At 47.3% G+C, this 60,948-nt stretch overlaps 3 protein-coding genes across 3 annotated transcripts; 1 reads left to right on the top strand and 2 right to left on the bottom strand.

The window, feature by feature from the left end:
• Positions 1–6,375: 6,375 nt before the first annotated feature.
• Positions 6,376–10,259, top strand: LOC141949123 (E3 ubiquitin-protein ligase RBBP6-like). The gene is made up of 3 exons (XM_074882355.1): positions 6,376–6,541; positions 9,453–9,552; positions 10,175–10,259. The coding sequence occupies exons 1-3, from the start codon at positions 6,376–6,378 to the stop codon at positions 10,257–10,259; spliced, it is 351 nt and encodes a 116-aa protein (XP_074738456.1).
• Positions 10,260–34,163: 23,904 nt separating this feature from the next.
• On the bottom strand, positions 34,164–36,687 carry LOC141949122 (acrosin-like). Its single transcript, XM_074882354.1, has 5 exons — positions 36,523–36,687; positions 36,013–36,210; positions 35,412–35,677; positions 35,005–35,150; positions 34,164–34,520 (listed from the first exon to the last, which is right to left on the bottom strand). The coding sequence occupies exons 1-5, from the start codon at positions 36,606–36,608 to the stop codon at positions 34,164–34,166; spliced, it is 1,053 nt and encodes a 350-aa protein (XP_074738455.1). The 5' UTR covers positions 36,609–36,687.
• Positions 36,688–50,625: 13,938 nt separating this feature from the next.
• Positions 50,626–53,110, bottom strand: LOC141949121 (acrosin-like). The gene is made up of 5 exons (XM_074882353.1): positions 52,985–53,110; positions 52,475–52,672; positions 51,874–52,139; positions 51,467–51,612; positions 50,626–50,982 (listed from the first exon to the last, which is right to left on the bottom strand). Exons 1-5 carry the CDS (start codon positions 53,068–53,070, stop codon positions 50,626–50,628), a joined length of 1,053 nt encoding a protein of 350 aa, XP_074738454.1. The 5' UTR covers positions 53,071–53,110.
• Positions 53,111–60,948: the final 7,838 nt, after the last annotated feature.

Raw genomic sequence — 60,948 nt, 5'->3', positions numbered from 1 at the left:
CTGCCTCTTACATGGTGACTGGAGACCTGTGTGCTGTAGTACCTAAGCAAGTCACTGCTTGGTACCACTCTCATGAAGTCACTTGTTCCGTGACCTTCTTGTGGCCTTTGTCTGGTGCAGACGTTCACAGAATAACTTTCTTGCCTCAGACTGTGCTATGAACCAGATGCTTCAGGATCAAAAGGGCTTACTGCATAGAGAAAGTGCTCTCTCCTTTGCTGAAGTGTAGCTGAGGTGGTTGAACTTATGTCTGAATTCTATGATTAATTTTAAGTTCCCTTTTAATGGAAATGCTAAGTTTAGAGTAATCTTTTTCAACTTAAAATCCCCTTTCTTTCCCTAGCTTAGAAAGGGGGTTTTGTAAATGAAGGGTTTTGTAAATAAAAAAAAAGCAATTTTCTTGAGTTTTTTGGCAAATAAATCTCTTGGGAGATGTATCTGTAGTCACATAGTTCTAAATGCAAATGTTAACCACTCTTTCTAGACTTGACTAACTGTCCCCCACTGGTGTGCTGTTCACAAACAGTGCAGCATTCTAACTCACGGTTGGCACTTTTTTTCCTCTTAAGATTGATCTGGGGTTTGCAAGACCGTCTGTGCAAACTGTTTCTGATAATCTTGATCTCGGAGATGACTGGCAGCTGAGAAGCCTGGATAGGAGATGTATACTGAGCTTAAATGGTGAGCATATTTACACATCTTTAAGAAGAAAGTGTTACTGAAGTTGGTCTAGAAAGCACATGACACAACTCCAGTTTCTGTACAAGATGTATAAACTTATCTCCTGTATACTTGAGATCTGAGGAGGTGGCGAGTGGGCTTAAATTTAGATGTTTCAAGGAGCTGTGTGTTTAGATAGACCTGTATTTCATGTTTCTTGGATCAGGGTGTGTGTATTGTTCCAGCTTGCCACAGAGACTGCTTCAGGTGAATAGGGAGAGCACTTGATAGGGAAGACTGTGTGGTAGTTCATAAAAAATAATAAAGATATTTAAAATACCCAAAGCCTAACTTGCTCGCTGTTAAACAGTGACTGGTTTAATTGTTCCTGGCTGTCGAAAGAAACCTGGCTGTCAGAATCCTCTAGAAAGGCCTTATTAAAAATGGTTGGCGATAGTCTATAAACTGTGACAAAGCTGTTGAGGGCACCAGTTACCTGTAGGGATACGGAATGTTATGTGTAATCTATAAACATACTACAAAGCGAGTAATCCAAATTTGTTTTCATAGATTTGAATGATAAACTGTAAGCTATTGATCCAGCGTAGCATAAACCAGACCTGTACCTGTTACTAGGAACTTCTGTCCTTCAACTTTTCTCTTAGAGTTACCGATGAAATGCTACATCTAGTGCCAAGTGAGGAGAACTTCTGGCTCACGGTCCATGCAATTAAACTGTGGGCAAAACGTGAGTAAGGTGATTGTTCATAATCTTTAAGCTTTTCAGAGGCACCTCATGCTGAAGAAATAAGACCATTAGAAGTACTTCAGCCATGGAGAGCCATTTAAATGACAGTTTTCAAACAAAACCTGTTTTTTAGTTTAGATTCAAGGTCTGTCCATGGGGTAGAGTGGGTGTGTTTTTTAATGGGAGTAGAGTGAGGAGAGGAGGGGAGTGCCTGCAAGACAAGGTGCTTTATTGCTTATCAGGAACCTGACTACAGATGGTAAAAAAGCCAAGCTAAGTATAAAAGCTTGATCCATAAAGAATAAGAAAGTATTGTTTGTGCATGTGACTAGACCAGGTACTAGAAGAATGGCAGAAATTTTGTCTTAAGGGAGGTTGGAGTGAAGCAGTAGCTGTAGCAGTGTAGGCAAATTTCAGAGTAGCAGTATTTTGGGAAGTGGTGTGGTAATGATCCTTTGTCTCATCACTGTTAAGGACCAACAGTTTTGGCCTCATCGCACTGCAATAACAACTGACTTTGAGGCTGAAGTGTACTGAGTATTCTATAGATTGTGAAGTTGGTGCTGCAAATTTGAAGGAATATCCTTGGGTATTGAAAGACTGCAGGCTAACTGCAGTGTATCCGCTCTAGGACATGGCATTTACTCCAACCTGATGGGATTTCTTGGTGGGGTTTCCTGGGCAATGCTGGTAGCAAGAACATGTCCACTCTGTCCAAATGCTTTGGCTTCTGCTCTTGTGAACAAGGTCGTCTTTTTTTTTTTTTTTTTTTCCAAAATGGTAAGAGCTATTGTTTATTTTAATTTGCAGAAAGAAGTAGTAACATTTCTAGAGGTAGTTCTTCATATAAGATTATGTTGACAACATTCAGTCCTACCCTGAATTACATGGCAGAGTTTTAGATGGACAGTTACTGGCTTTTCTTGTGTAGGGAATGGCCAAATCCTGCACTGCTGACACAACCCAAAGACAGCTATCTTAATACACCAGTGTAGGACCCTAAGGTGTGTAAACATTGAATTCAGAAGCCTTTAAACTTTCTTCTAACCTAAACTGCTGCTAAGCACAATTGTTTTAACATCCGAGATGAACCCCTCAGATCAGTACCGTGTAATGGGGATCCTCGCCCCAGGCTCTCCACAGCAGAACTCTGCACACAAGGGATCTGCATCAACGCCAGCGGTAACGGGAGAGGAGTTCAAACATGGTGAAGTCCTTCCCGTGCTTGTTAACTGGTTAAAAAGTGTAATTCTTGCTATATGAAACCACATTATCTGAGTTGGTACCTAAGCACAATTCACAAGTGAAACGATCCTGCCAGCATAGCGCTTTTTGCCATCAAAATACTTGATCAGCAACAGTTCAGTGTTTCAAACAAGAGGACATCAGAGCAATTAAAAAGTGAAGAGGGAACACGTATCTTGAAAGGCAATGCCTGCAGAGGCAGTTAATTTGGAGGAAGAAGAGACTGGAAGAGATCTCCAGGCCCATCAAAAGGTGACTGAGCTCCATAGTGAGCAGTCAGGGGTTGGCGGTTGCTTCCTCCTTTCTTTATTTCCCTTGGAAGGCTCTTACAGAACCCAAATCTTCTGAGCATTAAACAGTTTTCTTCCAGTTTGCAGCTTAAAGTTACTCAGGGTCAGGCAGTACGCATTTTTTCAGGTGCCCACACCTTCAGTCTTAGTAACTGTTCTCCCTGTTATTTCCCTGTTCTGCATTTACAGCAGTCACCTCACTCTTCTCCCACTTGCTTTCCTAGCCCAAGCAAATCCCGCACTCCTGACGCCAGCACGCATGTCCATCTCCCATGTCCCAGCGATCCCCGCAGCTCTCCTCGCCAGTTCTTCCAGGGACAGTTCATCTTTCGGTACGTGAAGGACCAGCAGGGCCACCACGTCAGACGAGCTGTGCTCTCGTCAGTGGCATTAACTCTCCTCTGCAGTCCCTGAAAACACTGTGCCTGACACACGGCAGTGCAGCGCTGTCTTATGCCCCATCACGCTGCTGGCTCCCAGATACTCTCTTGTGCTTCCCTTGAGCTCCCTGTAGGTCTTCTTCCCCCTCCTCAGTTTTGGACAACCAAAGTACATTCAACTGATGACTCTCAAATTCTTCCCACTCTTCTAAATAACTTCGTGGGGGTCTCATCCTTCTGCCCTTCAGATCAGTAGCTTATCATAATAGGAGAAGGATAGCACTGTTTTTCCCCAGTAAGCAAATACTTCAACTGTTTGTTTAAATATAAAAATAAAGAGGAAGGAAAAAATAACGGCCAAGTGGAAAGTGAAAGTTTAATTTGGTGCTGAAACAGCTTGAATACTTCTGCTGCAGCTGTAGCAGGGGGCTGGCACTTAAATGTCTGATCAGGATAAAAGCAAAAATCCTTCCACTAAGGTTTCAAATTACAAAATAACTTCATTTAAGGGAAGACAAAATGTCTATATGTAAATATTGCCGTACGTTCCTAGTGCCTTCTCAGCACAATGCTTTTCTTACGGCACCAAGAGCTTACTGGTGTGAAAAGTTAAGAATTTAAGTGTTATTTTGAAGCAATTTACAGTTAAATCAGCAGTAGTGAGGAAACAGCCAAGAATTTGGCTTGCAGAATGGGAGATGATTCGTGACTTTCCCCACAGCTTTTGCTGTGAATGACGTTTACAGCTCTCTCACTGTGTGGCAGTGCCAGGCTTTGTCAGGGTCGGTCTGGTCAGGACCTCAGCAGGCTCCTTGTCCATCACTGCGATTCTTCAGTCAGCAAAGGCAGAAAGAAGGCTGGGCATCACTGCCGCCATTGGCCGAGCGAAGCCCCGCCCCCATCCGGCTCCTAGCAACCTGGGCAGCAGCACTGCCGCCATTGGCCGAGCGAAGCCCCGCCCCTGCCTGGTTTCCTAGCAACCTGGGCAGCAGCACTGCTGCTATTGGCCGAGCGAAGGCCCGCCCCTTCCCAGTATCCTAGCAACCAGGGCAGCACTGCCGCCATTGGCCAAGCGAAGCCCCGCCCCCATTGTGTCCTAGTAATGCCTGGGATGCAACCAGCAGTGCCAGGGCAGCGGCGATCATTTGAGGAGGAGGAGGCGAGTAGTGAGGAGGAAGAGGAGGCGAGTAGTGAAGAGGTAGCGAGTAGTGAGGAGGAGGAGGAGGCAGTCAGTGAGGAGGAGGCGATCAGGGAGGAGGAGGAGACAGCGAGCAGCACCAGGACACGGCGACCAGTGCCACCAGCAGCTGCCAGGTGTGGCCAGAGCCAGAGCCAGACCCGACAGGCTCCTCGGCAGAGCTGTCCCTCGCTGCGCCCGGAGCACCGGCTCTTCGACCTGAGCTGCCCGCCGCCACGGTGAGTGGGGCCGGGGGGGGCTCCGGGGGGCCCGGGGATGGGCTTGGGGGGCTCTGGGCGGGGTGCTCAGGGGGGCTCCGGAGGGCCCAGGGCCGGTCTAGGTGGGCTCTGGGGGCCGGGAGGAGCTCAAGGGGGGCCTCCGGAGGGTCCAGGGCCAGTCTGGGCAGGCTCCGGGGAGAGTGGGGAGGTCCGGGGGCCGATCTGGTCGCTGTCACTCGCACGCGGTCCCAGGGGGTGGTGGCAGAGGGGACACAGGGGCTGCGGTGCAGTCGGGGTCACCCCTTGTGCGTGAACTGGGTGAACTGGGCGGCCGCACTCATTTCACAGCCCCCAGCCTTTCGATTCTGTAAGAATAACGACGCAGAATTGAGCACCGCAAACAGCTGGAAGCCCTGAAGGTGTTTCCCGGCGCTCGTCGCGGGCAGAGCGGTGGTTCTGGGTGCGGGGTTTGGCCGGGGGGAGCCGTCGGGCGCAGGTCGGCACCTTGAACCCGGCTCCTCTGCGCATCCCGGGCCCCTGCGCCGCAGTGACGGCGTGTGCTGGGAGCGGGGCTGCTGGCCTCAGGCCTTCCCCTTGTTGTCTGGCTTCAGAGCTGCAGGTTGTGAGTTTCAGAGCAGCCAAACAGTGAGGGTAGACAAAGGTTCAACAGTCAGGTGAGACAAAGAGTAAAGGAAGTAGTGTGAAGCTTTTGAAACAAAACCCAGGTGAATGTGAGCGGTGCGTCCATGGGGCAAGGTGAGCGGTGGTCTCACTGAGGTCAGATGGCCAGGGCTGAAGGGGTCCTACAGATTTTTCAGCAAAGATACGAGGTGATTTGGAGAGACTGTGGCCTCTCCCTCCCGTGGTTATCACCTGAGTAAAACAGTACGTGTGCTTAAGGGTTTGGTGGGGTTGGAAGAGACCAATTAATTATTGTTGGGCTCCAAAGCCCCATCAAAATGTTGCCTGCTGACTCGGGTCAGTTTTGTTCAGTAGTTGTGTCCCGGTATGGTTTCTGACAAGCACAGCAGTAGTAGCTGAGGTTAATAACTGTGGAAGCCAGAGCAGTTCCTCGAGGTGAAGTCCCTGAGGCGCAGCGCGGGGCAGCGGGTGGCCCAGCCGCGGGCAGCGGCTCCGCCTCGGAGCAGGAGGGTCAATGTACACGTGTCAGAGCCCTGGCTCCTCACACAGCACCAGCCTCCTTTTGCGGAGACGGGGGATTGTTTTCCTGGCTTTTCATCTTCTGAATAGATGGCCCTCGGAGAGAGAGGAACCCACTGGCCGTATTCGCTTGGTGTAAGCTTTGGAGGCACCGAACAAAATAAACGTTTTTGCTGAATAGTGTCATAAAGGCAGCAGTTACCTTCTGGATGCCTGTACTGGGACGTAGATGGCAAAATCCCATTCTCTGGGATGGACTTGCAGCATCTTTTGAGTCCTGGGCCCACATGGGCCTGTTAGGCCATTCCCAGCTGGGACTCACAAAGTCCTTACCATCAGAACATAATGAACATATCAGAACGTAATGTTTTGGTGTTTAGGTTTTATAATCTGTTTTCACTGCTTTTGGTTGGGTACAAGTGCTTTGTTCTAAGTTCTCATCACCTTTATTTCTTCCTCTACAACTCGAACCAAGCCAGTGAGTGGAACATCAGCCATGCCGTGCGTGCATTACAAGTTCTTCTCCCTGCTGCACTATGACACGGTCACCTTCAGCGGCCTCCACATCTCCCTCGGTGACCTGAAGCGCCAGATCATGAGCCGCCAGAAGCTGAAGGTGACCAACTGCGAGCTGCAGATATCCAATGCCCAGACCGGAGAAGGTGCGTGGGGCGGCGGGCACGGGGCCTCGGGCACTGCCCGGCTGGTGGCGGCCGCAGCCTGCGGGGGCCACACTCTGCTCTCTGTGGCTTGTCCCCACACGGTGTGAGTCAGCCTGGGGCCCGTCCCGCCGGCGTGCGGGGAACCAGGAGGGCAAGTGGCGCCAGCGATTCAGTGGGGTGGGAAGGGACAGTGCAATTCGGCCACCGTCGGTAGCTGTGGCTTGTGCGGGGACCTCACAGAGCCGTTCCGATCTGTTGTTAGACATGGATCTGGGCGTAGAAGACTACGTGGTCGATGTGCAATGTCTAGTGCTTGCAAAAGCCCAGTAGCCACTTACTGGCCATCACTGGCAGTAAAACAAGTTTTGTGCTAGAAGGGAGTAGGAATCAACAATGGTGTTGGCTCCAGCTTTGTTGAACATTTCTGTTGGAGCTCTGCTTGGACAAGCGTGAAAAGAAGCCCTGTTGAGCGTGATGTCACTGCTCAATCTGCAGATGTGGAGTCGTGGCGAGGCAGAGTGACACTGGTAGTTGCCAAGGCCCCGCAGCTACATGGGATGTTGCTGCCTGCGGGGAACAGGCTCCTGCTGGCAGATGCCAGTTTTGTCTGAGAGCTGTTAGACTAAGCTGGCAGCTGTTAAATTCAAAGCAAGCAAAGAGAAATTTCCGGGGACCAAAAAAGTTAACTTTTAAGTCTACATTGTTTAACTTCACCAGATTTCATCATTGACACAGATTTCATCACCAAAATGAACTCAATTAATTGACGTGAAGGAAAAATAAATGTATGAAAGCCAACAGGTCCCTTCACAGAACTACTTCAGCAGTGCACTCCGCTGTTTGTAAACCCTCTTCCACAAATTCTCTGCCTCAGTGACCCAGCTGGTGGGATACTTCAAGTCCCACATACAAATATGTGCCCTGATAAGTGTCCTGTGCAAATAAAGCCTTTACTTCACCAGGTTATTGTCACTCTTCAGTTTTCTGTTGATCCATTGAAATGTGTACTGATTGACTTTTAAGGGGAATTCATTTTTCTATCAGTCTGGTATTAGATGGCTGGAGGTCTCCTCCCTGTGCACTTCACAAGTACATTGAAAACAAACATCCCTCTCTCTGTCTATATATATCTGCATGCAAGGACAGTCTATTCAGAAGGCAGATGTCAATGCTTCTCTTCTAATGGTCAATGAATTGTCATAAAATACAAAAAGAGGACCCATTCCTCTTTTTGCATCATACACCTGTTGTGCATGTTCCAGCTGACCTCTGCAGGCTTGCAGAATTGGCAAATAAGTGCACTGGATGCTGTCCTCATATACACAGCCTCCCTCGAGGAGAGGTGCTGCCACCTGCAATCCTCTGCAGACCTACCAGAACCCTCAGCTGGGCACAGGCGTAGCAAACTCCTGCCTTTTTGTGGAGCCACTGTTACTTATCCTGTGCCTCTGAAATCTCAGTCAGTGGTTTGTGATCTGGACCAGAAAGAACACTCTGTATGACTCCGTTCAGCAGGTGGAAACAGCTGCTTTGGGCTTCCAGAGCTGCAGCTGGCATCATCTCTCCGTTGCTTGTCAGCCTCAGTGCTGTTTGAGCTCCTCCGACATCAAAAAGTCCCATCTCAGGCCTTTCCTGACAGGTGGCTGTGTAATGGTGAGATTCCCCATTTGAGCAGAGCTCTAGGCGTTGGTTTCAGGGTATGACTTCTGTAAAAGCTTTGGGTTTTGTCATTAGTAGTACTTTCACAGCAACTTTGGCTTTCGGGCCATTGTTCTGATTCAACCTGCAAAGGTAAGGGCTTTTAATAGTTAAAACTGTAAGCAGATTACAGGGCATGGCTGCTGATGGTGCTTTAAAACATTTACTCATATCCAGCTTGCGTAAGTACAATACATAAACACTTCTCATGGAGATGTCTTTACATGTGAGACTCACTCATGGAGATATCTTTACATTTGAGGCTCACTCAGTCAACGTGTCTCAGGTAGCTCCTCCTCTTCACAGACGAACACGGTGTGAGCCAAGGCAAAGCATGGAGACCTTCAGGCACACTCTGGTTTCAAAAGGCTTTTCAGAAGACTTGTCTTCGTAATTAATTTCATTTGAGTCTCTCTGCTCTGCAAAAAGTGAATTGAAAGAATTCACGTCCCTTTGGCTTTTTCAAACTAGATGATTAGCTTAAGAGAGGAGACACCACTTTAGTTGGAGCCAGTTCTGCCCTACGTGTGAAAGCAAGCTCAAAAACCCCTCAGGTTTCTGTGATCCAAATTCTAGCCCTGCCGGTTCCGTTTGCATTCGCATGTACAGCCCTGAGCAGCTGACAGTGTGGCTGTCGATGGATGAAGCCCCGAGAAGCAGAGAGCTGGCGGCTCTCTTCTGTGTTCTGTCAGTCCCCAGCACTCGCAGCCCAGGGGAATCGTTTTTAGTGAACAGCTCGGAAAGCAGCGGCGCAGAGTTTGCATGCTTTAGCCGAGCGCCTGCTTTGTTGCAGGGCAAACTGGTCAGACTTTAGACTCTGGTTTATGCAGGTGAGACTTTGCTGTGGTTTGTTCCTCTCCAAAGATCTCTCGGGTTTGTAGCCTAACAGAAGCAAAAGCAACTTGAGCTAGGTCAGGAAAGAACCTCAGGCATGTGCAGACTCTCCTTTAGTGACCTCTGAGACCATTTTGCTGCTGGCATCCAAACTGTTTGAAAAGAATGGAAAAGGTTTTGCTGCTGGTGTTTGATTCTCAAACCTGAAGACTTCTTGAAAGGTTCTGTTAGTGTGTTGAGACGACAGGAGTGCCATGTCACATACAAAATTTTGCTTTTATGTCTGCAAAGGGGTTCTCTCAAGTGCTATGTAATTACATATTAATATACATTCTTACGAACTGACTAATGTTTTCTTCTGTATTGGTGTTGTTTTCAGAATACACAGATGATAACACCCTGATTCCTAAGAACTCCTCCGTGATTGTTAGAAGAGTCCCTGTTAGAGGAGTCAAAACTACCAGCAAAACACGATTTATGTAAGTACCCATAAAGCACTGTAGTCTGTGAGGGGTTGCAGTGTGTTAACTTTTTGTATGGAGATTAGTTTACAGAGGCATTCGGAGTGTATCTTTCTTCTTTTTATTGCTTTTACAATAAAGAGAGATACGCATGTTCCCCTCTCAGAAGAGTCTGTCAGTGTTTGACTGTGTCTTGCATGTGGGGGAGGCGGGGTGGGATATGGCAGGTATTCTTATGCCTCAGATCTGGCTTTCTGGCATACTGGCTACAGAGGAGAGACCAAGGGTCGTTGTTTGAATGGTTGATTATTTAAGAGCACAAAGCTGTAGCACAGACTTCATCGTTTTGATGCTTACACAGCAGAGACAAAATATCTGAGGACTTCCTCTGGCACTGTTGTGTTCTAGAGCTGTAAGTCTGACAGTAATTGCTGACAAACTAGAAATGGGATTTTTTTTTTTTTAGTTGCACTGAATGTGCCAAGAGAGAACAGTTTATGTATACAAATACATTTCCACATTCACTAGACTATCAGATCATAATGTTTTGATGTTCAGGTTTTATAATCTGTTTTCACTGCTTTTGGTTGGGTACAAGTGCTTTGTTCTAAGCTCTCATCACCTTTATTTCTTCCTCTAGAACTCGAACTGAGCCAGTGAGTGGAACACCAAAAGCGGTATGTAAAAACACAACCTCACACTTTTTTTCTACACATTGCACTTAATTCTAAACAACGTAGCCTCGTATTAATCTCCCAAACATTAACTTAATCTGTTCTGCAGCAAGACATAGTATATGTTGTAGAGACCATGTATTTGATTCACAGCACAGTGAAAACTGAGTAATGCCATCATTTGCACAGTTCTAATGTGAATATTGGTATTTGTGCCTAGTGATGCATTGTGTTTCGTATTGAATATGCTGGAATATTTCCTGAATGACTTTGTGTTGTACGGATAACGTAGGATTGTTTTTAGATCAGGTAGGTTCAAGGTTTGCACAATTCAATGGTGCTGTGTTCTACATCTGTCTGTCTAGAGCTAGTATGTTTGTATAGGCTGTCGTGTGCTCTTTGTTTCTTGCAATTAAAACTGTTTGGAGTGTATTTTTTGCCATTTTCACATTGTATCACTTAGCTTTTGTTTTTAAATACTTTCTCTGCCTAACAGTTTGGGAAGATGTTATCAAAACACACTGAGAAACCATTGTTGTTGCTCTTGGTACTGTTTCTTACTTTTGACTTGGCGGTTCAAACAAATCCCAAAATCAACGTATCCCATACATTTTGAGGACAGTTCTGTGCAGCTAAGATTCCTTTTCGTGTCCTGAAATACTTGGGTATTTGTTCCTAAAGCTGTATAACTGAAGTGCTATTGTTTGGCCTCCTCTGAGTACTTAAAGTCTCTAACAGATTGCTGTGAGTTTAAATGTTGTTGCTACCTGAAGTGGCATTCCTAAGTTCTGCATTTGATCTTTCCGTTTTATCCGATGAAACGGTTTAGTTTCATAGTTTGTCTGCAAATGCAAATATCTAAAACCCAGCGCACCGAGTTTAGCTGCTTCTCATGAACCACGTAGGCCCTCTGAAGCTGTCATAGGTGTGGACTTTGTTTTGAACCAATACACTTACATTAGGTTGGACATGTCTCTTTCCGTGACACTCGGAGGATGTAGTGCAGACTTTCAGGCTACAGTAGAGGTTAACTTTTGCTATGTTTTGATTCTACAACTTGAATGTGTGTTTCATTTTTTGTGAACAGATTGAGGACTCTTCTGCACCCACTCCTCTGGCCCAGCTCATTAAGGTATGTGTATATTCTTGTCAAAGACTTAAAAAAACCCACCACCAACAACAACAAAACCCACTTGCTTCATATTTTCAAATCTTGTACGGTGAGGTATAACTGGATAACTGTTGTAATGTGAGCAAAACTTAATTTTTAATAATTTACAGTATTGGTTTTAACTTTAAAATGTGTGTATATTTCCATAGTATCCTGTAAAGAGTAGTTCCCAGTTTGGGAGGATAGAAGGGGAGCCCCTCAACGTAATGTTGCACTATTGCTCATCTTCAAGACATAAAGAAGCAGCACTTCGGGAGTTGTTTACTGTTTCTCAGACCTTGTGTTAATTTTGTGTTGGAGACTGACACAATTTTCACAGAAGAATTTAACTGGCTGCAAGTTATGGACATTTCAGGGGGGGTTTGCAACAGCCAAAATAGAAGCGTTTGTGTAACACGGACAATTGCGTGGCTACGGTTGAGTTTCTAGTCACTGCAGTTATAGAGCCACTCTCTGAATGCTGCACAGTTTCATAACTTGTAGTCTATGGAGAGTGGACAACACACCCTAATTTGTTTGAACGCAGACTGTAAATTGTGTAAATGTGCCTAATTGTTTGCAGGAATATCCCAATGTGTTAGTGCAGTGTATTAGCAGAGGTGGCCTTCTGAAGCTGCTGTAATGCCATGGTTTGCTATGGAACTGCTTGCATTTTTTGCTCAACAATGTGTAACTTTGTCTGGGAAAGCACTAGTGGTTGCACTTTGTGAAAAGGCGTAGTGTGAGCCTGTCAAATTACTGGTCTTAGAGAATAGAGAAGGCAGGGCCATGCAGAGGGGCTAGTTCTTTCTTCTGAAAATAAAGGCTGGAGTTCAAGAAATCTCTTCCCACTCTCTTCTTCCCTCTCTCACTGCAGAATTAAATTGTGTACATTTGGGGAAAAATAGCCCAACAGTTACTTTGGAAGGTAGTCACCAGAAGAAAGTGGTCTCCATTAGCGCTGTCCCTGAACATGTCCTTGGTTCTGTAAACTCATGTGAAGTTTGACTCTAAAATGTGAAAAACTGTCCAAGTGCTGTACACATTTAAGCTTTTGAGAAAATGTACGTATTTCAGAAAAATGCAGGAACGTAATGTAAAGCAGCTCCAAACTGATATAGTCCAACCTCCTCGGTGCAGACGGGCTTGGCATGGAGGCAATGTGTTGAAAAGTTTTCTGCTTTATTATTACCTTGTAGGAAATTCCGTATTTGAATTATGGTCTGTGCCTAGTAATGGTTTGTGGGGGTTGGATGTGTCTTGTAAACAGTCTGGGTTTAAACAAATTGATCAAGTATCTGTAAAGTTTTCTGTAAATGGTAACGGAAGGGGTTTCATAGATGTTGATCTGGATTATGTTACTGTTGTGTCTATAAAACAGCCAAACTGTTGAAACTAGTGGGTTGCTTTTGCGAATGAATGCATATAAAACCAAAACCATGAGTGGTTGGTCTGAATGATGGGTGCTTGGAGGTCCGTATCCTTTACATCCCTCCCTTCGACCCTGCTGGTATCCGGACTAGTGTGTAATGAGAACATTTGAACAAATGCTACTTACAAAAAATCAGCTGGCTTCGATAATTTGAAGGTCTAGTTCTGCATAAGGTTTCTACTACAATTTGTGTGTTAGAAGGGCACAGCAAACAGGAAAAAACCTGCAGGTTGTGCTGACCGTAGTTAAATCACTTAACGTGAAGAAGCGAGTAGGCAGGGGACATGCAGTTTGGGCTGCCTACAGCACACCATGGTCCAATTTCTGCTGGAAAGAATCTTTTGTCTTGCTGAGGAATTATAAAAAGCTTGATTCCTCTGAATGCTTCTGTGTCTAAAGCTGAATTTCAGTGAGCAAAAGCAACTTCCCTGACTCCTAAGTTGTATGTCCTTTTAATGCTGCAAAATGTAAATACTGATACTTGCATGCATCTCTCTCAATTAAATGTACAGCGGAGATTTTCTCCTTCAAATACTCTGGAGGTCAAGAATCCTTTTAAAAATACTGGATAATGTAATTTTTTCTACGCAGAGCTTCAGTCTGCTTGGAAGACATTTGGATTGGTTACACAAGTCCTTATGTAAGGTACAAACACAGCCTCAGGTTTTGAGTGCCCAAGAATGCTCCTTCCAAGCAGGTTAACAGGCACAGAGACACCATGTGATGGCGTAAGGGCTCCCCAGAACATCTCTGGGACAACCCTGGCTCATAGAAGCAGCTGCTTTCGTGCAACCTCAGCTACTGCTGGGCTGCTTTTTGCAGGGTTGGGTGAGTCTTTGGCTGGGGGAGCTTAAATGTGTTTCTAATGTGCGTGTCCAATAATTACCTGTTAAACAGACCGGCAATCTGGCTGAAGCCAACGCTTCTGAGGAAGATAAAATACGAGCTATGATGATCCAGTCTTGCCGTCAGTACGATCCAATCAAGTAAGTGTTGGCAAAGTCCTACCTGTTCTTTGAAGACTGTGGAAACATTGTAGAGATGGTTGTTGGAACAAGAGAGACGCATACATACCATTTTCTTTTTTTCCCAAAAACCTTTCAGTTACGTGAAGAAACCCTTGGGTCCACCTCCACCATCCTATATTTGCTTTCGCTGCGGAAGACCCGGCCACTATAGAAAGAACTGCCCAACAAATGGGGTAAGATTGTGGGGGGCTTCTGGTGTCACTTGGTTTTTAATGGTTTTACCTTGGCAGTTACGCAGCAGTTACATAAATACCCCTATTAGGAATTGTTTCTCTTGGGCTGAAATACAGAGGTTCTATGGCAGTGGTGCAAAGCCCTTCAAAATTCCAGGGAAAGCTGGAATTTTCAATGGGAAATTTTCTTTCTTCGAGGTCATAGTCATTATATATGTCCATAGATCTTTCTCTACGAACTTTAATGTATATTTTTATATATTTCAATGTTACTGGAAATTTTTCTTGTCTTAACTCTTTTTAATGACAGTTTGCAGTTTTCAGTATCTTGTAGAAAAAGATGACGTTTCTCTTGACCCCATCTATTGAATATTTGCGTGTTATAATTACACAAGTCTCTGGTTGAGTATTCAGGCCATTTAACGTTACTCACTGAACGTACGTGCATCAGCTCTGAATTCAACCTTCACCTGTAGGTGGTGAATATCAGTTTCCCCAGTGGCCGATCCAGAGCCCTGCATTAAGCTCTCCCTCTGAACTGCGCTTTGGAGGAGGAGGGGGTTTGTGCCTCTCCTCTGAGGGGATGGGGAGCTGAGGGATATTTCACCCTTAAGGACCCTGAAGTTGAGCCAAAGAATGTCGACTGAGTTCAGAACACTGCTCGAGCCTTTGGAGCATCCTGGCTATATTCATTTAGGAAAAAGAGTATTTCAGTCGAGCAACCCTTAGGCTAGGTAAAAGGAGAGGATTAAAGGCTTTTACTGCTCAAAATAGTGGTTGAAATGTCATTTTAAGTGTGGGTCTTAAGATGAGCTATGTCTGCATTGCTTTTCTTAACAGGACAGTAATTTTCAGTCTGTTCCCAGACTTAAAAAGAGCACAGGAATTCCCAGGAGTTTCATGGTGGAGGTGGAAGATCCCAATACAAAGGGTGCAATGCTGACAAAGACTGGAAGATATGCAATACCAATTATTAATGCGTGAGTATGGAATTAGTTGGTCTGACCAAAAAGTGAAGGAGAGAAGCCACGTGTCAGTGTCTGAGTGGCAATGCCACCAAGCTGGCCAGCATCTGTAATTACGGGGGAAGAAGCACTGTCATTGTATCTTAACCTTAAAACCTGTGATGATGTCTAATATTAAAATAGGACAGTGCTGCTGTTCACGCCCCTGAACGTTGGTTAAGCTTGTGGTATGCTAAGAATCCGTATTTCTGCAAAACATTTCAGTCGTGTTTACAGTGGAGTCATTCTTTTTGCAAGCTGCTTTTGCTTCTGTTTTATCTTGCTAAGGCTTCTTGCAGAATTTAACAAATAGCTGTTGGACTGAGATTCCCTCTGCCTCTGACATTTATCAGATCCCATGTGTGAAGCAGGGGGATGTTTTCCTGTTGCTGTAAACTAAGAAAATCCTGCTGTGTGCTGACAAGAGTGGCTGTTTTAAAATGCACTCGGTAGCAGCTCTGTTCTTCCGTCATGGATCTCCTTTTGCAGAAGCTCTAACATAGACTTCTTCTTGCATTTATAAAACATAATTACACAGAGACTGACTTTATTCTGAGCCTGCAATTTACATTTACCGTCTGGCAAAGGAGAGGTGGGATTTGTTTCACCTGCTTTCTAGCTGTCAGAAAATGATTTCTCTAGTCTGAGCTAATTTCTTAGTTGATCCAATGAATGGAAGAGTTCTGCAGAAGGAAAATTGTTCCCCCCTCCCTTTTCTTGTGCTCTGGCTATAGAAAAGTAGTTTAAACTAAATGCCTGTATTTTGAAGACTAATGTGGAGTGAGAATGCCACCTACTGTCTTCATTGGATAAAATCCAAAGCTTGGGAAAGTTCTCCTTTATCCATCTTTAACTTTTTTTCTTTTTCCTTCCCCATCCCCCCTCCAGGGAAGCTTATGCCAGAGGAAAGAAGGAAAAGCCTCCCTTTTTACCAAAGGAGCCATCCTCTTCCTCCTTTTCTTCATACGACCCTATTCCAGAGGAGCTCTTATGTTGCATTTGTAAAGGAATCATGGACGATGCAGTTATTATTCCCTGCTGTCGAAACAGTTACTGTGACGACTGTAAGTTTTACTCCCATATTTGTTAATTCAAAACATCACACCTGATCTTCTGAAAGCAGAAAGATCATAAAATTCCTTTGTTACCAGCTCTGTTTAGTACTTCAGTATACCCTGAATAGGAAAGGACTCTTCTTGTAGAAATGAAAAAACAAAGGCAGAAGGCTTTTTTCCCTCTTTATGCATCTAGTTAAATCCTCTTTCCATGCGGAAGGATGAGTACAAGAAGAGTGCGTAATGCTGCAGCTGATTACAGTGTTAGTTATCAAATGCATTGAGTTTGTGCACAGTCCTTTCTCTCATACAAAACTATAGAGCCAACGCTGGTGACTTACTGTGGTCTGCAGCAAATGGCTCGTTGGGCATTTAATCCACATTCTTCTCCACGGGAGAGTTGGTTAAAACCATCAGAACTTGAACCTACTAATGGTTTTTGGAGATGTGTCTTATTCATGAACCTTGAGGTTGGTGACTTCTCACTGTGCTGGACAGTGGAGAACAGACTAGTCAGAACATCAAGACACGGCCTGCTCTACGTCTTCAAATGTTACAGTAGTGAAATATCAAAACTGGGCAGCTATTTCCTGCATACTAGAAATTTTTTACACTGCTGAGCATTTATAGCTTCATGCTCTCAATTCAGGACCATATTCACCCATTAACCATCTAAGGGCTTTTATAACTAATTAGAACCCCAACAATTTCCTTAGTTTAGCTAAAACCTATTTTGATGATTCTGATTATACCCAGGTATTAGAACAGCATTACTGGAACGTGAGGAACACACATGCCCAACATGTCATCAAGCAGGTGTTTCTCCCGATACTTTAGTTGCCAACAAGTGCCTACGCCAGGTAATGCAGTGACTTTTAGATAAACTGTTTGTAAGAAAAGTCTAGTCAGTCAGTCAGCTGAAAGGGAAGAAAATATTAATTTACATCTGCTTATCAAGGCTGAATGGAATAAGGCTAAATTTACTTTGTAAATACATGACCTGTTGTTACAGAAGCTGACAACTCTTGAGAGACAAGCTGACAAATTCAGGTCACACTTGTGTTTAACAGGATTGCCTCAGTTTAAATTCAGTGTTAACACCGGAGTGCTTTACACACAGATAGTCTGAGTTACCAGTCGTTAACACCAGTGTTTAATGGGATGCGTTCATGCATCACAGAAGGGTTTGGCTTGGAAGGGACTTTAAAGCCCATCCAGTGCCACCCCCTGCCAGGGGTAGGGACACCTTCCACTAGCCCAGGTTGCCCAAAGCCCCGTCCAACCTGGCCTTGAACCCTTCCAGGGAGGGGGCAGCCACAGCTTCTCTGGGCAACCTGTGCCAGGGCCTCACCACCCTCACAGGGAAGAATTTCTTCCTTACATCTAATCTGAATATATCCGTATGTTGGTTTATTTTAGGATGGAGAGTATATACGGGAATACACAAGTAATTTTACTCTGTGGAGGCTTTTGTTCATCGAGCTACTGAAGGTTCATGTTACCTCTTTGTAAATGTTTTCCTGCCTCTAGGCTGTGAACAACTTCAAAAATGGAACTGGGTATGCACAGATGATCCATAAGCAGAGGCAACAGCAGCAGCAGCAGCAGCCACCAGCCCCTCCACCAGCACTCGTGGCTCTGACCACTCCTGCCGCGCTGGTGGCTGCCACGGAACGTCCTCAATCTTCCCCCCTGCCAATGCACGGTTTGTGGGAAGAGAAGGTAGGTTTTCTTCCACCATATGCAGTGATTCTCATATTTTAGTAGAGCTTATTTTCCAACTGTTTGCACTGATTCACCAGGGCTATCAGGTTCCTGGACTGAGACAGCCAGCATTGCCGAGTCTTCTGGGGTACCAAGGACGATCGATACCCACAACTGGTAAGTAACCGTAACTTACAAATTTCTCTTAAAAAATTATCTTCAGGTAAACTGAAAGGGATTTTTTTTTCTCTCCCCATGCCAAAAGGTCATCCAATGAGAGCTGGCAAAATTCGCTCGGCCAGTGGCAGACCAGACTGGGAAGTGTAAGTATGCTACAGAAATTCAATATATTGCTGCTTGTAACCTGTTAAACGAGGCCGTAACACATAACGGACACAACAGCTGATTTATAAGGGAATAAGTATGCACAGATCGTTGTGGAGAATACATGTGGTAACTAATTTTTAAATGGCTTAATTTGAATTGGCCTTCACAAAGGGGATCTGTGCTCTCAGGAAGATTATTTAAAATAAAACTGCAGTACATGATTGAAAAGAGGACTCTGAAGAATGAAGTCTTTCTGAGGAAATCATAATTACATATATAAATGAAACATAATTAAAGGATCAGATGGAAAGGCACCCTCTTGATTATTGGCTGAATAGGGCTGAAGAAGTTGATTTCCCAATAGAAATCAGCGTCCAATATTCTTTTTTTAACACCTTAGTTAATACTGATTGAGCAAACTATTGGAAAAGGCAAGGCTGTTACTTTACTATTTAGTCATCTCAAGCAGCCAAGCTGCTTTCTCTCGGTTGGAGAGAGAGGAGTCTCTTTTGGTTTATTGCAGCGTCGTTAGTCCTTCCTTTTGGTATCTCTGTGTTATAGATCGATTGTAAGGGTGCATTGTGTGTATAAAATCTTAAAGATAAGTCAAAACAAAAACCAGGGTCCATCCCACAGATTGTCTAAAACCTCAAGTTCAGTAAGCAAAAACTAACAATTCAGGGCCAAGAACGGGCCAAAGACGTCACCATGAGGCAACAACCTAGGAAGCGTGTGCGGAAGATGTTAAAAGAAGTTTGAGAGAAGATGAGTTAATGTCTGTGCAGTACTTTGAAGATCAGAACTGTGAAGTATTAAGCGTGTCAAGGTGTGGCAGAAGAGCGCTTGGCACGTGTCTCTTTTAGCACGGGCAGCCTCAGCCACAGTTGCCCAACTGACTATAAGAAGGGGAGACTGAGGGATTTGTTGGGGGTGAGGATGTGGAAGGCAAGTATGAGGACCAAGAAATGAGCGTAGTCTCAAATGAACAAAAAGCAGGAGAAAAATGCTTAAGTTGAGAACAAGAAGTGCTCGCCACCACGCTCCTCCTCCATTCACTTTCCTCTTTAAAATCAGGGCAGAGTGTAACAAGCAGTGACTGGTATTTTGGGGTTTCTTTAGAAGCTCAAATCGAGGACGCCCGCACAGTGAACGTACCCAGAGGACTCAGGCCCCAGCACTACCAGCATCAACATGCTCTCTGTGCCTGTGCCTCCACCTCCCTTGTATCCTCCACCACCCCCCCGCACTTCCTCTTCCCCCGGGGGTACCACCACAACCATTTCTTCCTCAGTTTCCACCTGGGCAGCCTCCATCTGCTGGGTGCACTCTCCCTCCTCCAGGATATCCCCCAGCTCCTGCAGACACGTCACCAGCAGCAGTTCCAATGGCTCATTCAAATGCCATCCCAATGACACAAGCACCTCCTTTGGAGAATCATAGAAACACTGAGGTTGGGAAAAAACCTTTAAGATCATCGAGTCCAACCGTTAACCCAACACTGCCAAGTCCACCACTAAACCATGTCCCTCAGCGCCACATCTACCCGTGGATGGTGACTCAACCACCTCCTTGGGCAGCCTGTTCCAATGCTGACAACCCTTTCAGTGGAGAGATGTTCCCCAATAGCTGATCTAAACCTCCCCTGGTGCAACTGGAGGCCGCTGCTTCTCCTCCTATTGCTTGTTACTTGGGAAAAGAGACCAACACCCACCTTGCTACAACGTCCTTTCAGGGAGCTGTAGGGGGTGATGAGGTCTCCCCGCAGCCTCCTTCTCTGCAGGCTAAACACCCCCAGTTCCCTCAGCCGCTCCTCACAGGACTTGTTCTCTAGACCCTTCACCACCTTCGTTGCTCTTCTCTGGACACGCTCCAGCCCCTCAGTGTCTGTCTTGTAGTGAGGGGCCCAAAACTGAACACGGTATTTGAGGAGCGGCCTCACCAGAGCTGAGGACAGGGGGACCGTCGCTCCCCTGGTCCTGCTGCAATTTCTGACACAGCAGGGTGCCTTTGGCCTCCCTTGTCTAGGGAGGAGTTTGACAGAGCACAACGAGACTTAAAGAAGAGTGGGGGTTTGGCCCAATGAAGTTGGGCTGTTTTTCATGTTTGTGTTTCGATGGCCTGTCGGACGGCAGTTACACTCGAGTGCATCTGACATCAGCAAAAATGACAGAGTGTTTTCTCCAATAGACTTTCTGGGTGCAGGCGGTAAACATGCAAAACTAAAACAAGACAAATGTCATCCTAAAACTTTCCCTAAGACTTGTAGGAATTCTAAACTGGTTTTGCTTAAATAGCATGTCCACCTTTGCATCTGCAAGCAGTATGCATTTTCTCACACTGGCCATGTTTTGTTTCTTGGTGTCTTTTTGTGATAAAGGTCAAGCTGTAATTGTAATAAAGGTCAAACTTATTTTAACAGGGAAAAGAAGAAGTCCAGACTCGATGAGTTTACAGATGGTTCAGGAACAGATGGAATCTAAAATACTCCAAAGGAGCAGAGCGCAGGGGTTCCTTTTCCAGGTAACTGCTTTACATGTCCTTAATGGAGGAGCAGGCTGGCTAGAGGAATCAGGAGGATGTCCACTGCCCTCTCCAGGTGGATGGGATGATTCCAGGGATTAGCAGGGAGAGGAGTTCTGTATGTAGGGCATTAGCTCAGCTATGGCAGAGATTATAGTTGACTGAGAGTTACAATTTGGCAGCAGTTGCTGAGGAGCAGGTGTCTCTTTCACTGAAGCTTCTCTGCAGTGACACCCTTCACCTCCTGACAGCTGTGAGGAGGCCAGAACCTGAAGAGGTCTAGTGCCTGGATTTTCTGTGTCTCCCTGTGCTGAGTGTAAGCGTTACCTCAAAGCACTTGGGAGGAGATATGGGAGAGAAATTGTCTTCACCTCCTCTTTTGTTTATCTCCTGTGGGTACACGGGGAGACATTAACCTGGACTGCAAACTGGTGGCTTTCCTAGGAATTTCACTGGAGCAGATGGAGCAGAGGAGCCAGGAGTCATGCGGCCTCATTCCGGAAGGCGTGCGCCTTGCTGTCTGCCAGCACTGGTGGATTTGGGCCTCTGCCGAAACCCTGCTCGTGCTCCTTGATCTCTACTGGCTGCGCAGGCGGAGGAGCGCTGACTGTGACAGCGGCAGCCAGCGGGGAAGCTCCAGCGATGCTGAGGAGGAGGGAGAGGAGGATGACTGGGAGGGCAAAGCAGACCCCAATGACACCTTGGGTCAAGCCAACCCTCGAGTGGGGAACCCCGCTGCATCTGCCAAGCCCTTCCCAAGAAGTCCTTTCTGACAGGGCTGCGTCCAGCCTAGGGATGGGGTGGCGCCTATGAACACCTGAGCACCCCCAAGAACAACATCACCAACCGCCTGCTGCTGGTGCCCCTGAGACCACCCCTCGGGCATGTGTTCCACCAGAGCTGGGCACCGTGGGGGATCCGCCAGCGAGGCACTCCTGCATCCCCGGGGAGCACCTGCCAGACAACGTGCTGTGCTTCCTCCTCTGCCCCGTGACGAGCCGAACAGAAGCCAGGTCCCCGCTTCCCACGCAGCCTCTGCATCTTCGTATAGCCTCTGCATCTCAAAATCCAATAAATGGGCTTGTTTTAAGAAATCCTGTGTCCGTGAGAATAGGGTATTCTCTGCCTGGCTTTCCTGAGCGCTTTGCAGCCTCTCCAGCCCAACAGCAAACCTGGGGCTCTGCGTGTGCTTGGCCCTGAACAAGCATTCTTGCCACATCCAGCAGAACAATCCAAACACTTGTCCTTTGCAGGCACACAGAAGGTGGTGGAAGGGAATTCTCTTGCTGGCTTTCCCGAGTGCCTTGCAGCCTGTCCAGCCCAACAGCAAATCTGGGTCTGTGCGCTTGCTTTGGCCCTGAACTGGTGTTACTGGCAGGGCTTTGGATTTTACAATCGTGGCTTAATATTCCAGTGATTATATTTAAAGAAGTCAATTATATAATTCAACTCAAATAAGTGTGTGTTTTATTAAGAAACCCTATTTTTAAAATGTATTTCAGTTTTATAAAAACCCTGAATTACACATTTCTTATAGAAATACATCACTGGAAATCAGCTAGACAATAACCAATGTTTCTGGAATGTCAGTACACTCAAACTGATGGTAGTCTGTAAAGAAAATTCTTGAGGATCGTCTTGTGTTTGTTCTTCTGGGATACTACCCTTCTGGATCATTCTAGAGGCATTCCAAGAGATACCTGCACTGGGCCAAGGCAATGTAAGGAATAATCTGATTGCCTAATTACTCAATATGGTTGAATATCATGTGTTCACAAAATTCCCTTGTTTCTCACTGCCTCCCAGCTTCAGCTTCAGTGACAGAGAAATAAAACCCACCTCTGCTCTGAGGGTTGAATTTCTACTTCATAACTGTTGTAGTATACAAATGATTTTGATTTATATTAAGAATTAAGTTTGGGACCGAGTTTATGCACCTCTGACACATTGGCAGCTACCCAGCAAATACCTCGAGATGTGTTCACTCTTTTAGATGTCAGAGTAGACACTGAGGAGGAAACACATTTCTCAGATGTTTCTCTTTGACAAGGGGCAAGTGTTGGAAACACTTAAAGTTAAATCTTGATGCCCGGAACACAGTAGAGTTTTGGTTTTGAGTTCAGTGGAAAGAGAATGTGCCCCTGAAAGCAGTTAGTGGAGCGGCCAGGACAAGCAAATTTGTTTTGCTAACACAGTTCAGCAATGTTAGAAAACACTTTTCAAAAAGATTTAAAACTTCCTCTGGACAGGACCAATGAAGCTTCCTTCAGAGCCCATCAGCACCATTTGTTTACAATCAGCCAGAGGGACTGCTGTCTAGTGACAGGAGACACTGTCCAATCCTCGTGGAAATCAGCAGCACCTGCTGTGTGAGTGGGTAAGCAAAACCAACAAGGTGTCGTGAGAGCTCTTTTGCAGCAGCAGGTGTTTTATGTGAATCAAATCAGAGTAGGAATAGCTTTCCTTGATGAGTCTTCAGTGTCTGTCCTCATCTGTAACTCCACGGGGCTGAGTAAAGTCCTTTACCTCAGCAATACTGCTGCCTGTAAATTCAAGTAATAAGACTCTGGGAATATCTCTGTGTGACCGTTGGAAAGAAATTAATTGTTTAATATTAAGCACTTGTTTCCAAACTGCCCGAAACTATGCCGAGGATAAGCAAAGCATGTAACTGTCCTTCACCACTGTTGATTAAAGCTTAGATTATTTCAGCTGGTCAAAACAATTTGTCTTGCCATTGATATTCCCGTGGCAGAGAGCAGAGCTCGTGTGCAGAAAGCAATTCCAGCATCATCCAGAAGGTTCCGTGTTCAGCACTTGGTACTCTGTGCTGGGCTCCCCGCAAACCATCAGGAAAGAAAGGGAAATTCAGCACTCTTCCTTCTCCTTTACCAGACTGCAATATTTTATTAAATTACATTGTGTGTAATTAAATTATTGAGCAAGTATGTTCTTGTTAAGTGCCTGTGGGAAGTAGATATTTCTGTGCCACCTGCACACACGCTTCAGCAAGCTGCAGGTTTCTACGGAGATACCTGCCTTTTCTGCTAGCCTAGGAGTGGAGTATTTAGCACCGGCTCGAGCGAATAGTGCAAAGAGGCTGTAGGTGTGTAGTCACTTAGGGATGTGCAATACTTAGGGTAAGTATGATTTACAAGTTTCTGGGAATCTTTGACCTGCAGAACTGAAGGAGCCATAAACAAGTGAGTATACTGGGACGTGAAACACTTCTGGCAGTTCTTAAAGTCATCTTGTCTCCACTTCTCATTTTCTGTTGCTTAGATTTACCTTGGAGACATATAGTAGGAATAATAACTAATCATCTGGTTTTTCTTCTTATTTCTAATTGACATGCAAACACTCACCACAAATTTTTCAGCTTTTCCCACCATTACAGCTAACAAAAAGCATCGCAGGATTTTTCTTTTTTTTTCTCACTAGCATTGCTGATGGAAAAAGAAAGTTTGCTCCCCAGCTAATTACTTAGAGGCTTGTCCAGAATTATCTCCAGACTGCTGGAAGCTGGGAAGTTATATTCACCCTTAGAGAAGAAGAATGCAGAGATTAAATGGGATGTGAAAGAGTTTCAGTGATTTTTAAAGAAGAGTATTTAACAAATCTTGGATTTGGGTTTGATAGTATGGCAATGCGTGTGCATTATACTGGGGGAGGTGAAAAGCTGCCTGTCTCTGATGGGATGGAGGTGCAGAGGTGTATATCAGCGAAAAGGGAGTGTGCGTTGTAACATATACAGTGGTGACCCACAGGATTGATTTCAGGGCACTGGTGTATGTGCTTGGAATTCTAAATTACATAACTGACTGACAAACCTGAAGTCAATAATCTGCTGAAAATTACTTTATTTACCACCTGTGCACCTGCTGAAAGCATGTGTTTCCAAAGGAAAATTATTGGTTTTGTTTTTTAAACACAGAGTACAGTCAGTTGTAATGAGCATGTGCACACCAAACAGCTAATTTAATTAAGCTTCTGTAAGCATAATGCAGGATGAATTCAAGGACAGTCAGCATTACCTCTGGCTGATTTCAGATATGTTGCACAAGATTAAAAGGACTTGATGTTTTCAATAGCAAGATGTCTCAGGCCACAGTTTCAGCGCTGCTACTGCAAAAAGGTAGTATCTGTCTTCTCCTCTCTGCTTTCCAAGCTGGCCTTTCATCTTAGTCTTTTGCTTTCTGCCACTACAAGCATTTGTGCAGCTGTGTCATGGAAGGGATAAGGGAGTTAATCTAGATAAAAAATAATCTAGCATTGCCTAATTTCAGAAAGCTTTATCTTATTCATTTGTCTTTTTTAATGACAGCAAGACCTTAGAAAGGCATTGTCAAATGCAAGAATGTTCTTGCCCTAAGTTTAGACATGAATGGTGCCTCTTACACCAAAGGCACTGGATTTTGGCTCTTTCTGAAAGCAAAGCAGATTCCTTGCTATGTTCTAGGGCATTTGCATGACATTGTATTGGGAAAACTATTGCTTAAATCATCAGTTGGCTTCCTATCCTAGTTTACTTCATATTATGTTGGTTCATCAGCAGTTGGCTTTTTCTCCTACCAGAGTTTCTAAGAGATTCAACACATCAACACTGCAACTGCTCCAAGTTACACTTCCTAGTAGGCAGCTCGGTTTCCTTTGACACGGAGCGACCGCGCACCGCCGTCAGTCTGTGCTGGCGGGATTCCTTCCAGAAGGAACTGGCTGTGTCGGCGTGTGTGCGTGGCCCTGGTGCTGTATGTGGTGTGCACTTCACAGCAGCTGTGCTGTAGTTTATGCCTGAGATCTGAGAATCTCGTGAGATTTTCTATAGAGTTAGTCTGGGTTTAATTCATATCATAGTCTGAGCTCTTTCAGCTGCTTTATACTAATTTCACCCAGAAAACAAGGTAACATAACGTGAATCCACCCGATACTGCAGCGACAGGGACAGGTTTATAGTTGAAATCAGCATTACAAAAAGACTTCCAGGCACATTTTGTACAGACTTCCTGGTCATGTCAGTGTGTACATGGATCAGACCTGCTGCCGTGCAGATCGCTGCTCCCACTCTCCATTTGTGCAGTGCTTTGGAAGCCGCTGCATTTTTTTGCTGTTAGAAAGTCGTGAGTGTCATGGTTCACCCAATCGGTATTTCAGAACTGTTGAACAATGTCACTGAGCTCTGGGGGAATTGAGTGGATGTTTGAGCAGTCGCCTCCCCCAAAACTGCAGAACCTGCAGCAGGTGAATTGCTGTGGCAACAAAGGAAAAACATTCTGTCTGATGTTATGTAAATCACTGGAGTCAGGAATAACCCTGACTGACTAAAGCCACAGCAAACACGGCCATTTACACCAACAGAGACAAGATTGATCCTCTAATCTTGCAGTCCATGGACTAAATTAAGATGAACCTTAAATGATGTAGCTAATGAGAAATATCACTTAAGTGTTTCTTTCAATTCTAAAAGAACAGTCAGTTGTATCTGCTTTATTGCTTGGTTTGCATCCTTTAACTTGCACTGTAAATTAAAAACTTTTTTAAAAATCTATTGAAATCCTTTTTTTTCCTCCTAGGATGCCGTCTGTTTGTCACTGTGTGCATTGTAAATAAGTTCTCTACCACATGTTTGGCTGTTGCTCCAAAACAGAAAGTACACGCTGTGTGTTTCAGTTAAAAGAAGCCCTGCAGCAACACGTGAGTCACAGGCAGAGGCCAAGTGTGTCGTTATTCTGTGGGAACAGCAGTTGAGTCACCAACAGCTAAGGACAGTGGGCAATGGAACATGAAGTGTGTCGTGTCAGCTCGCTGTCGGTGCAGTCTGGGCACACTTTGCCTTAGACAGTGCTGTGAAATTGCAGGGAAGTGGCTGATCTGTGGAGAAAGTAGAAGGTTGCCTAATGGCACGTAGCAATTTTAAGACCGATTTGATGCTTTTGCCATAATAACCCAAAGACTTCAGAAAACAGCTTTGGTGTTTAATTCTTTCCTTGCTTTGAGACAAACAGAAGTTTTTTCTGGGCTTCCAGCGCATTTTACTTTGAAACAAAAGAAATTCAAATCCAAAAGAGACTTAGTCTGGTATACTTTTCTTTCTTATGAAGTCTATCCCTTATGCAAACAGCTCAGGCGAGAAGCATGTTCTATGAGAGTTGGGGCTTCAAAAATTACACTGGAGAAGTGGCAAATCTCCAAAACAATGTTTTGTACATGATCAGCCTCAAAAATACTGAGCTCAGGGTTCTGACTCTGTGCTGCAGCTGTTAAGCATCTTTCTGAACTCAGGCCTGCAGAGCCAGCATGCCTGGAGCAGGAGAAGGAAAGGTGCAGCACGGGCAGTTGCACAGAGAATGAAACTGGTGAGTTTGGAGAAAGAAGAGAGAGAAAGGTGGTCAACAAGTTGAAGGGGAAGAGTAGCAGAGTGCTTCTTTTGCAAGCTAAGAAGATGTGTTATTTGCGAACCATGTGTATTATCTACAAATCTGGGAAAATATGGAAATTGAGGGGAAAAGTAGTGATATTATGTACTTTAACAGGTCACAAAAAGGTGGTTGAAAGTGCTGACAGAACATCTATTTTTAAAACCATGATTTTTAAAAATATTAATATTAGCATAGAGATTGGTGGAGCATGGAGCATGTTTATCTGCTTGCCACTTGTCTAAAGTAGCATACTCTAAAAAACAATAACATATTTCTCTCAAGTTTCTAACTGGTGTAAAAATGTGTTTGAGCATGATTACAGTTTAAAACAGAAAACAAAACAACTGCAAGGTGCATTTTCTGTTCTGTTTAGGGGAAGCAGAAAGAAAAATAACCTCAGCCATGTTCCTTGCTGTTCTTCCACTGGAATATAGAATGCTATGGTGCAACAGTAGATAATTATGAAAGTGGCATTTGATAGTGCCACCTATTGCTAGAAAAGCAGAACTAAAATGAGTATCTTTTTATGTGCATGTCTAAATTCAGCAGAAAAATGAAGGGTACCTGTTCATCTTTTGATTATTGCAAGGTCATTTTAGCTATGGGGATATCAGTTTGACCTTGGTTCTATGGCTACATTTTTAAAAAATTGATTTATCGTACAGTAGCGTTGGAGATGGTGCAGTAGCCTCAGAGATCCAGAAAGCTGGCAACTATCGGCATGTGGTTGAATGCCAGTGGCTGTATTTTGGCTAAGCCTATTAAGCCTGATTATCCCTCCCCCCTCTCACTGATGACATTAAAGTTCATGTAATGCACTAGGAGACTGATCCTAATAGCCTAAAACTGCTTTAGATTTAGCGAAACACTGAAAATTAGTTTTCTGTAGTGTTTGAGCTTCATGTTAAATGTGAAGGCAATAAAATATTTTCAACATGCACCCAAAAATTCTATGAAAAGTAACTTGCTAATGACGAAAATCCTTTGAAGACAAAGACTTAATGATCTGGATGCATCTTAATACTTTGTCTCCTTTATCAGGTCTTTCAGTTAGCAAGCATGAAACCTGATTTCTCCACCTGCCCTTTGAAAGATGATATTTGTTTTGTTATACAAGTCTAACTAATGATAATGGTAAGAAAAATGAAAGATTTATAGGGGCAGCCTGAGATCAGTTTTAAGTTTTAATTGTGGTTCTCAGCATTACAGATCCTTCTTACTGCCTCAGTGCTGTTGTTCATCTCTACCAGAGAAACACCCTATCCTAAAAAAAAATGCACATTTTTGGCTTGTAATCTTTAAGGGAAAGAAAACATGTCTCCTCTGCGTTGTTTTCCTCACGAAGCATCTGGATGGCAAGGTAAGAGCAGGAAAAGATGGAACAGCTCGGGAGTAATTTGTTCTTCCTCGGGTCCAGGCAGGTACCTCTCAGGAGTTTACTGCTGCTTCACAAAGCTAACATTCTTTGGCTGAAGCTGTCCTCTGTCCTCAAAGACAGACAAGTCTCCTGTTACCCCCGCTGAGCTCTGAAGAACTAGATTGCTGCAAAGCGCCAGGGAATCGGAGGAAGCAGCTCTCGAGTCTACAGGCATCTGTAGATTGAGAGAAGGTTCAGAAGGAGAAATAAAGGATGACCTACCCATCTGCTGACCAGAGAAATGATGTGGAGAAATCTGACCTCACCATCCTAGGTAAGTTCAGGGCTGAAATCTAATTTAGCCAAATGGAAAGTCTGGTTTTATTGACTTTTTAATTTATTTTTTTTTCCCCTTCAAATGATATCTAACTTTCTTTTCTCCTAGTGCATCTTGGACCTGAATTTGAGGTCACTTGTGTTCTTTGTCCCTTTCTCCACTGATCCAGGATATACTTTCTCTTCCAAAACCTCTTTGAATGTTTGGGGGGTCTTTTCCCCTGTATATTTGGGTTTAGCCCGTCTGTCTTTGTCGTTCTGAATGCTGTGACAGCCAAAACCTGCACAAACCCTTTAGCAACTACATTTTGCAGTATGGAGAAGAGGAAGGATGTAGCTGCCTAACGGTTTAGTTCCTGGATGGATTTTGTATGCTCTCTCTTCTTGAATCTCCATGCTGAATCTCTTCTGCAGTCTCTGTTCCATCACACTTAATCTTCTCTTTTGTGTTTGTAGCACTGGTCCACCTGTTTTGCTGTTCTCTTCTTCATTCACCTGCCTGTCATCTATCCACAGAATCAGAGCACCTGAGCAAAGCCAACGAAGTTTCGATTCTTGGCGCAAAGTTTAAATGCCCTTTATAATTTCCCCCAATGCAGATCCTGTTGATGTAAAAAGGAAAATCATTTTCAACAGTTAAATGATATATTGTTATAGGAGTCTGCCCTCTTCTAACGAAGTTTGATGTTTAGAAAAAGTTCCATACGAAATGTATGAGCAAAGGCACCTGGAATCGTGGCCAGCAGAGGGCACTTCAGCTTGAAAATGAGAATAGTGCTGAAAGCTCTAGCCCAAACACCTTTAAACTGGCTGTCTTTGTTTAAAAACGGAATAATTTTTTTTAAAATGTTAATGAGAATCATTTAGACAAGGGGTCTTTGCATTGTGATTGGTGTTTTGTTGGCACTGTCTTCTACAAACTATGTCTCTGCGGCCAAACACCCTTGTACCATGGAAGAATCTGGGAACGGAAGGAGAAAAAACACTCCCCATATAGTTTCAGGTGTGACTTTACTGAAGGAAATGATACCTTCTGTGTGGCCTTGTATCACCTAAAATTGAACGCAATAGCGTATGTTAAAGCCATCCTTTGAAAACTTTTTCCCCAAAGTGGGTGCTTCTGATTTCTTTTTAGTAGTGGTTTGATTCATTCTTTTAATTAAAAAGCAGCTGGAATTGGAGAGCACTGCAACCAATTAATTGATTTTTGAGAATGGTGGTGTAAATGACAACAACAAACAGTAACTGATTTCCCCTTTCAATCCAGTGCTGATATTGTTATCTTGCAATACAATACTAACATGTTATTGTATCTGCCATTACTGCATTTAACAGTAGCTGACACATTTTATTAGGATAAGAAGGGCCTCCTGCACTTCCATTTGCCCTGGTGTAAATCAGAAGCCTTGAGTTGAAAAGATTTATTCTTCTGTAAGAACTTACTGGTGTAAATTAGGAAAGTCAAGCCTGACATGTGGTGATGTAGCAAACTATATTACAGGATACTTAGATTCTGTCTCCCACTGAACAGCAGGATTCCGTTTTATCCTTGCTGTCGAATGCAGAATCACTTTTCCATTCATGAATTGAGGCTGAGCAGAGCGCTCTCAGTAGTGGCTGCTCCTCTGTTACTCCACACACAGAAGATATTAGGACACCTGTTCACCCTTGTAAGGCAAACAACAAACAAACCACAAAACTTTCCTGTAAACAAATTGGTCTGTGATTAGTGGAATTAATGAAGCTTCACTGCCTGTAGATTTCTGTCCTTCATCCCTGATCCCCTCAGCAACCCTCCCACCAAAATGTAGGGTGTTTGGGACACTTTGTAGAACAGAGTGTCTGCTATCTGTAATGGAAGAAAACAAATCTACTAAAATCATGAAGGGACAAAAAGCAGCCATGAACTCTGTGGAGATTTTTTAATCTGCTCTTTGCTGAAGGGGATTAGCATCGCATAATGCCTGTTTTTTGTTCTGTGTCTCTAAGCCATATCATCTTGTGGGTCTAAATGAATAAGGTAATACAGAGTTTGTTGCACTGGCAATATTCTGGGATTGGGTTAATAGTCTGGGAAAGGTGAAAATATAACTTGGTTTGACCACAGTGTCAGGATTCTGAGGACCACAACAAGAAGACTACCGTGATTCACAGCTCTTTACATTAAATGGTCAAAATCCCAGTGTGCTTTGATCAGATCTGAAGAGAACGAGCCCTACAGCAGCGATCACCTTCCCTTCCCCTGCCCGGGCAGTTTGGAGGAAATGCTTCCCCTCCCAAGGCCACTCCTGCCTGTGAAAGGAGAGGGAACAATTCCCATGGCAGGCACCTGGCTATTTATCACTGTGTCAGAAATCAAGCTGTTTCAAGACGTTTAGATGTTGTTTCCTGTTGTCATCTCTAGTGATAAAGTATCGTATATTGTTATCACTCTTTGCACTTTTGACGAGCTCTGTCTTACTATCCTTTACAAGTCATGTCTACTGATGACTTCTCTTTTGCTAGTATGTTTATAGCGATGTTCAGTGTCTGCACTACTCATAGCTAAGCCTAGCTAAGAAAAGGCCCTAGTTTTGCATAATCTCAGCCCTGGAATCTTTCAGATCAGTGAGGTGAAACCTAATTTGTGACCCTGAGTAGGTGGACTGGACTTTGCATCCTGGCTTTAAGTTGTGAGGAACGCAGGGCTTGGGAAGTTGTGTCGTTCTAAGCTTGTTTTTTGTGTGTACAGACTTCTGGGACACGGCTGGGCAGGAGAGGTTCCAGAGCACCCATGCACCTATTACCATAAGGGTCCTGCTTGTGTCACGGTAAGGGTAGTGTCACAGCTGTGATCTGGGGGAGTTTGACAAATAACAGTCCCAGCTGACACTTCTCCTGTATAGTGCTTTTTATGATTACTCTGCCTTGTATTTCTTGTCTCTTCCAGTGATATCTTCTTTCAGTATATCCAGTATATCTTCTTTCAACATCTCAGGATTCTGACCTGGCTGAGAAGGAATGTCATACATCTGTTAGGTCCAGATGAGTTCTTGAGTATTAGTCTTTCAGGGCTGTATTTTGCCAGATGAATAGCTGGGTCCTCTACTGACCTTGCATGCTGTCTTACAGGTTCTTTTCTTTGTTTTGCTAGCAATTAAAAATACTGATTTGATCCATTTAAATTTTATTCAAGCGATGTCCTTCCAACTCTGTCCTTACCCCACTGCCCATTTCCCCCAGCAAGAACTCAAAAGCTGATTGGAGCAGTACCTAGATAAAAATTGCAGGATGTCTTGATGGAAAAGGAGCACAACCTGTTATGTGGCTCCCCTCCCCCATACAGTCAGTAACTGCCTTTGTATTGGTAATTCGGCCTGCAGGGTTCTGTGGTACTTCTCTGGGCTACAGTGTCTAAACAGACCTGCTGGCAAAGCTGTTCACCTTCCTCTGCGGATCACTGGATGATTCCCTCCTCTCAGGAACGACAGCTAGGCACTCATTATTGTTGTCATCTGGGTTGTGGTCTGTCTCCTGCATCCTGTCAGAGTGCATAATGCTTTCTGCTCAGCATCAGCGAGAGAACACATACCCTCAGGACCAGCCTCCTGCTGTTCTCCATCAGTACAGTGTCAGACATGGGCTTCCTTGCTGGCATTCATGGTAGAAATCATGGCAGCTATGACGAGGTGTGTCCACCTGAAGAAGGTGTCTGGGCTCCCACTGCAGTCTAGGGAAGTTCATCTGGTTCAGGGGTGTGGTTTGGGGCATGATAGATCTTGCCTAATAAAAGCCTTTCCTGTAGGATGTGTCAAGCCAGCCTTGAATGCACGGATCGCACGGACTGTGCCGGAGGACTGAGGCATATGGATGTGGTGTTACAGCCGTATTGTAGACACAACCTCTGTGTAGGTGAATTCTTAGTGTTCTATGTGTGAGTGGACACTGCTCAGGAGAGTCCTGTGCCTTGTCTTTGTTTGCTGTGTTCCACCCAGACTAGGAAATGAAGAGGCCCAGTCTGCAGAACAGTTAATCCAGCTTCTCCCAAAGAGGTAGGGAGCGGCTGCCTGGGCAGGGCTCACGGGCCAGCGTCTGGAGTGTGAACTACTTCAGCTGTGGCTTCTGTGGGAACAGGGGGATCATCTGGACTCATCCTCCTGTGCCAGCATACAGGCTGGCTGGCTATCAAAACTTTGAGCTGTTACTGCATGCTGCTTCAAGGCAAAGCTTGCCAGGAGAGCTAAGCCACTCTTGGGCCTGCAGGGAAGGGTCCTGCCCAGATGCTTTAATGGTACCTACTGGAGAAAACAAACACCAAATCACTTTTTTTATAAAGCTTTGAGCTTGCATCCTTCCTGCCCTTTTGTTAGCAGGCAGCCCAGTGACTGTCCAGTGCCAGTCCAGCTGCCAGCCCTCCCCATTGCTTCCACAGCCCAGGCACTGCTGCCTCTCTGTCCACACCATCGTCTCTGCTGCAGAGTTTCATTGGGCCCCCTTCCCCGTTCTGTTACAGAGCAGCGTGATCCAGCAGACTTCTGAACACGGGGGATTTCTCCTTTCAGGTCCACGAGAGCTGAACCCGGTGGACTCTCACACCCCGGAGGCTTCTCCTGTCCCAGTCTGATGGATGTGGCTGCTGCTGTTCCCACGTTCTGCTGCGTCCAAAGAGCGCGTAAACAAACACACACACAGAGTTACACAATTAATGTGAACGGCAAAACAGATTGACACAGGCAGAGCGATGCCTTTACCAGCGCCCATGTACTCGTACCCACCGCTTACATAAACATGAGCACAGGCCAGTCCTTTTCTGCCTTTCCAGATGATCAGGATTGGATGTTTACTCGCGAAACAGAAACACACCTTCACTCCCTCGATTCATAAGCACAGCACGTGCAGAGATTCCTCAACTAACGGTATGGAAATTAAGTCCATGTAATATCCATGGCTGGATGTCAAGCTCCTTACCCAGTCATCGGGGCAAACCGTGGGTCTTTCCAGATCTGTGTCTCCTGTGTCACAAGAGAGTCCAGTTTCAAGTTCACTGGTGCATTGTGCACACACACACACACACACACGCACACACACACAAGAGTCCCACCAGTAGCCGGCGTAAGACACTTTGCGTTTCCAACTGCTGTCCCCAAGACCTTTCGCCCCCCTCTTCCACCACACCCTCACCCTCCCCTCTGACCAGCCCTTCGGAGTGACTCTTTCCCTTTGTGCCCAACCTGGCTGCCTGCAGCCTCATTTTGCAGGTGCCGGGCATGGAATCCTTGCCTTGCACAGGAGACTGAATTGGACTGCAGCATGGTGAAAACCAGCAACTTTATTTCAACAACTGGAATGCTCAACTGGAGCGTTTGTGTGTGTGGGCAGGACCGAGCAGCCTTTGACACTGAGGCTGCCTTTGGATCAGCAGGCAGTGCCCCAGCAGATGGTCGCGGTGCGCTGCAGCTTGAGCTGGGTCCTGCTCATGCTGCTGCTGGAGCCTCTTTCCCCCACAGGCCCTGCAGGAGCTCCTGCAGCAGCTTAAAGAATTCCGCCAGCTTCTGGCGTGGAAATGGACAGGCCGTAGAGCTGCCCGCTTGCGTTGTTGGCCTCGGCTTCTGAAAGGGTGTTGATGTGAAGACTGGCTGTGGCGTTGGAGGAGCCGTTGCTGCTGGGTGCAGCCCCATCTGTACCAGGATCCAGTCATAAAAGTGCTGAGTGGAGGTGTAGACTCCAGGCTGTTTTGCTCTTGCGCAGCCTTTCCCCCAGCTGGTCACCCCAACAAGCCAGAAGTGGTCAGCATTCTTATCTTTGCAGACAAGAGGACCACCGCTGTCACCCTGCAGCAGAGGAGAGAGGGAGGGTTCAGGTGGTGTCAGGTGGCCACTGGCAGCACTAGGGCTGGCTCCTTCTCTCTGCCAGTACCTGCCAGGGCTGCATCCGCTGCACAGAGAGGCTCTGCTCAGTGCTGAGGCCTGCAGCACCTTGTCAGGGAGAGGGTAGTAAGCCTGTGGGGTAGGGCTCTCTCTCATCTCTGCACAGCGATGCTGGCTGTGTGCAAGAGGGATGTTTTGGGATTGGGATCTGGGCCTCGGGGCTGCCAGGAGCGCTGGATGGGCTTTCTGGGCAGAGTCCCGGGCCTCTGGAACCAGTGGGGCCCTGGGCAAGGGCCTGCAGCTGGGGAAGGGGAGGTGAGCCCCGCCAGCGGTGGGGACCCAGCGGTGGGAGGGCGACTGGCCAGGCAAAGGCCGTGCCGGGGTGTGTCTGGGCGGCTGTACCGGGGCTGCCTGTGCCGCTGGGCGCTGCCTTGTCGCAGGCTCCTACCTGGCAGGTGTCGATGCCGCCCTGCGGGTAGCCAGCACACAGGTTGTGGGGGTGGACGGCCCCTGCGTACCACCGGCTGCTGTTGCAGAGGCGGACGTTGATGAGGTGAACCTTGGCCTCCTGCAGGACATCCGTTGATCCTGCGGCTGTGAGCACAGAAAGGAATTAACACCCAGCAGCTCGTTGCCAGGTCTCCTGCCCTGTCTGGGTGAGCCCTTCCCTGGGGCTTGGCTTTGCACCGGCGTTGCCCTTCTGTCTGGCCATGGGCCCTGGGCCAGGCCCATCTCTCTATGGGCACACGACCCCGCAGCCGCACTCTGGCTCTCAGCCCTGCTGTCAGGAAGCCAAGCCCACCTCCCCCGTGTGCCGAGCTCGCACTCGGGAAACGAGCACTTTTGGGAACTCACTTCTCGCCGTCGTGGACCCCCAGCCACTAACGTAGCAGGTCGTCAGCTTGGACACTCGCAGGGAGGCGTCGGGCACGCAGGCGAGCTGTACGTAGTAGCTGCACTGGACAGGCTGGTCCAACTCCAGCAGCGCAATATCGTTCTCCTCCGAGATACTACTGTAGTGTTCGTGAACCAGAAGCCGTTTAATGTTGCGCACTTGGGCCTCCGGGCCCAGATGAGTCAACTGGGTGGCCCCGATCACCACGCGCCACATGGTGATGTGCCTGGAAGGCAGATGGGGAGAGGGCTCAGAGGGAGAGGAGCCACATGCTGCAGCAGCCCAGCAGTTCCCTGCCCCCTGCTTCACATGGGGGAGAGGAAAGCACACTACGGAAGCTGCGACTGCCCCTGCATGCCTTGGGCTCATGGCGTGTCGAGCTGGAGGCTGTAGGAAGCCGTGGCAGGAGCCCAGCCCTCTCCTGAGCAGCCTCTCAGCGGGGCTCTGCAGTGCCCAGGCACTGGGTGTACCGCAAGAAAAGGGGACGGGAGTGGCACGTGGTGCTGCGCACGGGGCACCTGCGAGTGCTGGGGGGATATCCCCGTTCCTGGCCCTCCTTACCTGGCCTTGATGAAGCAGTGGGCTGCTGTGAGGACCCACTGCGGGCTGATGAGGGACCCTCCGCATATGTGCCCCGTGCCTGCTGCGTAGGGATCCTGGATGCTCACGATCCAGGGCCAGGCCCCTGGCTGGGCGTCTGTGCCCCCCACGACGCGCGAGGTGCCGGAGTGAGCAGCCATGGGCCGCAGCCCGCAGGTCCTGTAACCAGAAACTCATCACCGTCCTGCTCTATGGCTCGCTGCTGTCCCGGCTGAAGGTCAGCCGTCTGCCCTCCCCACGAGGCACTGCATCGACAGTGAGGCCACGGAGCCCCGTGGGGTGGGTGGGCGGCCGCCCCCGTTTCTGCTTTAGCCCCGCAGGTGAGTTGTGCCAGCAGCCCGGGTGCTGCGAGGAGGCGAGGCTCCCGCATGGGGCTGAGGAAGCCGTGGTGTGGCCACGGGGGACAAGCAGGCACCCTCCAGGGAACCCCATCAGGTTGCCAAGCTCCCTCCCAGAGCCTCGGCCACTTACCCACAGCTGTCCCAGGCGCCGTGCGCAGGCCAGCACAGGGCCAGCAGGATGAGGAGCGGGAGCAAACGCATCGCTGCCAGCGGCATGTGCCAGCTGCCAGAACCGAGGGCTTGTCACCACCAGTGCAGCAGCTGACAGAGTGCCCACAGGGCTCGCGGTGCCGGTGGTGCCCTTGGCAACGGGGCTGATGTCACAGTGTCGCTGGTTCCGGGGGCTGGGCACGGTGGTCTCTAGGGGCGGGGGGGGAAAACATGGGGGTTTCCAAGCAGGAGGGGAGGCAGAAGCTGGGATCAGACACCCCCGACAGACCCCGCTGAATGCTCGGCTTGCGGGACGGGGTGTGCAGGCCCTGTGGCAGGCAGCAGCGTCGGCCCCCAGCACCGCCTGCCAATGGCGAGCAGGAAAAAACCCAGTGTGGCACCACAGCCTCTTCGGGGAGTTCACTGCCCCCTGCTCTCTGCAGCCCTTTGCCACCAGGTCCTTCCCAACAAACATACACCAGAGAACGTGACTACTACAGGCAGTACGCACTTTTGGGTGTTGCAGAGCCGATCTGGTTACAGCCGCGGCAGGCAAGCAGTGATGTGCGAGTGCAATAAACCGAGCAGACCCAAGCAGTGTCAACTTTCCGGCACAGATGCAGCACTGTCCACACTGGCCATGTCAGCCCCAGCAACCCCCTCTGGCAGGCTTCCTGTCCTTGCTGTCTGTGCGCTCTATTGCTGTTCTGGGCCAGCACTGACAAGGGCGGTTGTGGCACCTGGTACACGTGGCCGACAACAGGCAACTGCAAGCCCTAAACAGAGAAGGCTGCTCCTGCTCTCAGCCCCACATGCCATTCTCCATGGCTTTGGTCAATCCTGGATCGGCCTCAGCTCGTCAGTCTGCCTTCTGCAGCTGTATGGCGGAGCCGTGCTCACATGCGGCCGTGCAGGGCAGTCACGGGAGAGAAGCAGGAGCCAGCCACCTGCGTTGCCTTTGCCGAGCAGGGCTGGGTCCCTGGAGGCCGTGGCTTGAAGAGTGGCAGCCTCAAAGCTCACGAAAGCTGTGGGAGCTCCCTGCTGGCATCCTGGCTTGTGTGGATAGACATAAGGCACACAGCTGAGTGCCCAGCCTGGTCCCTAGGATGCCAGGGCAGGCTCCGTCTGAAAGTGGAACAGCTGCTCTCAGGGCCCTTGAGGTGTAGCACGGCTTCAGAGGCACCAGGGCTGGGCCCCAAACTGGACTCAAGGCCGCTTCGGTTTCTGAAAGTTGGCCTGAAGGTGGTGCCCCAGATCTGCTCAGAGCAGGCAGAAGACGGCCTGAGAGAAGGCATCTTGTCTTCCGTGGATTCTCTGCTCTTCCAGCACCAGATTTGGCAGGTGGCTAAGGGGGAATGATGTGGGAGATGGCCGCGGTTCACAGATAATTGAAGGAAGAGATGGGGTCATTTTAGGGAGAGGAATCTGGCAGGGACAGCAGTGCCCAGGAAACAGCATGAGGAATGCCATGGAAGTCCAAGGTGACCTCACTAACAGCACCTGAAACACCAAATGTGTTCACAGATGGAGCAAACCTGGGAGCAAGGGGGAAAAACAACCAGGGGTGGGTCCCTTGTGTGAGAGGAGATAAGGGCGGAGAAAGGGAGGAGTTGGGGAAGATGAGGGGGATGTATAAGCACAGAAAATGGAGAGAAGGGGGGATCAAGGAGCTACTCACACGTGAGTTCCAAATCCTTTTCTGCGTGGCCCCACTCTGTACCCGGGGGGGGTGGTTCCAGAGGCCTGGCTGCTAGCGATGGCAGAAGGGAACACAGGTCAGAGGGACCCGTCAGTTGGAAACACCCCGTGTCTAGGGCCAGCTACGGGTGGCAGTGCTGCGTGCGTGTGCCATTCCCTGCTGAACTTGAAGCTGGCCTAGCTCCCGAGCAAGAGGAGAGAGAGACCCTTTCAGTCCTGTGGATGGCGTGTGCTTGCAGCCCCCCTGACTGATCAGCCCCAGCACCCCTGACAGACCTTACAAGAGGACCAGGCCTGCCAACCGCCGGCCACATTTCCACCTCCCGGAGTCATGAAGGACCTGGACGTGCTCAAGCATGCACACCCTGAGCTGCTTCCCACCTAGACGTGTCCGTTCTGCACTGGCTGCACAAGGTCCTGCCTCTGAAGCTGCCAGGACCGTCCATCCCAACCCCCTCTTGCTGCGCTCCTGGCCCCTGGCACGTGATGGTGCTGCAGCTCCCAGCTCTGTTCCCACCCAGGGCTGCACCACACACCTCCAGCTGAGCTGGCATCTCTGGGCACTGGGGCACGCCCTTTGCTTCTTCTGGACCATGGTTTGAAGGGAGCTGTTCTGGCTCTGGAGATGATGCTGTGTCACGGTCCCACCCTGACCAAGTCCGGGTTTCTGTCAAGAGGCCTCAGCTTGGACACCCAGCACCGAGCCCAGGCTGCACTGAGCTGCCCTCCAAGCAGGGCTGGTCATCTCCCCAGCCCACAGCTGGCTGCCCCAGCGCCCCGTTAGCCAGAGGGGTCACTGGGACAGAGCTGCAGGGTAGCTCTAGGGCTGAGCTGGGTTAGCTGGGTGGGGGGGGGGTCTGGTGGGCTTGGGACAGGGTTCCAGTGTGGAGCAACTGAAGGGGATGGAGCGGCAAGAGGCTGGGAGCAGTGGCAGCAGGAGGCTGAGGAGTGCCGTCCATGGGAGTGTGTGTGTTGGTCTGCAGTCAGGGAGTGTCTCTGTGTGTGTGTGTGTGTGTGTGTGTGTGTGTGTGTGTGTGTTGGTGTGCAGTCAGGGTGTGCGTGTGTGTTTGTTGTCCCAAAACTGGGTTCTTTCACCTGGTGCGCAATCACCCCATCAACATGCTGATTGTTGCTTCCAGACAATTTTCGTTAGTATCGGCTCATGGGGCAGGGGCTGCATTAACCCCCCACCTCCCACTGCACAAATGACCGCTGGCAGAGGCGCTGTGAAACAAACACTGAAACTTTAATGAATAGCTTTCCTTGATGAGTCTTCAGTGTCTGTCCTCATCTGTAACTCCATGGGGCTGAGTAAAGTCCTTTACCTCAGCAATACTGCTGCCTGTAAATTCAAGTAATAAGACTCTGGGAATATCTCTGTGTGACCGTTGGAAAGAAATGAATTGTTTAATATTAAGCACTTGTTTCCAAACTGCCCGAAACTATGCCGAGGATAAGCAAAGCATATAACTGTCCTTCACCACTGTTGATTAAAGCTTAGATTATTTCAGCTGGTCAAAACAATTTGTCTTGCCATTGATATTCCCGTGGCAGAGAGCAGAGCTCGTGTGCAGAAAGCAATTCCAGCATCATCCAGAAGGTTCCGTGTTCAGCACTTGGTACTCTGTGCTGGGCTCCCCGCAAACCATCAGGAAAGAAAGGGAAATTCAGCACTCTTCCTTCTCCTTTACCAGACTGCAATATTTTATTAAATTACATTGTGTGTAATTAAATTACACTGTGTGTAATTATTGAGCAAGTATGTTCTTGTTAAGTGCCTGTGGGAAGTAGATATTTCTGTGCCACCTGCACACACGCTTCAGCAAGCTGCAGGTTTCTACGGAGATACCTGCCTTTTCTGCTAGCCTAGGAGTGGAGTATTTAGCACCGGCTCGAGCGAATAGTGCAAAGAGGCTGTAGGTGTGTAGTCACTTAGGGATGTGCAATACTTAGGGTAAGTATGATTTACAAGTTTCTGGGAATCTTTGACCTGCAGAACTGAAGGAGCCATAAACAAGTGAGTATACTGGGACGTGAAACACTTCTGGCAGTTCTTAAAGTCATCTTGTCTCCACTTCTCATTTTCTGTTGCTTAGATTTACCTTGGAGACATATAGTAGGAATAATAACTAATCATCTGGTTTTTCTTCTTAATTCTAATTGACATGCAAACACTCACCACAAATTTTTCAGCTTTTCCCACCATTACAGCTAACAAAAAGCATCGCAGGATTTTTCTTTTTTTTTCTCACTAGCATTGCTGATGGAAAAAGAAAGTTTGCTCCCCAGCTAATTACTTAGAGGCTTGTCCAGAATTATCTCCAGACTGCTGGAAGCTGGGAAGTTATATTCACCCTTAGAGAAGAAGAATGCAGAGATTAAATGGGATGTGAAAGAGTTTCAGTGATTTTTAAAGAAGCGTATTTAACAAATCTTGGATTTGGGTTTGATAGTATGGCAATGCGTGTGCATTATACTGGGGGAGGTGAAAAGCTGCCTGTCTCTGATGGGATGGAGGTGCAGAGGTGTATATCAGCGAAAAGGGAGTGTGCATTGTAACAGACACAGTGGTGACCCACAGGATTGATTTCAGGGCACTGGTGTATGTGCTTGGAATTCTAAATTACATAACTGACTGACAAACCTGAAGTCAATAATCTGCTGAAAATTACTTTATTTATCACCTGTGCACCTGATGAAAGCATGTGTTTCCAAAGGAAGATTATTGGTTTTGTTTTTTAAACACAGAGTACAGTCAGTTGTAATGAGCATGTGCACACCAAACAGCTAATTTAATTAAGCTTCTGTAAGCATAATGCAGGATGAATTCAAGGACAGTCAGCATTACCTCTGGCTGATTTCAGATATGTTGCACAAGATTAAAAGGACTTGATGTTTTCAGTAGCAAGATGTCTCAGGCCACAGTTTCAGCGCTGCTACTGCAAAAAGGTAGTATCTGTCTTCTCCTCTCTGCTTTCCAAGCTGGCCTTTCATCTTAGTCTTTTGCTTTCTGCCACTACAAGCATTTGTGCAGCTGTGTCATGGAAGGGATAAGGGAGTTAATCTAGATAAAAAATAATCTAGCATTGCCTAATTTCAGAAAGCCTTATTTTATTCATTTGTCTTTTTTAATGACAGCAAGACCTTAGAAAGGCATTGTCAAATGCAAGAATGTTCTTGCCCTAAGTTTAGACATGAATGGTGCCTCTTACACCAAAGGCACTGGATTTTGGCTCTTTCTGAAAGCAAAGCAGGTTCCTTGCTATGTTCTAGGGCATTTGCATGACATTGTATTGGGAAAACTATTGCTTAAATCATCAGTTGGCTTCCTATCCTAGTTTACTTCATATTATGTTGGTTCATCAGCAGTTGGCTTTTTCTCCTACCAGAGTTTCTAAGAGATTCAACACATCAACACTGCAACTGCTCCAAGTTACACTTCCTAGTAGGCAGCTCGGTTTCCTTTGACACGGAGCGACCGCGCACCGCCGTCAGTCTGTGCTGGCGGGATTCCTTCCAGAAGGAACTGGCTGTGTCGGCGTGTGTGCGTGGCCCTGGTGCTGTATGTGGTGTGCACTTCACAGCAGCTGTGCTGTAGTTTATGCCTGAGATCTGAGAATCTCGTGAGATTTTCTATAGAGTTAGTCTGGGTTTAATTCATATCATAGTCTGAGCTCTTTCAGCTGCTTTATACTAATTTCACCCAGAAAACAAGGTAACATAACGTGAATCCACCCGATACTGCAGCGACAGGGACAGGTTTATAGTTGAAATCAGCATTACAAAAAGACTTCCAGGCACATTTTGTACAGACTTCCTGGTCATGTCAGTGTGTACATGGATCAGACCTGCTGCCGTGCAGATCGCTGCTCCCACTCTCCATTTGTGCAGTGCTTTGGAAGCCGCTGCATTTTTTTGCTGTTAGAAAGTCGTGAGTGTCGTGGTTCACCCAATCGGTATTTCAGAAATGTGGAACAATGTCACTGAGCTCTGGGGGAATTGAGTGGATGTTTGAGCAGTCGCCTCCCCCAAAACTGCAGAACCTGTAGCAGGTGAATTGCTGTGGCAACAAAGGAAAAACATTCTGTCTGGTGTTATGTAAATCACTGGAGTCAGGAATAACCCTGACTGACTAAAGCCACAGCAAACACGGCCATTTACACCAACAGAGACAAGATTGATCCTCTAATCTTGCAGTCCATGGACTAAATTAAGATGAACCTTAAATGATGTAGCTAATGAGAAATATCACTTAAGTGTTTCTTTCAATTCTAAAAGAACAGTCAGTTGTATCTGCTTTATTGCTTGGTTTGCATCCTTTAACTTGCACTGTAAATTAAAAACTTTTTTAAAAATCTATTGAAATCCTTTTTTTTCCTCCTAGGATGCCGTCTGTTTGTCACTGTGTGCATTGTAAATAAGTTCTCTACCACATGTGTGGCTGTTGCTCCAAAACAGAAAGTACACGCTGTGTGTTTCAGTTAAAAGAAGCCCTGCAGCAACACGTGAGTCACAGGCAGAGGCCAAGCGTGTCGTTATTCTGTGGGAACAGCAGTTGAGTCACCAACAGCTAAGGACAGTGGGCAATGGAACATGAAGTGTGTCGTGTCAGCTCGCTGTCGGTGCAGTCTGGGCACACTTTGCCTTAGACAGTGCTGTGAAATTGCAGGGAAGTGGCTGATCTGTGGAGAAAGTAGAAGGTTGCCTAATGGCACGTAGCAATTTTAAGACCGATTTGATGCTTTTGCCATAATAACCCAAAGACTTCAGAAAACAGCTTTGGTGTTTAATTCTTTCCTTGCTTTGAGACAAACAGAAGTTTTTTCTGGGCTTCCAGCGCATTTTACTTTGAAACAAAAGAAATTCAAATCCAAAAGAGACTTAGTCTGGTATACTTTTCTTTCTTATGAAGTCTATCCCTTATGCAAACAGCTCAGGCGAGAAGCATGTTCTATGAGAGTTGGGGCTTCAAAAATTACACTGGAGAAGTGGCAAATCTCCAAAACAATGTTTTGTACATGATCAGCCTCAAAAATACTGAGCTCAGGGTTCTGACTCTGTGCTGCAGCTGTTAAGCATCTTTCTGAACTCAGGCCTGCAGAGCCAGCATGCCTGGAGCAGGAGAAGGAAAGGTGCAGCACGGGCAGTTGCACAGAGAATGAAACTGGTGAGTTTGGAGAAAGAAGAGAGAGAAAGGTGGTCAACAAGTTGAAGGGGAAGAGTAGCAGAGTGCTTCTTTTGCAAGCTAAGAAGATGTGTTATTTGCGAACCGTGTGTATTATCTACAAATCTGGGAAAATATGGAAATTGAGGGGAAAAGTAGTGATATTATGTACTTTAACAGGTCACAAAAAGGTGGTTGAAAGTGCTGACAGAACATCTATTTTTAAAACCATGATTTTTAAAAATATTAATATTAGCATAGAGATTGGTGGAGCATGGAGCATGTTTATCTGCTTGCCACTTGTCTAAAGTAGCATACTCTAAAAAACAATAACATATTTCTCTCAAGTTTCTAACTGGTGTAAAAATGTGTTTGAGCATGATTACAGTTTAAAACAGAAAACAAAACAACTGCAAGGTGCATTTTCTGTTCTGTTTAGGGGAAGCAGAAAGAAAATTAACCTCAGCCATGTTCCTTGCTGTTCTTCCACTGGAATATAGAATGCTATGGTGCAACAGTAGATAATTATGAAAGTGGCATTTGATAGTGCCACCTATTGCTAGAAAAGCAGAACTAAAATGAGTATCTTTTTATGTGCATGTCTAAATTCAGCAGAAAAATGAAGGGTACCTGTTCATCTTTTGATTATTGCAAGGTCATTTTAGCTATGGGGATATCAGTTTGACCTTGGTTTTATGGCTACATTTTTAAAAAATTGATTTATCGTACAGTAGCGTTGGAGATGGTGCAGTAGCCTCAGAGATCCAGAAAGCTGGCAACTATCGGCATGTGGTTGAATGCCAGTGGCTGTATTTTGGCTAAGCCTATTAAGCCTGATTATCCCTCCCCCCTCTCACTGATGACATTAAAGTTCATGTAATGCACTAGGAGACTGATCCTAACATCCTAAAACTGCTTCAGATTTAGCAAAACAGTGAAAATTAGTTTTCTGTAGTGTTTGAGCTTCATGTTAAATGTGAAGGCAATAAAATATTTTCAACATGCACCCAAAAATTCTATGAAAAGTAACTTGCTAATGACGAAAATCCTTTGAAGACAAAGACTTAATGATCTGGATGCATCTTAATACTTTGTCTCCTTTATCAGGTCTTTCAGTTAGCAAGCATGAAACCTGATTTCTCCACCTGCCCTTTGAAAGATGATATTTGTTTTGTTATACAAGTCTAACTAATGATAATGGTAAGAAAAATGAAAGATTTATAGGGCAGCCTGAGATCAGTTTTAAGTTTTAATTGTGGTTCTCAGCATTACAGATCCTTCTTACTGCCTCAGTGCTGTTGTTCATCTCTACCAGAGAAACACCCTATCCTAAAAAAAATGCACATTTTTGGCTTGTAATATATAAGGGAAAGAAAACATGTCTCCTCTGCGTTGTTTTCCTCACGAAGCATCTGGATGGCAAGGTAAGAGCAGGAAAAGATGGAACAGCTCGGGAGTAATTTGTTCTTCCTCGGGTCCAGGCAGGTACCTCTCAGGAGTTTACTGCTGCTTCACAAAGCTAACATTCTTTGGCTGAAGCTGTCCTCTGTCCTCAAAGACAGACAAGTCTCCTGTTACCCCCGCTGAGCTCTGAAGAACTAGATTGCTGCAAAGCGCCAGGGAATCGGAGGAAGCAGCTCTCGAGTCTACAGGCATCTGTAGATTGAGAGAAGGTTCAGAAGGAGAAATAAAGGATGACCTACCCATCTGCTGACCAGAGAAATGATGTGGAGAAATCTGACCTCACCATCCTAGGTAAGTTCAGGGCTGAAATCTAATTTAGCCAAATGGAAAGTCTGGTTTTATTGACTTTTTAATTTATTTTTTTTTCCCCTTCAAATGATATCTAACTTTCTTTTCTCCTAGTGCATCTTGGACCTGAATTTGAGGTCACTTGTGTTCTTTGTCCCTTTCTCCACTGATCCAGGATATACTTTCTCTTCCAAAACCTCTTTGAATGTTTGGGGGGTCTTTTCCCCTGTATATTTGGGTTTAGCCCGTCTGTCTTTGTCGTTCTGAATGCTGTGACAGCCAAAACCTGCACAAACCCTTTAGCAACTACATTTTGCAGTATGGAGAAGAGGAAGGATGTAGCTGCCTAACGGTTTAGTTCCTGGATGGATTTTGTATGCTCTCTCTTCTTGAATCTCCATGCTGAATCTCTTCTGCAGTCTCTGTTCCATCACACTTAATCTTCTCTTTTGTGTTTGTAGCACTGGTCCACCTGTTTTGCTGTTCTCTTCTTCATTCACCTGCCTGTCATCTATCCACAGAATCAGAGCACCTGAGCAAAGCCAACGAAGTTTCGATTCTTGGCGCAAAGTTTAAATGCCCTTTATAATTTCCCCCAATGCAGATCCTGTTGATGTAAAAAGGAAAATCATTTTCAACAGTTAAATGATATATTGTTATAGGAGTCTGCCCTCTTCTAACGAAGTTTGATGTTTAGAAAAAGTTCCATACGAAATGTATGAGCAAAGGCACCTGGAATCGTGGCCAGCAGAGGGCACTTCAGCTTGAAAATGAGAATAGTGCTGAAAGCTCTAGCCCAGACACCTTTAAACTGGCTGTCTTTGTTTAAAAACGGAATAATTTTTTTTAAAATGTTAATGAGAATCATTTAGACAAGGGGTCTTTGCATTGTGATTGGTGTTTTGTTGGCACTGTCTTCTACAAACTATGTCTCTGCGGCCAAACACCCTTGTACCATGGAAGAATCTGGGAACGGAAGGAGAAAAAACACTCCCCATATAGTTTCAGGTGTGACTTTACTGAAGGAAATGATACCTTCTGTGTGGCCTTGTATCACCTAAAATTGAACGCAATAGCGTATGTTAAAGCCATCCTTTGAAAACTTTTTCCCCAAAGTGGGTGCTTCTGATTTCTTTTTAGTAGTGGTTTGATTCATTGTTTTAATTAAAAAGCAGCTGGAATTGGAGAGCACTGCAACCAATTAATTGATTTTTGAGAATGGTGGTGTAAATGACAACAACAAACAGTAACTGATTTCCCCTTTCAATCCAGTGCTGATATTGTTATCTTGCAATACAATACTAACATGTTATTGTATCTGCCATTACTGCATTTAACAGTAGCTGACACATTTTATTAGGATAAGAAGGGCCTCCTGCACTTCCATTTGCCCTGGTGTAAATCAGAAGCCTTGAGTTGAAAAGATTTATTCTTCTGTAAGAACTTACTGGTGTAAATTAGGACAGTCAAGCCTGACATGTGGTGATGTAGCAAACTATATTACAGGATACTTAGATTCTGTCTCCCACTGAACAGCAGGATTCTGTTTTATCCTTGCTGTCGAATGCAGAATCACTTTTCCATTCATGAATTGAGGCTGAGCAGAGCGCTCTCAGTAGTGGCTGCTCCTCTGTTACTCCACACACAGAAGATATTAGGACACCTGTTCACCCTTGTAAGGCAAACAACAAACAAACCACAAAACTTTCCTGTAAACAAATTGGTCTGTGATTAGTGGAATTAATGAAGCTTCACTGCCTGTAGATTTCTGTCCTTCATCCCTGATCCCCTCAGCAACCCTCCCACCAAAATGTAGGGTGTTTGGGACACTTTGTTGAACAGAGTGTCTGCTATCTGTAATGGAAGAAAACAAATCTACTAAAATCATGAAGGGACAAAAAGCAGCCATGAACTCTGTGGAGGTTTTTTAATCTGCTGTTTGCTGAAGGGGATTAGCATTGCATAATGCCTGTTCTTTGTTCTGTGTCTCTAAGCCATATCATCTTGTGGGTCTAAATGAATAAGGTAATACAGAGTTTGTTGCACTGACGATATTCTGGGATTGGGTTAATAGTCTGGGAAGGGTGAAAATATAACTTGGTTTGACCACAGTGTCAGGATTCTGAGGACCACAACAAGAAGAATACCGTGATTCACAGCTCTTTACATTAAATGGTCAAAATCCCAGTGTGCTTTGATCAGATCTGAAGAGAACGAGCCCTACAGCAGCGATCACCTTCCCTTCCCCTGCCCGGGCAGTTTGGAGGAAATGCTTCCCCTCCCAAGGCCACTCCTGCCTGTGAAAGGAGAGGGAACAATTCCCATGGCAGGCACCTGGCTATTTATCACTGTGTCAGAAATCAAGCTGTTTCAAGACGTTTAGATGTTGTTTCCTGTTGTCATCTCTAGTGATAAAGTATCGTATATTGTTATCACTCTTTGCACTTTTGACGAGCTCTGTCTTCCTATCCTTTACAAGTCATGTCTACTGATGACTTCTCTTTTGCTAGTATGTTTATAGCGATGTTCAGTGTCTGCACTACTCATAGCTAAGCCTAGCTAAGAAAAGGCCCTAGTTTTGCATAATCTCAGCCCTGGAATCTTTCAGATCAGTGAGGTGAAACCTAATTTGTGACCCTGAGTAGGTGGACTGGACTTTGCGTCCTGGCTTTAAGTTGTGAGGAACGCAGGGCTTGGGAAGTTGTGTCGTTCTAAGCTTGGTTTTTGTGTGTACAGACTTCTGGGACACGGCTGGGCAGGAGAGGTTCCAGAGCACCCATGCACCTATTACCATAAGGGTCCTGCTTGTGTCACGGTAAGGGTAGTGTCACAGCTGTGATCTGGGGGAGTTTGACAAATAACAGTCCCAGCTGACACTTCTCCTGTATAGTGCTTTTTATGATTACTCTGCCTTGTATTTCTTGTCTCTTCCAGTGATATCTTCTTTCAGTATATCCAGTATATCTTCTTTCAACATCTCAGGATTCTGACCTGGCTGAGAAGGAATGTCATACATCTGTTAGGTCCAGATGAGTTCTTGAGTATTAGTCTTTCAGGGCTGTATTTTGCCAGATGAATAGCTGGGTCCTCTACTGACCTTGCATGCTGTCTTACAGGTTCTTTTCTTTGTTTTGCTAGCAATTAAAAATACTGATTTGATCCATTTAAATTTTATTCAAGCGATGTCCTTCCAACTCTGTCCTTACCCCACTGCCCATTTCCCCCAGCAAGAACTCAAAAGCTGATTGGAGCAGTACCTAGATAAAAATTGCAGGATGTCTTGATGGAAAAGGAGCACAACCTGTTATGTGGCTCCCCTCCCCCATACAGTCAGTAACTGCCTTTGTATTGGTAATTTGGCCTGCAGGGTTCTGTGGTACTTCTCTGGGCTACAGTGTCTAAACAGACCTGCTGGCAAAGCTGTTCACCTTCCTCTGCGGATCACTGGATGATTCCCTCCTCTCAGGAACGACAGCTAGGCACTCATTATTGTTGTCATCTGGGTTGTGGTCTGTCTCCTGCATCCTGTCAGAGTGCATAATGCTTTCTGCTCAGCATCAGCGAGAGAACACATACCCTCAGGACCAGCCTCCTGCTGTTCTCCATCAGTACAGTGTCAGACATGGGCTTCCTTGCTGGCATTCATGGTAGAAATCATGGCAGCTATGACGAGGTGTGTCCACCTGAAGAAGGTGTCTGGGCTCCCACTGCAGTCTAGGGAAGTTCATTTGGTTCAGGGGTGTGGTTTGGGGCATGATAGATCTTGCCTAATAAAAGCCTTTCCTGTAGGATGTGTCAAGCCAGCCTTGAATGCACGGATCGCACGGACTGTGCCGGAGGACTGAGGCATATGGATGTGGTGTTACAGCCGTATTGTAGACAGAACCTGTGTGTAGGTGAATTCTGAGTGTTCTATGTGTGAGTGGACACTGCTCAGGAGAGTCCTGTGCCTTGTCTTTGTTTGCTGTGTTCCACCCAGACTAGGAAATGAAGAGGCCCAGTCTGCAGAACAGTTAATCCAGCTTCTCCCAAAGAGGTAGGGAGCGGCTGCCTGGGCAGGGCTCACGGGCCAGCGTCTGGAGTGTGAACTACTTCAGCTGTGGCTTCTGTGGGAACAGGGGGATCATCTGGACTCATCCTCCTGTGCCAGCATACAGGCTGGCTGGCTATCAAAACTTTGAGCTGTTACTGCATGCTGCTTCAAGGCAAAGCTTGCCAGGAGAGCTAAGCCACTCTTGGGCCTGCAGGGAAGGGTCCTGCCCAGATGCTTTAATGGTACCTACTGGAGAAAACAAACACCAAATCACTTTTTTTATAAAGCTTTGAGCTTGCATCCTTCCTGCCCTTTTGTTAGCAGGCAGCCCAGTGACTGTCCAGTGCCAGTCCAGCTGCCAGCCCTCCCCATTGCTTCCACAGCCCAGGCACTGCTGCCTCTCTGTCCACACCATCGTCTCTGCTGCAGAGTTTCATTGGGCCCCCTTCCCCATTCTGTTACAGAGCAGCCAGATCCAGCAGACTTCTGAACACGGGGGATTTCTCCTTTCAGGTCCACGAGAGCTGGTGGACTCTCCGGTCCCACCGGTGGACTCTCACACCCCGGAGGCTTCTCCTGTCCCAGTCTGATGGATGTGGCTGCTGCTGTTCCCACGTTCTGCTGCGTCCAAAGAGCGCGTAAACAAACACACACACAGAGTTACACAATTAATGTGAACGGCAAAACAGATTGACACAGGCAGAGCGATGCCTTTACCAGCGCCCATGTACTCGTACCCACCGCTTACATAAACATGAGCACAGGCCAGTCCTTTTCTGCCTTTCCAGATGATCAGGATTGGGTGTTTACTAGCGAAACATAAACACACCTTCACTCCCTCGATTCATAAGCACAGCACGTGCAGAGATTCCTCAACTAACGGTATGGAAATTAAGTCCATGTAATATCCATGGCTGGATGTCAAGCTCCTTACCCAGTCATCGGGGCAAACCGTGGGTCTTTCCAGATCTGTGTCTCCTGTGTCACAAGAGAGTCCAGTTTCAAGTTCACTGGTGCATTGTGCACACGCACACACACACGCACACACACACAAGAGTCCCACCAGTAGCCGGCGTAAGACACTTTGCGTTTCCAACTGCTGTCCCCAAGACCTTTCGCCCCCCTCTTCCACCACACCCTCACCCTCCCCTCTGACCAGCCCTTCGGAGTGACTCTTTCCCTTTGTGCCCGACCTGGCTGCCTGCAGCCTCATTTTGCAGGTGCCGGGCATGGAATCCTTGCCTTGCACAGGAGACTGAATTGGACTGCAGCATGGTGAAAACCAGCAACTTTATTTCAACAACTGGAATGCTCAACTGGAGCGTTTGTGTGTGTGGGCAGGACCGAGCAGCCTTTGACACTGAGGCTGCCTTTGGATCAGCAGGCAGTGCCCCAGCAGATGGTCGCGGTGCGCTGCAGCTTGAGCTGGGTCCTGCTCATGCTGCTGCTGGAGCCTCTTTCCCCCACAGGCCCTGCAGGAGCTCCTGCAGCAGCTTAAAGAATTCCGCCAGCTTCTGGCGTGGAAATGGACAGGCCGTAGAGCTGCCCGCTTGCGTTGTTGGCCTCGGCTTCTGAAAGGGTGTTGATGTGAAGACTGGCTGTGGCGTTGGAGGAGCCGTTGCTGCTGGGTGCAGCCCCATCTGTACCAGGATCCAGTCATAAAAGTGCTGAGTGGAGGTGTAGACTCCAGGCTGTTTTGCTCTTGCGCAGCCTTTCCCCCAGCTGGTCACCCCAACAAGCCAGAAGTGGTCAGCATTCTTATCTTTGCAGACAAGAGGACCACCGCTGTCACCCTGCAGCAGAGGAGAGAGGGAGGGTTCAGGTGGTGTCAGGTGGCCACTGGCAGCACTAGGGCTGGCTCCTTCTCTCTGCCAGTACCTGCCAGGGCTGCATCCGCTGCACAGAGAGGCTCTGCTCAGTGCTGAGGCCTGCAGCACCTTGTCAGGGAGAGGGTAGTAAGCCTGTGGGGTAGGGCTCTCTCTCATCTCTGCACAGCGATGCTGGCTGTGTGCAAGAGGGATGTTTTGGGATTGGGATCTGGGCCTCGGGGCTGCCAGGAGCGCTGGATGGGCTTTCTGGGCAGAGTCCCGGGCCTCTGGAACCAGTGGGGCCCTGGGCAAGGGCCTGCAGCTGGGGAAGGGGAGGTGAGCCCCGCCAGCGGTGGGGACCCAGCGGTGGGAGGGCGACTGGCCAGGCAAAGGCCGTGCCGGGGTGTGTCTGGGCGGCTGTACCGGGGCTGCCTGTGCCGCTGGGCGCTGCCTTGTCGCAGGCTCCTACCTGGCAGGTGTCGATGCCGCCCTGCGGGTAGCCAGCACACAGGTTGTGGGGGTGGACGGCCCCTGCGTACCACCGGCTGCTGTTGCAGAGGCGGACGTTGATGAGGTGAACCTTGGCCTCCTGCAGGACATCCGTTGATCCTGCGGCTGTGAGCACAGAAAGGAATTAACACCCAGCAGCTCGTTGCCAGGTCTCCTGCCCTGTCTGGGTGAGCCCTTCCCTGGGGCTTGGCTTTGCACCGGCGTTGCCCTTCTGTCTGGCCATGGGCCCTGGGCCAGGCCCATGTCTCTATGGGCACACGACCCCGCAGCCGCACTCTGGCTCTCAGCCCTGCTGTCAGGAAGCCAAGCCCACCTCCCCCGTGTGCCGAGCTCGCACTCGGGAAACGAGCACTTTTGGGAACTCACCTCTCGCCGTCGTGGACCCCCAGCCACTAACGTAGCAGGTCGTCAGCTTGGACACTCGCAGGGAGGCGTCGGGCACGCAGGCGAGCTGTACGTAGTAGCTGCACTGGACAGGCTGGTCCAACTCCAGCAGCGCAATATCGTTCTCCTCCGAGATACTACTGTAGTGTTCGTGAACCAGAAGCCGTTTAATGTTGCGCACTTGGGCCTCCGGGCCCAGATGAGTCAACTGGGTGGCCCCGATCACCACGCGCCACATGGTGATGTGCCTGGAAGGCAGATGGGGAGAGGGCTCAGAGGGAGAGGAGCCACATGCTGCAGCAGCCCAGCAGTTCCCTGCCCCCTGCTTCACATGGGGGAGAGGAAAGCACACTACGGAAGCTGCGACTGCCCCTGCATGCCTTGGGCTCATGGCGTGTCGAGCTGGAGGCTGTAGGAAGCCGTGGCAGGAGCCCAGCCCTCTCCTGAGCAGCCTCTCAGCGGGGCTCTGCAGTGCCCAGGCACTGGGTGTACCGCAAGAAAAGGGGACGGGAGTAGCACATGATGCTGCGGACGGGGCACCTGCGAGTGCTGGGGGGATATCCCCGTTCCTGGCCCTCCTTACCTGGCCTTGATGAAGCAGTGGGCTGCTGTGAGGACCCACTGCGGGCTGATGAGGGACCCTCCGCATATGTGCCCCGTGCCTGCTGCGTAGGGATCCTGGATGCTCACGATCCAGGGCCAGGCCCCTGGCTGGGCGTCTGTGCCCCCCACGACGCGCGAGGTGCCGGAGTGAGCAGCCATGGGCCGCAGCCCGCAGGTCCTGTAACCAGAAACTCATCACCATCCTGCTCTATGGCTTACTGCTGTCCCGGCTGAAGGTCAGCCGTCTGCCCTCCCCACGAGGTGCTGCATGGACAGTGAGGCCACGGAGCCCCGTGGGGTGGGTGGGCGGCCGCCCCCGTTTCTGCTTTAGCCCCGCAGGCGAGTTGTGCCAGCAGCCCGGGTGCTGCGAGGAGCCGAGGCTCCCGCATGGGGCTGAGGAAGCCGTGGTGTGGCCACGGGGGACAAGCAGGCACCCTCCAGGGAACCCCATCAGGTTGCCAAGCTCCCTCCCAGAGCCTCGGCCACTTACCCACAGCTGTCCCAGGCGCCGTGCGCAGGCCAGCACAGGGCCAGCAGGATGAGGAGCGGGAGCAAACGCATCGCTGCCAGCGGCATGTGCCAGCTGCCAGAACCGAGGGCTTGTCACCACCAGTGCAGCAGCTGACAGAGTGCCCACAGGGCTCGCGGTGCCGGTGGTGCCCTTGGCAACGGGGCTGATGTCACAGTGTCGCTGGTTCCGGGGGCTGGGCACGGTGGTCTCTTGGGGCGGGGGGGGAAAACATGGGGGTTTCCAAGCAGGAGGGGAGGCAGAAGCTGGGATCGGACACCCCCGACAGACCCCGCTGAATGCTCGGCTTGCGGGACGGGGTGTGCAGGCCCTGTGGCAGGCAGCAGCGTCGGCCCCCAGCACCGCCTGCCAATGGCGAGCAGGAAAAAACCCAGTGTGGCACCACAGCCTCTTCGGGGAGTTCACTGCCCCGTGCTCTCTGCAGCCCTTTGCCACCAGGTCCTTCCCAACAAACATACACCAGAGAACGTGACTACTACAGGCAGTACGCACTTTTGGGTGTTGCAGAGCCGATCTGGTTACAGCCGCGGCAGGCAAGCAGTGATGTGCGAGTGCAATAAACCGAGCAGACCCAAGCAGTGTCAACTTTCCGGCACAGATGCAGCACTGTCCACACTGGCCATGTCAGCCCCAGCACCCCCCTCTGGCAGGCTTCCTGTCCTTGCTGTCTGTGTGCTCTATTGCTGTTCTGGGCCAGCATTGACAAGGGCGGTTGTGGCACCTGGTACACATGGCCGACAACAGGCAACTGCAAGCCCTAAACAGAGAAGGCTGCTCCTGCTCTCAGCCCCACATGCCATTCTCCATGGCTTTGGTCAATCCTGGATCGGCCTCAGCTTGTCAGTCTCCCTTCTGCAGCTGTATGGCGGAGCCATGCTCACATGCGGCCGTGCAGGGCAGTCACGGGAGAGAAGCAGGAGCCAGCCACCTGCGTTGCCTTTGCCGAGCAGGGCTGGGTCCCTGGAGGCCGTGGCTTGAAGAGTGGCAGCCTCAAAGCTCACGAAAGCTGTGGGAGCTCCCTGCTGGCATCCTGGCTTGTGTGGATAGACATAAGGCACAAAGCTGAGTGCCCAGCCTGGTCCCTAGGATGCCAGGGCAGGCTCCGTCTGAAAGTGGAACAGCTGCTCTCAGGGCCCTTGAGGTGTAGCACGGCTTCAGAGGCACCAGGGCTGGGCCCCAAACTGGACTCAAGGCCGCTTCGGTTTCTGAAAGTTGGCCTGAAGGTGGTGCCCCAGATCTGCTCAGAGCAGGCAGAAGACGGCCTGAGAGAAGGCATCTTGTCTTCCGTGGATTCTCTGCTCTTCCAGCACCAGATTTGGCAGGTGGCTAAGGGGGAATGATGTGGGAGATGGCCGCGGTTCACAGATAATTGAAGGAAGAGATGGGGTCATTTTAGGGAGAGGAATCTGGCAGGGACAGCAGTGCCCAGGAAACAGCATGAGGAATGCCATGGAAGTCCAAGGTGACCTCACTAACAGCACCTGAAACACCAAATGTGTTCACAGATGGAGCAAACCTGGGAGCAAGGGGGAAAAACAACCAGGGGTGGGTCCCTTGTGTGAGAGGAGATAAGGGCGGAGAAAGGGAGGAGTTGGGGAAGATGAGGGGGATGTATAAGCACAGAAAATGGAGAGAAGGGGGGATCAAGGAGCTACTCACACGTGAGTTCCAAATCCTTTTCTGCGTGGCCCCACTCTGTACCCGGGGGGGGTGGTTCCAGAGGCCTGGCTGCTAGCGATGGCAGAAGGGAACACAGGTCAGAGGGACCTGTCAGTTGGAAACACCCCGTGTCTAGGGCCAGCTACGGGTGGCAGTGCTGCGTGCGTGTGCCATTCCCTGCTGAACTTGAAGCTGGCCTAGCTCCCGAGCAAGAGGAGAGAGAGACCCTTTCAGTCCTGTGGATGGCGTGTGCTTGCAGCCCCCCTGACTGATCAGCCCCAGCACCCCTGACAGACCTTACAAGAGGACCAGGCCTGCCAACCGCCGGCCACATTTCCACCTCCCGGAGTCATGAAGGACCTGGACGTGCTCAAGCATGCACACCCTGAGCTGCTTCCCACCTAGACGTGTCCGTTCTGCACTGGCTGCACAAGGTCCTGCCTCTGAAGCTGCCAGGACCGTCCATCCCAACCCCCTCTTGCTGCGCTCCTGGCCCCTGGCACGTGATGGTGCTGCAGCTCCCAGCTCTGTTCCCACCCAGGGCTGCACCACACACCTCCAGCTGAGCTGGCATCTCTGGGCACTGGGGCACGCCCTTTGCTTCTTCTGGACCATGGTTTGAAGGGAGCTGTTCTGGCTCTGGAGATGATGCTGTGTCACGGTCCCACCCTGACCAAGTCTGGCTTTCTGTCAAGAGGCCTCAGCTTGGACACCCAGCACCGAGCCCAGGCTGCACTGAGCTGCCCTCCAAGCAGGGCTGGTCATCTCCCCAGCCCACAGCTGGCTGCCCCAGCGCCCCGTTAGCCAGAGGGGTCACTGGGACAGAGCTGCAGGGTAGCTCTAGGGCTGAGCTGGGTTAGCTGGGGGTGGGGGGGGTCTGGTAGGCTTGGGACAGGGTTCCAGTGTGGAGCAACTGAAGGGGATGGAGCGGCAAGAGGCTGGGAGCAGTGGCAGCAGGAGGCTGAGGAGTGCCGTCCATGGGAGTGTGTGTGTTGGTGTGCAGTCAGGGAGTGTCTCTGTGTGTGTGTGTGTGTGTGTGTGTGTGTGTGTGTTGGTGTGCAGTCAGGGTGTGCGTGTGTGTTTGTTGTCCCAAAACTGGGTTCTTTCACCTGGTGCGCAATCACCCCATCAACATGCTGATTGTTGCTTCCAGACAATTTTCGTTAGTATCGGCTCATGGGGCAGGGGCTGCATTAACCCCCCACCTCCCACTGCACAAATGACCGCTGGCAGAGGCGCTGTGAAACAAACACTGAAACTTTAATGAATAGCTTTCCTTGATGAGTCTTCAGTGTCTGTCCTCATCTGTAACTCCATGGGGCTGAGTAAAGTCCTTTACCTCAGCAATACTGCTGCCTGTAAATTCAAGTAATAAGACTCTGGGAATATCTCTGTGTGACCGTTGGAAAGAAATGAATTGTTTAATATTAAGCACTTGTTTCCAAACTGCCCGAAACTATGCCGAGGATAAGCAAAGCATATAACTGTCCTTCACCACTGTTGATTAAAGCTTAGATTATTTCAGCTGGTCAAAACAATTTGTCTTGCCATTGATATTCCCGTGGCAGAGAGCAGAGCTCGTGTGCAGAAAGCAATTCCAGCATCATCCAGAAGGTTCCGTGTTCAGCACTTGGTACTCTGTGCTGGGCTCCCCGCAAACCATCAGGAAAGAAAGGGAAATTCAGCACTCTTCCTTCTCCTTTACCAGACTGCAATATTTTATTAAATTACATTGTGTGTAATTAAATTACACTGTGTGTAATTATTGAGCAAGTATGTTCTTGTTAAGTGCCTGTGGGAAGTAGATATTTCTGTGCCACCTGCACACACACTTCAGCAAGCTGCAGGTTTCTACGGAGATACCTGCCTTTTCTGCTAGCCTAGGAGTGGAGTATTTAGCACCGGCTCGAGCGAATAGTGCAAAGAGGCTGTAGGTGTGTAGTCACTTAGGGATGTGCAATACTTAGGGTAAGTATGATTTACAAGTTTCTGGGAATCTTTGACCTGCAGAACTGAAGGAGCCATAAACAAGTGAGTATACTGGGACGTGAAACACTTCTGGCAGTTCTTAAAGTCATCTTGTCTCCACTTCTCATTTTCTGTTGCTTAGATTTACCTTGGAGACATATAGTAGGAATAATAACTAATCATCTGGTTTTTCTTCTTAATTCTAATTGACATGCAAACACTCACCACAAATTTTTCAGCTTTTCCCACCATTACAGCTAACAAAAAGCATCGCAGGATTTTTCTTTTTTTTTCTCACTAGCATTGCTGATGGAAAAAGAAAGTTTGCTCCCCAGCTAATTACTTAGAGGCTTGTCCAGAATTATCTCCAGACTGCTGGAAGCTGGGAAGTTATATTCACCCTTAGAGAAGAAGAATGCAGAGATTAAATGGGATGTGAAAGAGTTTCAGTGATTTTTAAAGAAGCGTATTTAACAAATCTTGGATTTGGGTTTGATAGTATGGCAATGCGTGTGCATTATACTGGGGGAGGTGAAAAGCTGCCTGTCTCTGATGGGATGGAGGTGCAGAGGTGTATATCAGCGAAAAGGGAGTGTGCATTGTAACAGACACAGTGGTGACCCACAGGATTGATTTCAGGGCACTGGTGTATGTGCTTGGAATTCTAAATTACATAACTGACTGACAAACCTGAAGTCAATAATCTGCTGAAAATTACTTTATTTATCACCTGTGCACCTGCTGAAAGCATGTGTTTCCAAAGGAAAATTATTGGTTTTGTTTTTTAAACACAGAGTACAGTCAGTTGTAATGAGCATGTGCACACCAAACAGCTAATTTAATTAAGCTTCTGTAAGCATAATGCAGGATGAATTCAAGGACAGTCAGCATTACCTCTGGCTGATTTCAGATATGTTGCACAAGATTAAAAGGACTTGATGTTTTCAATAGCAAGATGTCTCAGGCCACAGTTTCAGCGCTGCTACTGCAAAAAGGTAGTATCTGTCTTCTCCTCTCTGCTTTCCAAGCTGGCCTTTCATCTTAGTCTTTTGCTTTCTGCCACTACAAGCATTTGTGCAGCTGTGTCATGGAAGGGATAAGGGAGTTAATCTAGATAAAAAATAATCTAGCATTGCCTAATTTCAGAAAGCCTTATTTTATTCATTTGTCTTTTTTAATGACAGCAAGACCTTAGAAAGGCATTGTCAAATGCAAGAATGTTCTTGCCCTAAGTTTAGACATGAATGCTGCCTCTTACACCAAAGGCACTGGATTTTGGCTCTTTCTGAAAGCAAAGCAGGTTCCTTGCTATGTTCTAGGGCATTTGCATGACATTGTATTGGGAAAACTATTGCTTAAATCATCAGTTGGCTTCCTATCCTAGTTTACTTCATATTATGTTGGTTCATCAGCAGTTGGCTTTTTCTCCTACCAGAGTTTCTAAGAGATTCAACACATCAACACTGCAACTGCTCCAAGTTACACTTCCTAGTAGGCAGCTCGGTTTCCTTTGACACGGAGCGACCGCGCACCGCCGTCAGTCTGTGCTGGCGGGATTCCTTCCAGAAGGAACTGGCTGTGTCGGCGTGTGTGCGTGGCCCTGGTGCTGTATGTGGTGTGCACTTCACAGCAGCTGTGCTGTAGTTTATGCCTGAGATCTGAGAATCTCGTGAGATTTTCTATAGAGTTAGTCTGGGTTTAATTCATATCATAGTCTGAGCTCTTTCAGCTGCTTTATACTAATTTCACCCAGAAAACAAGGTAACATAACGTGAATCCACCCGATACTGCAGCGACAGGGACAGGTTTATAGTTGAAATCAGCATTACAAAAAGACTTCCAGGCACATTTTGTACAGACTTCCTGGTCATGTCAGTGTGTACATGGATCAGACCTGCTGCCGTGCAGATCGCTGCTCCCACTCTCCATTTGTGCAGTGCTTTGGAAGCCGCTGCATTTTTTTGCTGTTAGAAAGTCGTGAGTGTCGTGGTTCACCCAATCGGTATTTCAGAAATGTGGAACAATGTCACTGAGCTCTGGGGGAATTGAGTGGATGTTTGAGCAGTCGCCTCCCCCAAAACTGCAGAACGTGCAGCAGGTGAATTGCTGTGGCAACAAAGGAAAAACATTCTGTCTGGTGTTATGTAAATCACTGGAGTCAGGAATAACCCTGACTGACTAAAGCCACAGCAAACACGGCCATTTACACCAACAGAGACAAGATTGATCCTCTAATCTTGCAGTCCATGGACTAAATTAAGATGAACCTTAAATGATGTAGCTAATGAGAAATATCACTTAAGTGTTTCTTTCAATTCTAAAAGAACAGTCAGTTGTATCTGCTTTATTGCTTGGTTTGCATCCTTTAACTTGCACTGTAAATTAAAAACTTTTTAAAAAATCTATTGAAATCCTTTTTTTTCCTCCTAGGATGCCGTCTGTTTGTCACTGTGTGCATTGTAAATAAGTTCTCTACCACATGTTTGGCTGTTGCTCCAAAACAGAAAGTACACGCTGTGTGTTTCAGTTAAAAGAAGCCCTGCAGCAACACGTGAGTCACAGGCAGAGGCCAAGCGTGTCGTTATTCTGTGGGAACAGCAGTTGAGTCACCAACAGCTAAGGACAGTGGGCAATGGAACATGAAGTGTGTCGTGTCAGCTCGCTGTCGGTGCAGTCTGGGCACACTTTGCCTTAGACAGTGCTGTGAAATTGCAGGGAAGTGGCTGATCTGTGGAGAAAGTAGAAGGTTGCCTAATGGCACGTAGCAATTTTAAGACCGATTTGATGCTTTTGCCATAATAACCCAAAGACTTCAGAAAACAGCTTTGGTGTTTAATTCTTTCCTTGCTTTGAGACAAACAGAAGTTTTTTCTGGGCTTCCAGCGCATTTTACTTTGAAACAAAAGAAATTCAAATCCAAAAGAGACTTAGTCTGGTATACTTTTCTTTCTTATGAAGTCTATCCCTTATGCAAACAGCTCAGGCGAGAAGCATGTTCTATGAGAGTTGGGGCTTCAAAAATTACACTGGAGAAGTGGCAAATCTCCAAAACAATGTTTTGTACATGATCAGCCTCAAAAATACTGAGCTCAGGGTTCTGACTCTGTGCTGCAGCTGTTAAGCATCTTTCTGAACTCAGGCCTGCAGAGCCAGCATGCCTGGAGCAGGAGAAGGAAAGGTGCAGCACGGGCAGTTGCACAGAGAATGAAACTGGTGAGTTTGGAGAAAGAAGAGAGAGAAAGGTGGTCAACAAGTTGAAGGGGAAGAGTAGCAGAGTGCTTCTTTTGCAAGCTAAGAAGATGTGTTATTTGCGAACCATGTGTATTATCTACAAATCTGGGAAAATATGGAAATTGAGGGGAAAAGTAGTGATATTATGTACTTTAACAGGTCACAAAAAGGTGGTTGAAAGTGCTGACAGAACATCTATTTTTAAAACCATGATTTTTAAAAATATTAATATTAGCATAGAGATTGGTGGAGCATGGAGCATGTTTATCTGCTTGCCACTTGTCTAAAGTAGCATACTCTAAAAAACAATAACATATTTCTCTCAAGTTTCTAACTGGTGTAAAAATGTGTTTGAGCATGATTACAGTTTAAAACAGAAAACAAAACAACTGCAAGGTGCATTTTCTGTTCTGTTTAGGGGAAGCAGAAAGAAAAATAACCTCAGCCATGTTCCTTGCTGTTCTTCCACTGGAATATAGAATGCTATGGTGCAACAGTAGATAATTATGAAAGTGGCATTTGATAGTGCCACCTATTGCTAGAAAAGCAGAACTAAAATGAGTATCTTTTTATGTGCATGTCTAAATTCAGCAGAAAAATGAAGGGTACCTGTTCATCTTTTGATTATTGCAAGGTCATTTTAGCTATGGGGATATCAGTTTGACCTTGGTTTTATGGCTACATTTTTAAAAAATTGATTTATCGTACAGTAGTGTTGGAGATGGTGCAGTAGCCTCAGAGATCCAGAAAGCTGGCAACTATCGGCATGTGGTTGAATGCCAGTGGCTGTATTTTGGCTAAGCCTATTAAGCCTGATTATCCCTCCCCCCTCTCACTGATGACATTAAAGTTCATGTAATGCACTAGGAGACTGATCCTAATAGCCTAAAACTGCTTCAGATTTAGCAAAACAGTGAAAATTAGTTTTCTGTAGTGTTTGAGCTTCATGTTAAATGTGAAGGCAATAAAATATTTTCAACATGCACCCAAAAATTCTATGAAAAGTAACTTGCTAATGACGAAAATCCTTTGAAGACAAAGACTTAATGATCTGGATGCATCTTAAT

This window comes from Strix uralensis, chromosome 13 (genome assembly GCF_047716275.1).
Source record: "Strix uralensis isolate ZFMK-TIS-50842 chromosome 13, bStrUra1, whole genome shotgun sequence".
NCBI classification, from domain to species: domain Eukaryota; kingdom Metazoa; phylum Chordata; class Aves; order Strigiformes; family Strigidae; genus Strix; species Strix uralensis.
This window is presented reverse-complemented; position numbering and strand designations above follow the sequence as displayed.

Coding starts and splice junctions, on each gene's coding strand:
- LOC141949122 (XM_074882354.1), bottom strand. CDS start 36,608: ATGCCGCTGGCAGCGATGCGTTTGCTCCCGCTCCTCATCCTGCTGGCC. Junction 35,678..36,012: donor CACTGCTTCATCAAGGCCAG/GTAAGGAGGGCC, acceptor TCTGCCTTCCAG/GCACATCACCATGTGGCGCG. Junction 35,151..35,411: donor GGGGTCCACGACGGCGAGAA/GTGAGTTCCCAA, acceptor CTGTGCTCACAG/CCGCAGGATCAACGGATGTC.
- LOC141949121 (XM_074882353.1), bottom strand. CDS start 53,070: ATGCCGCTGGCAGCGATGCGTTTGCTCCCGCTCCTCATCCTGCTGGCC. Junction 51,613..51,873: donor GGGGTCCACGACGGCGAGAG/GTGAGTTCCCAA, acceptor CTGTGCTCACAG/CCGCAGGATCAACGGATGTC. Junction 50,983..51,466: donor GCGGCATCGACACCTGCCAG/GTAGGAGCCTGC, acceptor CCTCTGCTGCAG/GGTGACAGCGGTGGTCCTCT.
- LOC141949123 (XM_074882355.1), top strand. CDS start 6,376: ATGCCGTGCGTGCATTACAAGTTCTTCTCCCTGCTGCACTATGACACG. Junction 6,542..9,452: donor CAATGCCCAGACCGGAGAAG/GTGCGTGGGGCG, acceptor TGTTGTTTTCAG/AATACACAGATGATAACACC. Junction 9,553..10,174: donor ACCAGCAAAACACGATTTAT/GTAAGTACCCAT, acceptor TTCTTCCTCTAG/AACTCGAACTGAGCCAGTGA.